Here is a 72,089-nt window from a genome sequence, read left to right as displayed (position 1 = left end):
TATGTTGAGTCTGAAGTTTCCAATGTGAGGCAGTCAACTCAAGACAGAAGACAACCAGGTTGTCTTTCAGATTATGTCACTGAAAGTAATATTGCATGTTATCTATTATCAGAGGATAGTGAGCCATCAAGTTTCCACGAGACTACTCAAAGTTCGGATGTATCCTTGTAGATAATAGCTATGTAAGAAGAGTTGGAGGCTTTATACAAGAATAAAACTTGAGATCTTGTTACACTACTACAAGTGAGGAAAACCATTGGAAACAGATAGGTCTATAAGATCAAGTGTGATGGCGATAACCAAGTGGAGCGGCATCGTGCTAGATTGGTGGTAAAAGAGTATGTTCAAAAAGAAAGCACTGATTTCAATGAAATATTTTCTCATGTGGTTCGACTTACAACATCCGGAGTAGTGTTGGCATTGTGTGTGGTGTTTGACCTACATCTAGAACAGCTAGATGTAACACCCCCGTTTCTTCATGGAGATCTTTCAGAAGAAATCTATGTGCTTGATAAGTGCATTTTGTGCATTTAAATTATCCTTATAATTCATATAGATTGTTAGTTTTCTTGGGCTGAATCATGCGTCTTTTGCTATTTTTGATGTGCTTGCAGGAATCTAGGTAAGGCTACTACATGAGCGTGAAAAAGAGCGAAAATTACGATTAGAAGAAATTGGAGGAAAATGGCCCAGCTCTGAAGGCAGAGAGACCCGCGCATATGCGCGAGTCAAGAGCGCGCACATAAGAAGTGAGACACAAAGCAAACCAGAGAAGGGAGCGCATATGCGCCGAACATGGGCGCGCATATGCGCCCGTGAAGGAAATCCGGATGAACAAAACAGAGGATTCCGCGCATATGCGCGGAGCTGGTGCGCGCATGTGCGCGCGAGAAGAAGCCCAGCACAGAAAGAGGCGCGCATATGCGCCGATTTAGGGCGCGCATATGCGTGCGACGCAGAATTCAGATTCATTAGGTTTTGTCGTGGGCTTTAAAAGGAGGGGTCGAAATCTTTGAAGAGGGGCGGACATATCACTCGAGAAAAGGAGAGAAAAAGTCAGAGCACGGAAGACGGAACGCGAAGAACGGAGATAGAAGACGCTGAATCCGGACACGAAGACGCGCTTCCATCTTTCCTCAACACGTTTCTAATTCGGTCTTTACTTTTACGTTTTTAATGATTACAAACAGATTTTGTATTGATTTAAATTCGAGTATGAACTAATTTTATTTTCTAGAGATTGACGTAGTCTTCGTTGAACCTATGTTATCGACGTTTTGAATTTTCAATGAATTAATTCATCGTGTTTATTTGTGATTTCTTGTCATTAATGCTTTTGAATTACTGGCCATAATTCGATTGATCAAATAATTAAGATCTAACACTCGAGAGAGGGGATTGAAATAAGAACAGTGGAAATCACAACGTTAGATGTATATAACGTGCAAAAGACGTATAATTCTGACGAATCCATAAAAGAATCTTGTTTGCATTTATTACGTGTTACGTGATTTTGAATAGACATATTAAAATCAGTAATAGGTAAAACAGTTCTATTTATCACTTGAAAAAGGGAATAGAAAATTACGAGTTCTTGGTTGGTAAACATGATGCGATTTAATAATATGTTAGTCAATTTTAATTTAGCATAGGGAAGACCGGACGAAATCATATCTCTAGATTGATCTACTCATTGAACTTCAACTGCGTGCTAAGAGTTCTCTGATTTGTTATTTGTTTTGAACTGATTATCAACTATCTATTTGAATTCTCTAAATAAAGTTGAACTATGTCAATTATGATAATTAATATACAATTTTAAATAATTACTATTCGTGGGATCGATATCTGTACTCAAACCAGTACTAAAACTTGACACCGTACACTTGCGGTAGTGAAAATACGCAACAATGCTTCAGCCAGAAGGTTCTGCGAAAAAAGGCAAAGAGAACTTGGTTTGCAAGTTGAAAAAATCCATGTACGGTCTCAAACAGGCATCGAGGTGTTGGTACAAGAGATTTAATTCCTAAATCACGAGCCTTGGATACAATAGACTAAGTGCAGACCTTTGTACGTATTTCAAGAGGTCTGATGATGATTATATTATTTTGTTGTTGTATGTGGACGACATTTTGGTAGCAGACCCCAGGCCCCAACAAAGATGAGGTCCAAGAATTGAAGGAGTTGGTTAAGAAATTTGATATGAATGACTTGAGAACAACAAACAAGATTCTAGGGATGTAAGTTCACCGAGACATAAGTAACAGAAAGATTTGGCTTTCCCAAAAAAATTATTTGAAGAAAGTCTTGCAACACTTCAACATGCAAGATAGTAAGTCAATTTCGACGTATCTTCATGTTAACTTCAAGTTATCCTCAGATATGTGTCCTAGCAATGATGTAAAGAGGATAGAGATGTCTCGAGTACCATATACATCAGCAGTGAGGAGTTTGATGTTCGCTATGATCTATACAAAATCAGACATTTCTCAAGTAGTGGGAGCAGTTGGAGCACTGTGAAGAGGATCCTTAGATATACATTAAGGGTACCTCAAATGCTGCATTATGTTATGAATGATTTGATTTTACACTCAAGGGCTATGTCGATTCAGACTAGGAGATCATGATAAGATGAAATCTACTACTGGTTATCTGTTTACACTTACACAGGAAGCAGTAAGCTGGGTTTCAAAACTGCAAACAGTTGTGACATTATCTACAACGGAGGCCGAATACATGGCAGCTACTCAAGATTGCAAGGAGGAAATATAAATTAAAAGGTTATTAGAGGATATCAGACAAAAACAAGAGAAGGTTTCTTTGTTTTGTGACAGTCGGAGTGTCTTGCACATCGCAAAAAATCCAGTCTTTCATTCCATGACGAACACATTGGAGTCCACTTTCACTTTGTAAGGGAAGTAGTAGAAGAATGAAGTGTTGATATGCAGAAAATCCATATAAAGAATAACATAGCTGATGTTCTGAACAAGCTAGTGACATTGAAAAGTTTGAGTGGTGTAGATCCTCAAATAGCCTAGCGAAAACGTAAGCATCAGAGAATGACAAGATTGAAAGGATGTGTGGAGATATGTTTGATTCTCAATCAAATCTTCAAGTGGGAGAAAGGAGAAATGTCGGCAAAGAAACACGTTTTGACATGAAATGCATTCATTTAGTCAATAAATGTGGGCATGTGAGTTGTTAAAATTGACGAAGGAAAATTCAGACAGAAATAACGTGTTTTTTATACGCGTCTTCACACGGACGAGGAGCTCTATAAATAGAGCTCCCTCCCCTCATTCTAAAATCATACATTCTTCGAGTTTTCTCTCATCTTTTAGCATTTGAGTACTTACTTCTATAATATTTGTGAGGTATTTTGTTATCTTGTATTAAGAGAGTGTGTATTCTTTTTGGAAACACGGTGAATGGTTATACACTATAAAATATTGTAGTTGAATCATTTTCATCTCGCCCATGATTTTTATCATAATAATTTTTAGAGGTTTTTCACGTAAATTTCGGTGTCCAGTTTTTATATCTTGTTTTCATATTATTATCTCAACTACCGTACGTGAGATTAGCATATACAACGCGTGTGCTATATTTTTATTTATATCGACAGTATGCCAGCCGAGCCTGAAGGGTTTATTCGAATACAATTGTGGGCATGATAAATGCTCTGCATGTATGTCAATTATTATTAGGTTATACGAAATATACCAAACCATATATGTAATTTTTATATTAAAAAAATTACAACACTCTCAAAGAATAAAATGGAGCCCTCGAGTGAAAATATTATAAGAGACAATGGAATAAAGCAAAACTATTTTATATAGGGTTTTCTAGAATTTTACGAGACCAAATTCTAACAACTGTCAAACATAAACACTTTTATTAATGTTAAATGATGTATTAATTCACCTCAAACATATGCTTGTGGGAATATTAAAATAAGGTTTAGCTTGCTCTCTAAGAAGATATGCCAAGATCTGTCACTCAATTGTTATCTAACATCTTTCACACTTGGTTTTTTTTTTTTTTTTTAAATGTATACCAAAAAGTTGGTCAAGTTAAAACTTTTAAAAATTGCGAGTGGAGAGATTTTAGATGATTACCTAGAAATTTCATTTTTAAGTGCCGAATAATAGAAATCTTACCTCCTAAAATAGACTTTTTATGTAGGGTCGATCAAAAGTTGTGATAGTTGGTAATCGAACGATATTTTAAAATATACAATAGTCTTAAGTGTTATATGAACAACGTACTTTTTAACAGAGATAATTGTTCTCAACAGGCTTGGTATATTAACTATTGTTTTAATTTATTTTTTTGTCATGTATATTTATCTTTTTGCTATTTAATCATCTATGTTGTCAAATCTTTTGTCTTTGTTCGTTTTTTATTTTGCAGTTTTAGTCATTTTTTGAATGTTGCAGTTGATGTACGATGGTGGCACATATGCAACACTAATGTGACACCAATATGGTTTACCATATGTAATATCACATCAACACTCAAAGATGAAAAAAGCTTGTGATTGTCAAAATTGAAAGATACGAGAGTAAAACTAAAATTTGACAACAAAAATAACCAAAATCACAAGATAAATCAAATTTACAAAACAAAAAACACACTTTTCCCTCCATCATAATCAATATTTTTAACTAAATCTTTTATGGCCCTTTTATTATATCATGATGTAATCCAGGTAAATCGAGTGAGCAAAAGTCGGGGTGATCCATTGGATGATGAGGTAAGGTTTAAGAAAAATGAGTAAGGTAAGGATGTATCTTGTGAGAAAAATATCTCTGTAACTATGGAGCTTCTACCGTGACCTGCAAACAATTAAATGAATTCGTGAATGAGCGTCGGAGGAGTGTCCGGCGTATCCACTCCGATGCTTAAGTCAGCAGGTGAAGAAGAATGATGAAATAGCTTATATATGTAGTGATATACGTGAGGTGCTCAAGAGTTCAGAATTTCAGAATATGTAAATGAGAAATGTATCTGCTATTTATAGAAGGATATCTCATCATTACCTTGTTTTCACTGCTCACCTGCTAAGTAGGGTAAGGTGGATGTCCATACCCTGTACTTCTGATGGCTTTCGAACCCATGTTGTTCTGACAGATAAGATAGTTCATACCGATACAATCGAGTGTGTGCGTTTCTCGAGGCAACCCTAGGTAGAAGCTCTTGGGAGCTTGCATGAGAGCCCGAGCGCTCAATTGCCGGGAAAAAAAATATCATGGGCATCCCCATGCCCGGCTGCTGAAGAAAGTAGTTTGCATATTGACTCTGACTTGGGCTATCCATTTAGTTTTTCGGGTAATCCATGACCCGGGCTCTTATGGGTATCATATCATAATCTAAAATTTATACTAAAAAAATTCAAAATATTTTTATAGAATAATTTAAGACATGATTTGACAACTATCCAAGCGATAAACGTGAGTCGACAATAATACGTGAATCCACTAAATTAAAGCCACATTTTTCAAATAATTTTTAACTACAGTGGTAGATTTGTTGCGCAGCTATGGAGATTGCCTTCCTTCCAGGTGATTACATCCCTAATCTTTTCTTTTGACTTTTGTTAATTTCCATTAATATAATATTACATTTTCTTTCTACTTTTTAACCAAGGAATATGTGTATATTTAATTGCCCAAGTGGCATCATAATCTCGTTTAAATTTATGTACACACACGCTAAATCTCTTTTGCAAAAAAAAAAAAAAATTATGATATCTACACCATTAATTATATTAATAAAAAAATTAAATAATACTTTGCAAGAGACAATTTTCATTTAATTATTATTCTAATATTGACCAATGTAATTATAAAAGTCTTAATTAGTGCTTGACATGCACAGTCAAATACAAATAACTTTTGCTATATAAGGAAGACGGGGTAGAACATTATAGGTGCATCAATTGAATAAAGACATCTTCTCCTCATATTCTCCATAGAAAAATATGTCTAGCTTTGAAGAATCCAATTTAAAATCTTACAAGTTTAGACTATTCGGGTTCGAGCTTGAAACCGGACGTGGTCGTGAGATGATGAGGGAGAAAGGGTTTAGTACCGAAGGTGACGAGAGCACGAATTCGTCGTCGGCGATGTCCTCTTCGGTGACCGAGAAATTGGGTTCGGACAAAACATCGACCGGAGTGCTCGAGCCGGAGGACAAGAAGTTGGAGTGCCAATATTGTGCCAAGGTTTTCGGAAACTCCCAAGCATTAGGGGGGCATCAAAATGCTCATAAGAAGGAAAGAATGAGGAAAAAGAGGCTTCAACTTCAAGCAACAAAGGCCAGCATCAATTATTATATTCAACCCTTTCACAATAATAAAATCACTCCTAATAGCAAGCTGTATAATTCGAATTACTCGACATGGCTTTACGATCCCTCATGTCGCGCTTTACCCGAATCCGCACCCCATGATAAACAGCAAATAAGTTTTCGCCCTTGCGATTATGATGATATCAATATTATTGATTATGAAAGATGGAGTTGGAACGACTCGTCTCGACTAGCAGATCGATCGTCGTCTCGACAAAATAGTCATACTTTTATTCCGAAACCTATGAACGGGTCGAAGAAGATGAAGATTTGGCCTTCCTCTAGCCCTAGTTCAAAGAAACTTAGTGATGGTGAATCTTTAGATCATCAATTAGGGTTCAGTTTGTATTCCACAGTTTGAAATGAAATGAATTAATTAGAAGAACCTTTAAATTTTATAGTATTATTTAATATTGTATACTTGTTTCTATATTAATTTTTTAAGGAGAACATACAAGTTTAATTAATATAATATTCTTTTGAATCATATTTATTAGGGTAACATATAAGATAAATATTGTAATACATTTGACGAGATTGACTTAGTTATGGTTTAATATTTATATATTATTGTTTCGCAAAGAAGATATTTTCGTTAGGAAAAATTATAGTTTCGGTTTTTTCTTCACTGTTATTTTTCTCAGTATATTGTAAAATTTCAATTTTAGTACGATGTTTTTTTACAATTATAATTTTTTTTCATTTGGCATCGACTGTAACATTGGTATGTGATGTACCTCATGAGCACTCCCATTAAAAAAATAAAAGACAAAAATTTGTGTGAGATGATCTTACGGATCATATTTTGTGAGACAGATATCTTATTTAGGTCATCCATGAAGAAGTATTATTTTTTATCGTAAATATCGGTAAGGTTGACCCGTCTCACATATAAATATTCGTGATACCGTCTCACAAGAGATGTACTCAAAAATCAAATCGCAAAAATTTTTTTTACTAAAATTGACAAAATTTAAACAGTATAGAAAGAGCAAAACTTCACTAATTAATTATTCATTTAAGTAGATTATAAATTTTTTAAAAGACTGAATTTACTATGTTGATCTCTTCTTTCAAATTATGTAATGATATTATTTTTGGTATCCCAAAATTTTGAAATTTTTATTGTTCCCCTTTATTTAATATATTGTGCGATAGCTCGATAATTTTTAATTTTAAAAAGGGGCGGATTTTCCGCATAGAAGACTAAATACTGAATATAATGCTGAGCTAGTTTTGTCAAAAGAATGAACATATTGTTGACTACAATGTATCGGCTAAGCTAGTCGATCACGACATAAGATTGCGATCATATCTATTGATATTGCTACTTTTAGATAATCATTTTCACATTCAATATTATAATCATAAAATTTAATTTAAGAATCGGTTCAAGTTAAAATTCATGTGTAACAAAATTTAAAAAATATCAAATTATTATATATGTTTGGTTTAGAAATTCTACGAATTTTGATTTTCATGATAACAAAATATGTTATTGTGTTTCTAACACATTACTCAAGTGTGAAAACTGAAACTCAAATTTAGTCAAAATTGAAAATCTGACGAGCTGTAGTATTTCGATAATATCTCATACGTTGGTGATGCAATTGACCAGACCTCAAAACTACATAACATAAAACTCTATTTGGGACAAGTCATATTGCACGTGAGGTGAGCTAAATAGAATGTTATCTAGGAAAACTGATGGTTACAATACCAAAGTGATTGCAACAAAAACACAATCAGTTGCGCATGAGCAGTTGAGATATTTTGGTCGGCCTGAGCAGATCGATTATCCAAATAGAACGATTTAGTATGTACTATAAAACTAATACAATGAATGAGCAGTCTAGTTGACGAGCCTACCTAACAGCGAACCTCAAAATCAGTCATACTTGAGAAAGGCGTCCATCAAGGCGGAAATGACATGAACAGCTTACATGAAGTAATTAGCTAGAAAGAGAGCAAGTTCAAGTGTGAGGAGACATTTGAGAGATACACACTGCAATGGATTAAATCTTCATACAAAATCACTCACGCATATATATATGAGAGTTGTGTTTCAAAGTTTAGATGAGTGAACATTCACAAAAAAAATATTAAAGATTGTGTTTGTAGCCTTGATTTAAGAGACATTAAACATTAATTATGCGAATTGTGAGGTTGCGACCTATAATCGAGAGTGTGCTGAGAGTTTCAAATAGACAAGAGATAATTCTTAATTTGAAATGAATTTGTAAAATGAGTTTTATAAATCAAAGTTTCTAGTGAATCATTCCTTAAAGGGAAGAATGAGTAACTGTAGGAGTTGTTAATCTACGAACATTCATAAGCAAATTTGTGTATATTTATTTATCGTATTTACTTATTAGTGCTACTGTTTTTAAGATGCATTGTTGATGCATTTTACTTGTATTTCAAATACCAAAATATTGCAAAACAAGTGTTTCATAAAATGCTTCAACCAAAAACGTCTTTACATATTCAACTTGCATATCTTTAACTGTTTTACCAAAATGTTTAATCGGTTTCTACAAAGGCTTATGTTGAGTGTATTCCGTTTGGTTTGAAAATCAAATTCCATTTAATTCATTGGTATTCAATATTTTAAGAACTGAGCTATTCGAAACAGATTCCAAAATTGTGGTTGGTATTGTTCACTCGATTTCGATGGATCGTAAAGAATTCGGCACAATAATTGCAGATTGTCGCTCCTAATTGTCAAAAGAATTACATTACAAAGTTTAATTTGTCAAGTGACAAGTGAATATGACTTCTCATATATATATCCTTTGATTCTAATGACTCCTCTTTGTCTAACGAAGTTCGATTTGCTGTGGTTAAAAATAAAAAACTCGAAATTTATTATCAAATCAAATATCCTTTCTTTCTTAAATAAGTTATTTCTAGAACAAAGTAATTAAATTTTAAATATATTATCGAATTGGATTAGATTCAATCGGACTGGACTAAAATTATCTCGGATCTATTTTCAAGCAACATGATCTGATCCGTATCGACAATGATGTCGGGTTTAATTCAATCTGAAACCCATTATATTAAATCCGTCCCGGATTTGAATTATAGTGAGATAAGCCTCCCATTTAAAGTAGGGGTTTCGTAATGGGGTTTTTTTTTTTTAAAAAAAATATATTATATTTTAAAATTTAATTATTAAAATATTGCAAACCTGAAATTATTGTAAAATATTATAATCCATCAGATTCCGGATTCTAAATTTTTTTAATATCATGGAATCTGTGACATGATTTTAAAATAAAAAAAATTAATTGACCATGACAGTATGTGACGGATTTTTAAAATCCGTAATAATCTGTGACTTCCTCCTCTTATAAATTGCGCCGAGTCATTGCGTCTGTGTATCAGAATTCATATTTTGATTTGAGAATACCAGAATTCGATAGAATTGCGTCGAGTCTCGGTAATTCAGAATTTGATTTTGAAGAATTATGCTGAGTATCAGAATTTGGGATAATTACGCCGAGTCTCAGTCGAATATCTGTTTTTTCTTTCTATATTGAATTTTTTTGTATAATATTTGTGATAACGTTTGTAATTTATTGCAGATATTAAACATCGCTCGGTTGCATTATACTATTAAGTATAATTTTGTTATATTTTATATTTTTCATATTAATAATATTATAAAATTACTAATAGGAATACTAATAAGAAAGTAATAATAAATATAAATTGTTGGTCTTTGAAAAGATTGTTCAAAGTTCATATTTTAAATATAATTATATTATTTAAATATGAGAATGAGTTAATTATAGTTATTATTGTTGTTGTTATTATTTAAAACTACTATGATTTAAGACCATTATTAATCTAAATATAAAATTAGTAAAATCATTATTATCATTATACATTGACATTCTTCGTTGAATTCTAAATTTGTTTAAGCGTGGATGCAAAAATTAGTATACAATTAATACTATTATTATTATTATTATTATTATGTAATAACTATAAATAACTTTTACCAATATGTTACTGAATGAATGCATTTTCTCGTAAAAAAAAATAACTATAAATAAAAATATTTAAATTAGCGTCATTATTACTACTAATGTAATTTTTGAATAAAAACGTATGTGAAGGATGAATGAGTGATGAAGGATGCTGCGATGGATTTTTTTAGTACAAACTGTGTTGTTGTTATTACATTAAGCTAATTTTAATAATATTAATTGTTTCAATAATATAAATTCAGTCAATCAAATTTAATTCAGTCAATCAACGAACAATAATAAATATAATGAACAAAAATAATAACATTACCTCTTAAGATTATCTCGTATAAAATAAATGATAAAATCAACGAACAATATAATAACCCGTCAATGTTAAAATTTTTTATAAAAAATACATTATAAAATAACATTAATTCCATAATAATAAAATAAATTAATACCTGATAATTATCGATAACAAAAAATTATGAACACAACGTCGGACCAAGAAGAATTATAACTAACAAAAAATGCCGCGGAAAATACGAAGTGACCTGCAATAAAATGTCGTGCAAATGCTTCAGAAGAAATGCCGAAAACTGGTGGTGTTTCGGTTTACGCTCGGTGTAATTTATAAGCATGATTGTGTCACGGATTCTTAGTTAAAATCCGTGACCCAATCATGACTTTATTATTTATTTTCTTTAAAAAAATTAAATCCGGAGTTTTTATTTACGGGTTGTTATATTTTTACGAACCCTTCTAATTTGCAATATTTTATTACATATTTTTTAAAATTATATTATTTTTTAAAAAAGACCTTCTTAATGTATCACGTTGATTGATTTACACATGAAACTCACCACAAATGGTTCGTTTCAATTAGATGAAATTGCCTCCAAATCCAATATTATCTCATTAAAAAGAGAGATTTTTTAATTAATTTATATCGTATGCTAAGTATATGATAACAAAAATGTCATTGCTATTATAAAAATTAACATATATTTACTTTTTAGTGATCTTATTACTATTTCATAAGAATATTAACTATATAGTTACGTTACGACCTAAGGGTGAATATTATTTTGATTAAACTATAATAATCGGTTGAGTCGATTTAGTAAATAAAATCAATCTTTTTACTTAAAAAATCGCTTCTTTCGATTTATTTGGTCCAATTTCTATTATTTTTTAAAATAACGAATCAATCGAGATAAACGAAATTTCAAATTTTACAATTTATTTATATCAATATTGAGTTAGTTTTGTGCTTTGGTGTTGATTTAAGCTTATTTCAAGTGAGTGTTGTATTATCGATGTGTTAATTAGGCTCGAATGAATGTTTGGCTTTAATTTACGAAATGACAAAAAATTGTGTGAGACGGTCTTACAGTCGTATTTTATGAGACATATATATCTCTTATTTGGGTCATCCATGAAAAAATATAACATTTTATGCTAAAAGTATTACTTTTTATGCCAAAAGTATTACTTTTTATTGTGAATATCGGTATGATTGACCCGTCTCACAGATAAAGATTCGTGAGACCGTCTCACAAGATATCTACTCGTACGAAATTTATCGTGAATATATTGGTTTCAAGAACTTTCTTATCTATATTAATTTTGGTTAATTTAGTTACTGACGAAATAATTGATTTATAATTTAGTGGGCTTTGATGAAAAATTCGGCTCGATCGGTTATTTTGGGAAAAAATTGTGTTTTCTCAATTTACATAATCTGATTCGGCCAATAATAGAATAAACCAAATGCACGCACCTAAGTATAGTTACTATATACACACACACACACAAATATATATATATATATATATATATATGTATAATTAATTAATTAATTAATTAATAATGTGGCAACCAAGTTAATATTTATGAGGTGGAGTTTCATTGTCATTTAACCCACTTGATTGCGATTTAATGTCTTACCTTTAAATTCACTAATCATGTGTATGAATCTCGTGATCTCATATCTTCATTCCATATCTAATTAATTAATGATATACTTAAAATAATTATGCATAAATGATTGAGTATGTCTCTTGATAAAGTCAACTCGATCTTCGTGTTAGGTCCGATAAGATTTTTTTTCTCACGAAATTGAGGGTAAATGGTTATCTAATTTCTTTTTCTCTAATTTGTTAAGAAATAATAATTTTAATTTTTTATAAAAAAATATTTTTAACGCGAAATGCGATAGCCTTTTCATTTAATAGAAAAATCGAACGTGTAGCTTTAAAAAATAAAATGCAATATTTTTAACGTATTTAATTATTGGATTCTTTTAATATTTGTAGTAAAACTTTTACGTAATAGTTAAGTTTATGATTAATTTATAATTACTAAAATATTTTTCTATGAATTCTAATTTTGATTATAAGTAAGCTGATGTCATTTAAAAAAATAAATAAATGTGATAGTAACGATATAATTTCACATTTCGAATAGTATATGAGTTCAAATGTCATATTTCGATCGATAATTGTTACCTAACTAAAAGTTTCTTAATAATTGTATTTTTTATCATTAATGAGAATCATTTTTTTAATTTTGAGACGGCCGTTTATTGTTTTATCAAAATATATAATTCTAATTTTTTATTTAATCGAATTAAAAAAGGATAATAAAATGAAAAGTGATATTGCTTTGTATACGCCAGGGTGCGCATGACACCTCATACAGACGTCGGCTACACGTGCCACAAAATTTCATTTAACTGCACCACCACTGAAATCTACTGGTTACTGACAGTCTGATATTACGAAGCGGCGTAGCTTTACCAGTGCGTATTTTAGCAAAAACTAGGCAGTAAGTTTGAAATTTTAAACATCCACCGAAAACATATATATAATAATAGGAAAAAAATGGCAGCAAAAAAACATGAATGCCACCTAATTTCCTCTCCATCCTCTCCTAGCTTTGTCCCCCTCTTTCTTAGGGTTTTCCAATTTTTTTATTTCATCAATTCTTCCAATGAAAATCTAAATCTTATCTCATTGGCTTAGCTAATTTGAAGATTTGTGTAGGAAAAAGGGATTTTTTTTTTCTGCGAGTTATTTATCGGGGTTTTCCAGCATTTCATTTGCAGAAAGTTTTGAAATTTGTGACATTTTTGGATAAGATGGAGGATTTCCTGAATTCGCTTTGAGATTTGACCATAGCTCGGGTTGTTTCGATTTATATTGCTTATTTGGTTGAAGTTTGGAGGAGGGGAAAATGCCTGGTCGTAAATCTAAGGCAGAAAAGAGTGACGCGGAGAAGCAGCTCCGGCGAGACCCGTACGAGGTTTTGGGAGTCAACAGGAATTCAACGGACCAGGAAATCAAAAGTTCTTATAGAAAACTGGCTCTGAAGTAAGATAATGCTGTATTTGATTATATAAAAGTATGTGTAAACTTTTTGGATTAGTTTTAACGGTTATGTTCTGTGTTTTAGGTAGCAATTACTTAATTTAGCTCTCTTTCCGGTCGCATTGCCTTAATTCGTTTGTGGTGTAGGTTTAGATGTATGCTTTGTTATGATATGTAGGTGTTTTTTTAGCTGTGAAAGGCACTTGTTGGCTATGCGTGTGTTCTATTTGATAAAGTTTTGTCTTTAGAACTCTTCTTTCATTAAATCGGAGAAAAAAATATGTTGTAAAGAGTGGTGAACAGCATGTAGAGTGCCTCTTCCGGTTGTTTCTGGTCTTGCATGTCAGGCATTCCTGTAATCGCATGCTGAGGCTTGATTGCACACTCTTCATGGCTTTTCTATAGAGTATATCTTTTAGGCGTTCCGGAATCAAGATTTGTCTTTGAGTTATTATGTTTCTTATGGTTCATGGATTGAATAATTGGATGGAAATTTACCTTACAATTCCGCGAATAGAGAGATTGGTAATGTGTGCTAATTTAACGAATTCTTCAAATAACATTGTCAGTTAACTGCTGCCGCTCACCTCACCTGTTAGTAATATGCACTTTGACCACCTTAAGGGTATGTGGTTACGTGTTGTCTATGTAGAACTCACAGGTAGCTGGCCTTTTTTTATATAGAAAATAATTATTGAGTATTTATGCTTTTGTTAAAAAATTTTAGGTACCATCCTGACAAGAATGCAAATGATGCTAAAGCTGCAGATATGTTTAAAGAGGTTACATTCTCATATAACATTTTATCTGATACAGAGAAAAGGAGACAATATGACACAGCTGGTTTTGAGGTTAATGCTTCAGAAGTCAACCTTGCTTTAGCTTTTTTTTTTTGCTTCAAATTAATATATTATTTAGCTTTTCAATTTGATTGCTTACGTTTGGTCAGGCTGTTGAATCAGAAAGCCAGGAACTGGAACTAGATCTTTCTAGTCTAGGGGCTGTCAATATTATGTTTGCTGCGCTTTTTAGGTTTGTTTTGAATCATTAGTTTTTGGAACCTGTTTTGTGTTATTTGCCATGTGGTCATGGTACGCTCAACAGAATGTTACGCCTTTGAAATGACGAAAAAATTATACAATATTATTGTAAGCAGCAAACTTGGTGTTCCAATTAAAACGACAGTATCGGCCACTGTTTTGGAGGAAGCATTGAATGGTGTTGTTACACTTCGACCACTTCCACTTGGGCAACCTCTGTGTCGGAAGGTATGGCTCAGTATCCTTGCTTCTTTCTTCATGACACTAAAATATGGTTTATTGAACACATTGTTTTTGTCTTTAAACAGGTTGAGAAGCAGTCTGCTCATTTTTATTCTGTTACAATAACAGAAAGTGAAGCACGGGAAGGACTTATTTGCAGAGTTTATTCACCAGAAAGAAGTAAGTTTAAGGTATGTTAATTTAGTGGTTCATACTTGTTCTTGCTAAATACATGCATTTGATTTTTTTGGTTAACTAGTTGATCTGATCTAATTATTCTGATTTATCGGAGTGATTAAATTGTGCTTTACCTCTAAAATTTTCTTCTTGATATTCATTTGATTGACATTACTCCTCATTGATTTTTGGCATTCCTCTTGAGAGTTGCATGTAATATTCGAGATCAAATTAATCAGGCAGTGGTAGCTCGGCTGTTACCCCTAAGAAGATTTGATCTCTTGGTCTGCTTTGACAAGTTATTAGCTTTTTCCAGGGGCTTGTTTCTTGTTAAATATCATCATTATCATAGCACATTTTCGCTAGTTGCGAGATCGGCTATATGGATATCAGTTCTCCTAACTAAACGATTTTCCCACGTATCATTTCTTAAACCAAGATCTAAAATATCCTCCTTAACCGCCTGTTTCCAAGTTTTCAACGGTTTACCACTCATTCTACTCTTTTTATCAACCTTCCAATCTAAGATATGTCTTTCTACTCCTTCTTGGATTTGTTTCTTGAAATTCGAGTTTGGAAAGTCAATAAGGGAGTATATATACATTTTATTGCGTTGACATATAGGACTTAGAAGTTTTCTATTTTTATGACTGAATTTTTTTCCAACCATCTTATCCTTTTTTTGTATGTTAGCAATTTTGAAGTGATTTGGCTTTGACTCGCAGAAGCAGTCAAGTTTTTTAAGACTTTATTGTGATTTTTGTGTGGAGAAAGTCCTTTGTTTCTAAAGTAATTGCTTCATTTCACATGCATGATGTAAAGAACTATATGTTCTGGGACTTAAAGGCTGGCGACAAGTTTCAGAGCATATCTTTCTGCAATATTGGAATTGTTTTTTTTCCTTGAAATGTCTATCATTAATATTTCTCCATCTATATTCTAGAGAATTTAGTCTTTTTTTGTTCTATGTGCGAAATCTCACATTTCATTTGATTATCTTGGTTGAAAAAATTAATAAGTTTCTGTCTCTATTTTTGTGATCCACTTTCTTGAAAGACTATTATTAAGGATTACTATCGTGTTTAATTTTGCAGCTGCTTTATTTTGATTCAGAAAATAACGGTGGATTGAGCCTTGCGCTGCAGGTTGATCTCTATCTTTTACTTGTTTCCGTTCTTTTTTCTATCACTATCAGTGGATATGAATACACCATAAACTTATAACTGGAGACTCAATTAATCAATGAATGAACTTCTCCTAATTTCTTGAGGGTATCATACTTGGCATGGTAATATTGGGGCTTTGGCTCTGATCTTGTGAATAGATTATGAAACGGCTACTACTCTAACACTACTGATTTTTTTTTTTAAATTGTGGCCGAAAATGCACACATACTCTTATACATATATATAAGTCATCCATGCATTTTATAAAGTCATCCAACTACTGAATTAAAATTGCTGCAGTTAATCAACTCTTAAAAATGTAATCAATCTCCTATTCTACTGTTTTTAAAGAAAAACTCAAACATGTTATCAATAATCTGTCAAATCAATAACGCATAAAAAAATTCATAAACATTTAAAAATAATGCTTAAACCCATGTCTCATAAATCATAATGTGCGGAAGAACTGCAAGGTCTTCGAGTTTTCACGTGCACCCCCAGCTCCGCCTACTCAGTCTTAAGCGCCTCCAGTCTCCACGTCCTTATGATCACCTACATCAATCACACCTAGCGAGTCTAAAGACTCTACACACCTGAACCGTTATAACAAGTACATATACATATCATGCAACAGTGACAAGTACTGTAGACAAAATAAGCTTCATGATCTTCAAAAGCATGAACATAAACATAAACATAACATATTCATATCCAATCATCATATACGTCTTCATTTTTCCTTATTTGAATTCAGATCATTAGTTGTGACTTTCGTATCAACTCAGGTCGATGGATCCATCTATGTATAACCGTGGTACCTGGCGGCGGGGACATCGGCGACAATTTCACTTGTCAACTGAGCCTTGGCCTTACATGTTCGTGTTCGTGTTCTTATTAATCACAACCAATTCACCTTCTTCAAAAACATGTCATCGTATTCATCACTTGGAAAATTCATGCATATACATACATTTCTTTAAAACCAAGCATTAAGCTCTATAGTTCGTTTCAAACGCCTTAATAATATATTTTTAATCATTTCTTAGATGTAAACTCGAGCCCATGCGTTAAATTCTATAGTCTCGATTTTAACCCGAATCAACTCGAAACTTAACCAACTAACCATAGTTCAACGACTCGTAACCAAACCCCGTATGACCCAACTTAAACCATCTATAACCTCATTCATGTCGACATAACCTGGTGGAGCACCCAAAATGAGCCATGTCCACTAAAATCTCTAAAACACATGTACTGGACTAGCGCTTAGGCGCCGACTGTGTAGCGCTGCGGCGCTTAGTAAGCGCCTAGGTGCCATGTACCAGCGCTGCGGCGCTACAAGGGCTGAAGCTCAAGCGCTGCGGCTAAATGGGCAGCGCCGCGGCGCTAGCCCCCGCGAACAAAACCCAAAATACATCTCGAAGCAAAACGCAACCCTACGCCCGAACCATTCGGACCAGACTCGAACCAACCTCTCCTAGACCACCACTGGACCTTTCTGGACTGAACTACACGTGACCCTCAGCTCCATGCACGCGAACGTGCAAAATCCCCCCGATCTATCGCCAACGAGCCAAAACCACGAAACTCGATCGGCTACTTACAAGACTTGCTACTTACAAGACTTGTTCCAGATTCAATCTCAGCACTTAAGACACATAAACATCTGCTGTAAATCTTGCTTCAAACATCAGATTTGGCACAGCCCCCTTCAACCGAGCTGAAAACGTGATATATATGAAAGCCAAAAATCATATACATGAAGAAAAACGTGTAAAAACCCGAGCCGAAGCATTAGATCCAACATAAATCATGCATAATCAATCCAAAAACATGTATTATGGTGTGAAAGACGAGAAAGTGAAGGTATCGGGCGTGTCTTTGCGATTTAAATACCCGAAACTCGATATTTGGTGCGAGGGAATGATAGAGACAATCGGGAGACGACTTTCCTACGCTTTCTTCTTCAAAAATCCTTTGAAAATCTACTCCTAGGACTGTTGTAAGGGACGGCTGCAGCAGCTGCTTCAAACCCTAGCCTTTGCCTAATATTTTCGAAAATGGGGTGGAGTTGGAGACTAGTCCTTTTTGGCTAATTATTTGGTGGGTTAAAACTCCACTAATATTAATTAATTAGGTCCAACTAGGCTTAATTAATTCTGCATAAGCATAAAAGTTTTGCTTTAAAGAGTTGCTCCAAAATAAATTACGAACCTTCAAAAAGTCCCTCATTTTGACGAAAAATTGATTTCTAATATAAGATCAGGTTAGATTTGAAAAATAATTCAACTCCTATCAATTTAATAAAATAAAATGACATCAATTAAAACGCATTTTCGAGCATAAAAATATTTATATATAAGAAAATATTTTTCCTCGCTCATCCCCGGTCAAATAATCGCCTGAAAAATCCTAAAAACTGAAATCATACACCAAAACGCCTATAAACCTTTAATCAAAATATAACATCGCATTTAAGCATTAAAAATCATTTAACTAAAATTAAATTAGCGACTTATAAATTCTTATGCATGTGGTTTACTTCAGTGGATTTCGGACGTCACAGATTATCACCGAATGGAGACTTTTGATTAAGACAAGTAAATATTTGATACAGTATCATCATTGCCAATTCTTAGTAAGATAGTTATTACTTGTGCACCTGAATATTATGCCTTTGCATGTTAGTGTCGGTTGTCGGTTCTTCAACAATATTGGTTACATACCTTCATAGTTTGTAAAATTTTCTTTTTATTGTGTTTTATCTTAGCATCACTTTAGTGGTCACTTATTCTCATTTTTTCTATGCAGGAAGATAGTACAAAAACAGGAAAGGTGACATCAGCTGGGATGTATTTTCTTGGTTTCCCCGTTTACCGGATGGAGCCGTCCCATAACTCAGTGAGTAAATGTGATTTCAACCCGCTCCATATCTCTGTGTCCATTTTCCTAAACAAAATTCATCCATGCATGTGCTTTCTTCTCAATTCCGATTCAGATGGCTGCTGTAAAAGACCCAGATACGGCTTTCTTCAAAAAACTGGATGGATTTCAGCCTTGTGAAATAAATGAGCTAAAAGCTGGCACCCATTACTTTGCTGTTTATGGTACCCATGTTTCTTTGGATTTTTGTTGTATGTGGATGTTTTATGATTTGCGCGATGTCTAACTCAGTGTGTAAATAAGAAGTATCCCGTTGAATATAATATCTGTTCGTTTTTTAAAAAAATACAGAGAGCTGACTTGTACAAGAAAATCGATTTCTTTTTGTTGATATTCTCATAACATATAGTGCGATATCCAGATTATATCAATGGGCTAAGTTTGATTGCTCATTTATGATGTTCCTTCACACGTTTCTGCAGGTGATAATTTTTTTAAAAGCGTAAGCTACACCATAGAAATTCTTTGTGCCGCACCTTTTCCTGAAGAGAGAGAGAATCTTAGGACAGGTGGAAGCTCAGATTTTGTCAAAAAGGGTGGAACTCTCTAAGTTTGAAATGGAGTATAGGGAGGTATGTTTTCCGGCATAAATAAATATCTGCCATTTATGTCAAGGTTCCTTATTTCATTATTTTTTTATTTTTGAAGGTTCTAGCACAGTTTACGGAGATGACGAGTAGATACGCCCAAGAAATGCAATCTGTAAGTCAAGCGCCTTCGAAAACTATTAGAGAAGGTAATCATTTTTAAAATTTTGCATGATCTGTCTTTATTGGATGTTGCACAGATCGATGAGCTTCTTAAACGGAGGAGTGACGTTCAAGCTTCTTATACAACACTAGCACAAATAAAGCGAAGCAGCAGTAGTCGAAGCAAGAACAAGGCGACATTCAAGGAGAGTGAAGATGGCACGGCGAAGGATAAAAAACCAGCCAGGGACCGGCCAAAAAAGAAAAGATGGTACAATCTTCCCTTAAAGGTGGACAAAAAGAAGCCTTGCTGAACGGTCGGAAGCTCGTATTGCCACCAGCATTTCAATAACACCCCTTCTTAATCCATGTAATTTATACCTTCCATATTCTCGAGATTCTCTTTTAGCATTCTTGTAAATTTCACATTTTTTCAGGCAGTCCTACTCGTTATGATTGGTGTCTAACCAGTCTACACGAAAGTCGATTCAATTATTTTACCGATAGCATATTTCCATGTATGAAGTTGGGAAATTTTGATCATGTTTTATTTATAAAGAAAACCGTTTTGATGGTTGTGTTCTTGTCCTGAAAATGTCGTTTATTGATATTTTTTGGACTTGGGATTAAACCATTGGATCGGGTATCATTTGGTTCGAAATATGAGAATGATAAAATTATATACATGGATGACGTGGTAAATATTTATATAGATAATATAATGATTTATAAATCTAATTTTTTACGCTCTTGGATGATATAAGAGTAAGTGATTTAATAAAGATCTTATTTTTCGAGTCAAAACGATGTCTCACAGAGGTTCTATTTTCGAAATCTCTCGACCTTTTGAACTTGTCTTGCAAAATTATGAATTTGTCTCCTCTCAAAGGATCACGAGAGAGATAACAAGCTTTGTTCTCAATCAGTAGGTGCTAAGTATATTTATTTTATTTTTTGTCAAAATTCAAATATTGATATTTGAATATTTTTATTGTAAATATTTAAAATTATCTTGCTTGAAATTTCGCTAACTGAACACAAAAATAATATTATAATTTGGGAAATAAAGACAGAAAAAAAACAGCACATTTGTACCGTTTCATCATGTCACAAAGCCTTATTTATCAATCAATCCTGTAATAATTCGTAAACCAACAATTTGCTGGATTTTTAGAAGTTTAATTCGTGTGCAACGAATTCGAGACATCACACCTCCGCCGCACCTCTCCCTGTCTACCGGTCTTCACACCAAGAACGCTCACTTTCTCCAATGCATGAGCAAAAGCATCGAAAAACGCTTGCTGATTCGCCGCATATAAATCCACGACAGGCTTCGTTCTTGGATCAAAAGCCATAGCTTGATCAGTAGCCAACAATCCCAGACCATTCTGCAAGTTCGTGTAATACGTGTTGTCGAATTTCCCCGGCGACATCGGATCGTTAAACGCTGCTATGGTGTCGTCCGTCTGGTAGTTCTCGCACAGTTTTTTCAACCCTTTCGCGTATTCGGGATTCAAGGTGGCATCGGGACGGGAGCTGAAGATTCTGTCTGCGAATTCTTTGCAGTGGGAGAACCCGATCGTGTGCGCGCCGGAGAGGGTCACCATTTCTTGGATGTTGAATCCTTTCGCGGCGAAGATGTCGATTACCTGAGTCATCGACATGTTGGCGCGGGCGACGTGGCCTTCTACGTCCGAGGCGCGTGATGTGAAGCTGTCTTTACGGCCTAGGCGGACGGGGTAATAAGGTCCGCCGATGATGGACACGAGGTCGCGTGTGGCTTCGGCGAGAATGTCGGAGCAAGAAACGACGCCGGGGCATGCGAGTTCGAGCTTGGCTTTTGTCCGCATGATGAGGTCGAATGCGTCGCCAGGGAGGGCTTTGTTGATTTCTTGGTCCCGTTCCGCGGTGTTGAAGGAGTTGGAGGAGAGGAGGAGGGAGGCGTCGCAGCCGCCAACGACACAGTCGTGGAAGAAGAGGCGGAGAGCTCCGGCCGCAGTGGTGGGGATGGCTGACTGCTTATCCAAAGCCACTTCTTGGACGATCTTGGAGAATTGAGGGCAGGATTTTTTGTAGTAATCGAGGGTGAGTCTTGATTCCCCGGGCGGAAGTAATGCAATGAGGAGGAGGAGCGGGAGGAGAAGCAGCGAGGCCATTTTTTCCGGTGGCGGAGGAGGAGGAGATTCCTTTTAACGGCCTCTTGTATATTGTGAAGAAATGGATAAGTTGTGAACGTTTAAGATTTTGTCATGGAAGAGAATTGAAAAGGACATGGGAAATGAATGGAGACTTTGAATAAGAGGTTGTCATTAAATTTGGCGCCCTGTTTTTTCTCCTTTTCTTTGTATTTTTTTATTTTTTTTTGCAATACTCAAGTTTTTCTAAGGTGTGGTTGGATTAAATTTTAGCAAAAATTTGTGTGAGACGGTATCACGAGTCGTATTTTATGATACGGATCTCTTATTTAGGTCATTCATGAAAAATTATTATTTTTTATGCTTAGAGTATTACTTTTTATTGTGAATATTGATATGGTTAACCCATCTCACAGATAAAGATTCGTGAGACCGTCTCACATGAGACATACTCTTAAATTTTTGAAACCAAAGTATTTCGTATACAGAATATAAATAAATTGAATCTTATTGTATACTTTTGAATTTCATAAATTTGAAATTCCCAGTAACTTAATGAGGATTATTCTTATTGTATCACACCATCAAAATGGTTTTGGAATTTTCTCTTCCTTTTTAGTAAGCTTGTGACACGAGATAGTCTAAAATGGTTTTTGAATCCACACCCCTCTTAATTTGTTGATGCCACTTATGTTACTGTATCTATGTGTGTGTTTGTATACGAGTATTTGCATTTACCTCTACTGTATTTAACGTATTTGACATCTACATCTATTATCAAGTACAAAAATATAATATGAAAGGGAGGTAATTATCAAATATATTATATATAAGGTAGGTGAATGAAAATATCGTCTATACACACAATGGCGTGTTGCAAAATTTTGTAACAAATATTAAAAGAGAGAGTTGTTCGATAAAAACTAAATAAAATACTATAACTATTTTAACATGTAAGAAGAAATAACTAACCAAGATGAATAAATAATAAAATGTAAAATTTAATATTACCAAGTTCTGAATTCGGGGGGTTCTCATTATTCAATTGTATTGTTCATCGGCTAACATATTATTTATTCACGTAGTTACAAGTAATTAACTTTATAATTATAGGGATAGCTGCTAAAATCCTTGTATTTTCCTAATTTGATTGATCAAACCCAATATCTAGTAAAAACTTATCAATAACTAACTGAACACGATAGCATTCAATATTAATTGAAAATAACATTTTTGTTTTGTAAAAGCAGGTAATCCTAAAATTTAATAACCGAGATAAGCTGCAATTGATAGATCCAGTTTCGTTGATTTATTTAGATTAAATATGCTATGATATCACAACACACATAAACTGTAACACCCCTCTTCTATGCTTGACGTGATTAATGATCATTACGCTCATAAATAAAATAGAGCTATGGATAATAATTTGTTGGTTTATAAAAATTTTGACATGATGCCTCTATCTTTCGGACGATCCAATAATCCCAACAATAGTTAAATTCGTATTACATATATTCAACAACTTAATTATATATAAACATATACACACATATATCAACATGATTCACAAGATAGATGTTTCGTCCACGGTTTTCTCAGTTCATTCAATATACGAACACACACCTTCATTGTTATACATGTAGCCATAGACAGCGTAAAACTTACTTCAAACCCTAACGTAACATCAACTATAATACATATATGTAGAAGCCATGACGATAGCATGTCCAGGTTCTTGTCGAGGTAAGACACTTCACACGCATCCATTGGTGAACCGGCATTCTATTCACCTTCATTATCTGATCTTGTAATATGTGAGCTACCTGAGTTTATAAAACTCAATAAGTTGGCACTTATACGTATCAATATGCGTAGAAGGAACATACATATCAAAATCGTGATCAACAATGAATGCTTAAATCATTTCATATCATGAATTCATACATAACATGTTCCATGTTCCTTTTGTACTTGAGCCCCATTAGTTGACCTTTACTACCATGCTTACTTTATTATATAGCTACTACTGTGATGACCGTCAGAGTGCCCTGTGACAACCCCACGATCCATGAAACATTGGTGGGCTTAAAACCACCCATGATATCAACGAGCTCGTATAGCATATAATAACCTATTTCATTCATTTAGTACTATTTTAATGTTCATGACATAGCACATCTCTTGAACATTCATGATCTTTCATATATAATACATAACAATGGTATATGTGCTATGTTTTCATTAATAAACATACTAACAAAGTACATATAACAATAATCAATAGAAAAAATTTGAAACTCATAATATTACTCATGTATTACTTCAAGAACATGACAACTTACTTTCCAAGCGTATGAACACTGGTAGAATAAAGTTCCTTGGCCCTATGCTGTAAAATACAGCAATAATTCAATCACTATCTTCATACTTAAGCATATGGTTGAAAGTTACTCTATATGGTCTGGTCCTCTGCATATGAAAACCAACATTTCATAGGTGAATATTTACAACCCTAGGATGCTCTTGTGGTGTAGAATTCAATTCTAACTTCAATTTGAGGAAGAAGAAAAGAAGGAGGATCACTCGAAGGAAGAACTTGGCTAAACCCTTCTTTTTTCCCTTGTTTTCTCTTTGAGATTTGATGGTGGAATGGTGAAAAATGGCTGAAGACTCGATACTTATCCATTTCCATCACAAAATCATGTTGCTAACTCACAATTTTGTCTAGGCGACGCCCGAGCGGTAAAATGCCGCCTGGAGCGGTAACATTTTACCGCTCGGGCGCAGACCATTCTGTTGAAACACCAAAAATTTCAGTACAGGAGCGATAAGGCGGTAGAATTTGACCGCTGGGGCGCGCTCTACATGCAGCCTCTTCAGTGTTTGCTAAAAACAAACATCTTCCTTTCATAATTTGGAAAAGTGGTCAACATGAAAGTTGTAGCTCTATGTATTAGATTTCATGTCCAATTGGCCTCATGTCATTTGAATATCTGACCAAAGAGTTATGCTCTTTTCTACCAAAATGTGTCAGTGCAGGAACGACGATACACATGACATACTTCGGGGCGCTTTTGGCTTGTTTTCCACAATGATTTGGACAAAATCCAAAAAATGAAAATTGTAACCTTATATCTTAGCTTTTTAATGGTTGTGGCATTACAACATTTGGATCAATATCCAAATCATTATGCTAAAACCCGTAATAACTGCCATATTTTCATCTCATTTCCTGCATTTCCATACCAACTTCCATTACACTACTTTACCTACACATCTTACTATCACTATTTAAATATATATTCATTCTCAATATACCATGGAAAATATAGAAATCATGTTCAATCTCAATAACAATACAATGTCAATAGGTCCATATGTATACTATAAGGAGCACTGGCGGCATCATTCATGTAAGTCATAATGAATCGCTAAGCGCATAACAAACGGCATAAACACATTAATCATTTGACCGAGTAACCGGGCATTACATAATCTATCGCTACTCATGTACCAATCGTTCATAATAATTACAGATCAATAAATTCATGGATAACCGTAGAAAAAAATTAGCGGTGAAAAATTGAAATAGTAGAAATATTCCTTGAATCATAAATAAAAATTTATCCTAGAAATGTGGAGAAAATATGAGAAATACCTTGGGCCTCCTTCTGTTTCACGTTGAAGAGAGTAGAATTCTGTGTTTTTTTTGTGCCTCCTTGTTTTTCACGTGTGGATGATCAATTAGGGCAAAGGGAAAAACACATTAACCAAAAGAAAACCTAATGTAGAAAATATCTCAAAAAAAGAATATAGAGTTTTTATGGAATAAAACTCTATCTAGTATTCTTTCTCTCAAGAACAACTTCTATCTCTAAGAATTATCTTTAAGTCAAATACAATAATTATGACTCTAAATTCTAGCATAATCTTCACGAATTTTGAGATTCACTCCTTGAAATTCTGCTAGCTTCAGTTTTAGTTTCACATAAAGAGAAGAACAGTCACAACCAAGACTTCTCCTTTTTTGTCTTTTTTAACAGTTATATATCTTGGCAACTTCAAATATTATAAAAATCATCTCTTTAGCTCAAATTTGATCTAATACCATAAAATTTCTTAATACAACAAAATAACACCAAAGTGTATCAATTAAGCATGTTGAAATTGAAAATAATGAATAAAATATAATTACAAAAATACAAACTATTATGAGTTTATCAATCATCTGCTCTCTTCTTTCACCGTGGAAGAAGCTTTTGCTCCATATTTGGAAAATACACCCGTAACACAATACTCACAATATCGACAGCTGCTCTAATAATTCAGCATACGTTGTAATAGAGCTTACCTCTTAGCAGATCCTGGGATGGTTAGTTTCGGAATCTTGTCTTTCTTCATATCGGGTGCCACCTTTTTATAGTTTTGTCTGATTTTTCTTCCCTGCTTCGAGGGCAACGACTTGGCCACCGATTCTTCTCTCATTTCAAGCTCTTCACTGAACTTAGAAGTGGTTTCTTCATTGTCTTCCCATTGTACTACCACGTAATTCTCATCTGCATCATCGTTTACACTCGAGGCATCTTCTTCCCCTGAACTTAAGAATGAAATGTCCGTGTCAACAATGGCTTGAAAGACATTCTCTGAATTGAGAACCACTTGTTTAGGAGAGCGATTGGCCTTTTTATGCGATTGATCACTTGCTGGCTTTTGGGACTCGGGCTTCAGCTGATTACTTCAGCTCATATTTTATCTGCTTTTGAACCTTACCGAAGCTTAAACTTGTGCCGGAAAAGTCCTCCACAAACCTATCAACAGAACGAGAGAGAGAGAAAAAAAATACAGGAAGAATAATTTCCTAAGCCAAAATGTTCAGTAAAATCTTAAAAGCACGACAGAGTCGGATATAGGCTGCAATTCTTCCAAAAAGACGTGCTAAATGGCATCTCAAACTTGAGACTATTCCATGATAGGACTTGTCTATCCAATCAAAAAACACCAAACTAGGATCAAGAACTTTTTACTGCTGTTTCCGAATTCCAACCGTGCATTGAATCCAGTAAAATTATCAATTGATGTTCAAGATATACCTCTCAGCTTGATCTTTGTACTTGAAGTCAATGAAAGCAAGGCCTTTGCAAACTGGATCCCTGATCTTTTCATTTCCAGAAACAACTGGCTCTACGTTTTGTATTCCAGAAACTCCTTCCAAAGCGAGTTGTAGATCCTTGTGGATGTTCATCTTCTTAGGAAGATTGACCATTTGCACACGAAATCCGTTTGGTATGTGCAAAGAAGCTGCGAAGTTCCAGCATGGCAATTATATCATGTTCTGGAAGCAGAAGGCGATGCAAAAGATTCCACATGACATAATATAAATGATACAATCCAAATTAAAGTAACCTATGTTTACCACCTCAAAACAATTCAAATACTCCTTTGGAATATCTAGTTCCATTCACTGGGCAAAGGCAAACAAAAGGAGGTTGACTTACCAAGAGGACCGTTTGATATAAGCAATGGCATTCAATAAATGTTGATACTATGACTTATGACTCCATTTGAACGTCGCTGTAAGAGCAAGTCAAAATGGGTCATGCCCAACTGGTTGGCCCACCCCTCCAAATGGTGAGTCGAGGCGGGTTGCGAGCTAGTCCACCGACCCACCTAATATAACTTAAAAATGGCTAGGCCACCTCGCCTCACCAAATAGGCAGGTTGTGGCGGGTTGCAGGACGGCCCGTTTAGCTGACCCTTTTTTGACGGCTCTAATCACCATACCACAAAACAAAGAAACATGGCACTTGTTTCCAAGCAAAGCAGTCTGAAGTACCCTTGACAGAGTTTGAAGTTTCAGATGCATACTTGTTTGTGAAATAAAAGCTATATATATGTCTCGCCCGGGCTCAACTGCCAACCTAAACAAATTTGCTCACAATTTCATTTTAACACAATAAAACAATGATAGTTTCGAACATGAGGAAATGAGTGCCAACGTTGTCAGTCAACCTATATCATCAGCTATTTGACACAATACGAGCTCAGCATGAGGCAAATCAATACAACAATTCAAGTAGTTCTAGCAATTCCATATCTCAAAAAAGGCAAACATCTGAGCAAGATTAGATTTTGTTGTATAGACTTCTCTGTTGAGGGCTTAGTTTGTAAAGAGACCTCAGGATTTAAGCTATGACCAAGTTCCTGATGACAATTTACACACCCCGTTGAACCCTTCCTTCCAGTAACATTAAACCGGGAAACTTTCTAGCGAGTATAAAAGCAAATTTAGTTCAATTTTTTGCACTGCTTCAATCTAATTTGTTAAGAAGACCACGCTATTAAAACAATTATATCCCGGGATTGACCGAAAACGCAGTCGAGGGGTGGAAACTAGCATTTACAGAAGGTTAATTTATGTTAAGCAACATAACTTCCATCTTGTATTTTCTTTTGAGCCATCAGTATTTGTTCTTTTTTTTTTTTGGTAATTTATGTGAACATATATGTAATTATTATATTTTTATTAATATTGAAAAATTTTGTTTGAATTATTATTATAATAAACTAGTTTTTCACCCGTGCGATGCACGGACATTTATTTTTTCTAATTAATGATTAAAATTAGTAAGTATGATAATCTGTTTAACTTTCTACATAAAATGACGGTTTAACAAACTGAAATGTCTATTGTTTTCATATACATATAGATCTTAACAATGAAATATGAATAAAAGAGCCAATTTTGTATTTCGGCTGAAAAATAATATCACACTTGTATTAGACAATGAATGAGATAATTTGTTTATCAATTATATCATATACACATATAAATTTATGTACTATATACAAAACAGTAATTGGAATAAAAATAATGTGGTTTTAATTTAAATAAGGGGTCATAATTTAATTTGAAATTTGAAAAGTCATCGAATTGACATGATACAATAACATATTCAGTATAAATTAGTACAATAACATATAAACTATATATTAATTATTAAACATTAATTATGTTAAAAGGATACTTACATTATATATATTTTCTCATTTAGCAAATTCATTTTGGGGGATTTTACTAAATTGAGCATACAAATTTGCTTGTGTATAGATATGTGATGCACGAGATTTTAGTTTATATAATTAAATATTAAAATTATTAAAAATGCACATTTGAATAAATAATTAAAATTAAAATACTAATAAACTAAATAGATATAGATCATACAATTAGAAAACAAAAACAAATTACAAATTTTGAAAAACTTCCTTAAATACAACATTTGTCGTTGATTTTTTCAGGTTGCCATCACTATCACATATCAAAATTTTTAGACCCTTAGGATTCGTAACTCTGGATACAACAACAACGTACAACTGACCATGACTAAAAACAGGGTTCTTCAAAAAAAGTCCTACATGAGACAATGATTGCCCCTGACTTTTGTTTATTGTCATTGCGTATGATATAATCAAAGGATACTGTCTTCGTTGAAATTTAAAAGCAAGTCTTGGATCAAAAGGCGTCAATGACATTCTTGGAATAAGCACTTTATGACCTGCATTACTTCCAGTTAGAATTTGTCCTTCCAAAACATGGTTTCCGAGCCTTGTGACGATCAATCTAGTGTCATTGCATAATCCAAGAGAATGATCTATGTTCCGCAGCAACATAACCGGAGTTCCAACCTTCAAATTTAACTCGTGATTCGGTACTCCAGAACATCTTATTCCATTTAAGAATTCAGGGGTATGCAAATCATTCAGCAGATCAACATTTCTATCTGACTGACACGTCGTATCAGAACTTAAATACAACCTTCCTTCTAAATGGTTTACAGATATCATGTATTCATTTATGGACTGAACGACATCAAGTGTTGGTGCCAAAATAGCTCTTTGCTGAAAATATGCATTATTGTTGAAATTGTTGTCTAAAGACGGATACATACTCTCAACTATTGCTGCAATAGAATCATTGCAATCTTTGATCAAAAGTTCATCAGGAATATCTATGGTCACATAACCGTCATTCTGTTCTCCAATTTCTCCAATTTTTTCATCTCCTAAATTAGCGATCCAATCTGAATTTTTTTTTTTTATTTTAGCACATTCTTCATTAGAACCTAAATTCTGTAATCGCATATTTTTCGTCAATCTCAAAACTATACAATGTCTCCAAAGATATGAAGAATTGATAGTGGCATGAACAATATCTTGTCTGCTGCCTTTTGGAATAACATGCAATATTTGTTGAAAATCGCCACAAAAAACAACCGTTTTGCCTCCAAAAGGCAAATGATGGCTTGAAGGATTTACAAATTGATTATATCTTTCATGCTTTTATCCAAAGCTTCAAAACAAAACTTATGCGTCATTGGAGCCTCATCCCAAATGATAAGTTTAGATTTTACAATAAGCTCTGCAAGATGACTCCCTTGTTTGATATTGCATGTTGATTCTTCATTGGGATTAAATGGAATTGCAAAACGGGAATGAGCAGTTCTTCCACCAGGTAGTGAAGAGATGCTATACCACTGGATGCCACATTCAAGACAATTTCCCCCTTCGATCTCAAGTATGCAGACAGAGTCTTCCAGACAAATGTTTTTCCAGTACCTCCATATCCATATACAAAGAATACTCCTCCCTTATTTGAAACAACTGCTTTCATTATTGTATCATATACATGACGCTGCTCGGAGTTCAAATTATTAATGAATTTATCATGTTGTTGCGACAAAGATCTTCTGTCAAACCGCAACTCATCATATATTAGTTTATTTGGTGAAAACTGAAAATATTGATCACTGGGATAAGGCATTGATTGGAATTCACGTAAACTCTTTCCATAGCTTTGCAATAGTTTTTCAATATCAACCAATGCATAACTTCTAATTTCATCCTCGTTTAATTCCAATTCTACAAAAGAAAAATAGAGATAAATAAATAAATAATAATATAATAATATATATATATATATATATATATATATTGGAAAAAAAACACATATATAAAAAATTTATTAATTCATGCATACCTTGGTGTTGCAGCAAGTTACGTCGTTTATATAAAATATCATCAGATAAATATGCCCAACATGACTTCCAAACAACTTCAGGTCGGCTGATACAATTCGATGATAATAGAGTAGCAATTAAAACTCTCAGAGATTGTGCTGAAGCCCAATGACTTGCCTCAATAATGCCGTCGATATATTCCTTGTCATCATTCAACAATCCTAATGCATAGCAAGCATCGCGAAATGAACGGTGTTTAACACCGTTAACAAAATTTATATCATCATAGCACGTGGCGCCACGGTTTACATTGAGAAGACATCTTAAATAGTACATTTCCCCACAACCGGGAGGAACGTAAACTATGCGTCCGATTGAAAATCTCTGTTTTTGGGGAACGAATTCTCGTGTTTCTTGTTTCCAAACAAACTTCATTGGTAATTCAGCATATGTTAATTCTCTTACCTCTGGATATTTCTTATTAGCTTCCATCCAAGCAAGAAACATGCTCTGGTTAATAGTAGGTCTATCGAGAACAATACTGATTTCATCTGAATCTGAAAAAGTAATATTTTGTTCATTCGGAAGATGAAAGCTCAGACGCTCGACAGGTGGCTCTCTGTATTTAATATCAAATCCAAAAATTCTCCAGGCAGCCTCACACGGTGAAATATATCTATAGTCGTAGTACATATTAACTTCATCAACATTTTTCCCTAAACTATTATCATCCGAGCTCTTATAGAATGAGGCAGTCACACGATCATGTCCTTTATTTATGTACTTGAACAAATATTTGATAGCTCGAGATTGATTGCACCATTCTACATTCATATGGGCTCCGTACCGAATTTACAAATAACGATTATGGGGAACAACAAATCTGTTATCCATATTAACACCATTCTTGATAACTGTTCGCCCATTATCTTTGCGTCTGTAACTTCGGTATCCATGCTCGTCAATTGATGTCACTTCAATGAACTTTTTAGGAAAATGCTTTGTACAATGACCGTTAGACATGCATGGAGAGTTCTTTCTTGTTTCACAGCATGGATCGTGCATCATTAGATCCCGTACTGCACCATAATAAATAGGATCATTTTTTTCATCAGGAATTTCAGCAGAAATGATATGATCTATTGCCTCTGCTGTTGGATATTTGTCTTCTTTACAGAGGAAAAAGCAAAATGTGGGCGTGCGGTAATCCTCGCTTTTGGAATTCCACGGCGTATATTACTAAAAATATGAGAATAAGAATTAATTATATTTTATAAAATATATTAATTTTGGTAAAATCCAAAATAGTAGTACATTATATATAATTACAAAAAAAAATTAATTTTTTTACCTGCTTTAACATTTCCAAATATTTTATTCTTTCGAAGATCTTTAATCAAGGCATCCAACTTCATTTTAAAGATTCTGCAAACAAGATCTGGACGGTCTTCTGTCCTCAACCCATAGTGCTCGATAAATCTCACAATTTCTGGCCATTTTGGATTACATGTAAATTTGATAAACAAATCTGGGTAACCGGCCCATTCACATATAGCCATTGCATCTTCATAGTTCTGAATCATATATCTTGCCCCTCCAGCAAAAGAAGAAGGCAAGTTAATACGTCTTCCTTGTGTAGATGCGTTTGTTTCACCATGCAAAAGCGCATCATGAAGACCTTTGTACATTTCACATCTCAATTGTTTTTGATGCATCCGAATATATGTCAACCTTGCACATTATAACAACTTAACGTATATTTTCGCATATTTTTAATTAAAGATAAACATTAATAAAAATGTTAAAAATATTCACATTAAATATCTATATTGACGAACATACTTCAATTTATGAACAATCCTAACATAAGATATAGGAAAATCATCACCATTTGTTAGATTAATGATCTCTGAGAGATTTGTAGTTAAGCTGCTAGGTATTTCAAAAGAAACATTTCTGACCATTCGGTTTGATGGATTAACTGCACAAAAAAATGATAAATATTAAATACAATAATTTATATATTAGAAAAAAATCCAAAAAAGTACTTTATAGAATTAAAAAATTCATACCATTTGTAATATCACTTAACGGAGATATTGATGTTGGAATCAGCATCTTGACTAAACCATGTAAACTAAATTGTTGAGATACTATGGCTCTCAAATCTATATTTTCTGTTTAAATATTTACAACATAAGATATTTTTAAAAAATGGAATTCTAAAAAAACGATCATAACGATAATTCACAAGATAAATGTATTCAAATATAACAAAAATAGTAATTGGTATTTAATATAAATTTATTTAATAGTGATTATTAACAATAGCCTACTATACAACACCATAATCAAATTTGACCTTGAATTAATTTAACTAACAAAATTAGACTTTTGGGTAAGTTAAATTCCATTCATATAAGTTAATTATAAATATGTTAATTAACCGTTTTTCCTTGTTTATATTATTTTGCATGAAAAAAAAATTCTAAAAATGGTAGTTTATAGTTCTTTGACGTACGATTATTTTTTATTCATATAAATTAATTGATGAATTTTTTGTAAAAGATTAAAATTGATAAATTGAAGAGAAAATTATGATATACTATCATTGAATTAAATATATTAGACCTAAAAAATAAAATAAAAATTTAAATAAGTTCATCTAAATATAGATGGATTTTTTTTATTATAATAAACTTACATCAATATATAAGTGTTCAAGGTAGCCCATTTAATAAAATCTTTTTTAAAGAAATTTTAAGACAATAAATAAACAATAAGGTAGTCCATCAAACCAATTTTCAATACAACAAAAAAACAGTTGTATAGTAGCCCAAGAAATAAAAAACCCAACAAAATAAATATTGAAGTAGCCCAACCCAACTAAATAAACAATAAAGTAGTCCAACCCAACTAAGTAAACCCTAAATCGATTCAATATATATGGGGATGTTTCTAGATTTGCACTCACTTTTCCACACACAATTCACCGAAAATAAACGTCTAAAGGGTTAACTTTTGGTATCCCATTATTTCTTTGTATATTTTCTCTCAAACCAAAATATTATTGTTTCTTTCTTCTTAGTTTTTGTTTTGCATCGAGAAACATGGTTTTTGTGTTTTGTTTGTCGGTTTTTTTTATTTTTGAAGAATGTTTACGTTTTGAATTTTTTCGTTTTGTTTTTTGATGTATATTTCACATCATATTCGATTTTCTCTATATATCTTGAGAATATTTAACATTCGAATATGAAATTTTAAGTCATGGAATTTTTTTTCAGGATTTCGAGATAATAGATCTATTGATGGACATGTAATTTTAGATCTAAAATTTTTTCATCTTTTTCAAGTGTTTAATCTTCACGCTGAAACTCATGGCGTACACAGATGCACACTCGGATCTAAATTTTTTTTCACCTTTTTCGAGTGTTTAAACATGTCGCCGAATCTCATAGCGTGTACCAGATGAATGCTCGAATTTTTTATCTCAGAAAAAATCTTTATGTGGTCTAATATAATTAGATTTACCATCGATATTTCTGAGAAAAGATTTAATGTGATTTTTTTTTAATTATTTTGATTCTTTGCGTAGGATTATATTATTTTCGAAATAAGAAATTTCAGATTTGTTAAAGAAAGCTTTAAATCCAAAAATAGTTATATTAAAAACTTATTTTATCCGAATGATTTAAAACTTGTTTTAAAGCATTATTCATCCTTTTTCGAAAAGGATCTAAAGATCTGTTTCTGGGGCACAAGATCAATTTAGATCTGGTCATGTTCCACCTAGATCTTCATGGTTTTTATTTCTCTACTTCAGAAAAAATGGATACGGTGACTAATTTGTTTAGATTTACTATCAGTATTTTGATAAATTATTCACTATAATTTAATGAATTTATTCTTAAATTTGACTTGCCTTCGAAATTTTTTTTTCGGAATAATTATTTTCAGATCTCGCAATATTGATAAAAAAAGCGCATAGATCTGAAATTTTTTTTTGTCAAATTAACACTATTTTTTTTTGTTAAAATAATCTATAGATCTGGTTCACGGGATACCATATTTTGATGTTCCTTCTTAAGATTCCATAAAGTTTGGAATCATAATTTTTCATATCAAGTCGTAGCGATAAAGAAATCGTTTAAATCCGAAAAGTGTTATAGCAAAATATTTTTTTCCGAAATAGACCTATGACTTGAGATGTTTTAACATATTCTATATTTTGTTATTTCTGCATATTAAAGTTTTGATAGTAAAGTTTGTTTATATTGAAGGTGTTTACTACAGAATGACAAACACATTATCAAAGGCTAAAGGTACCTTTTCCCAAAGAGTTAAATCAGGGTAGTACCTTCAGATCATTATTTGCTAAGAACTTGGAATATAAGGTATATTACATCTTCGCCACAATTGCATAAATCTTTTTAATTAAAAGCATGATAAAAAAATACCTTTTGCTTGGTCGTCATTCTTCTGTCAATTGCCACTTAGAACACTTGATTTTGTCAGTCGCCTCATTGTTGGTTTGAGCCCTCGAAATTCAACTTTTGAATGAAATATCTTGAATGTGTTTGATTGTTAAAACTATGAGTGGTTGGGATTTGTGATTCAAAGAAAAAAGAAGATGAGTAAAATATGTTGTAAAATAAATCTTAAAGTATAGTTTTGAATTTATGATAAAAGCAGCAATCAAGCATCTCTCATTAATGTCTATATTTTGAAATTAGTTTTGCTAATAATGACAAACAGTTGCATTTACTTGTCATTTTTTTGTTTTAATTATCGATATTGAAAAATAAAATCATAGATAAGCATAATTTAATGCCGTATATTATACAGAAGTTAAAATATGATATTTGTCTTAGAGAATTGTTTCGAGTAAAATTTAATGGCATTAATTAAAAATTAATCATTAGTGGCTATTTTGAAACTCTAAAGGCAGTTGTATATTTTAATTTTTGAATTTTTAAGCCTCTATTTTGAAAAGGCAAATATTAGTTAATGCAGTACATTAAATTTCAAGAATCAAATTTTTGGAATAAGGAAAAAGTTGATTGTTTGGCCTGATTTTTTAAATTTATGTTCGATTTATTTGATATCAATCTTAATTGAAATTTGTTTACCATTTTATTTTTACTCGTCTTGTTTTTTTAACGTGTGTTTAAGTATCTACCTAATGCCTTAATTGGTAATATATTTCTTGATTATATGTGAAAAAAAGTATTTAATATGTTTTGGAATATGGGTTGATTGTGGCACCATTTTCCAAAAATGGGTTGAGTGGAACCATTTTCCAAAAAAATATTAATATATGTTTTTTGGGTGACATCAATCTTAATTTAAACGCATGCACAATTTTATGTTTGCTGTTCATGTTGCATTTTTCAATATATACTCAAGTATCTCCAAATTTTAGTAGTTAATATTTTTAATATAACAAAAAATATGATTATGAATTGTATTGCCTTTTGATAGATTGTAGTCACAATTTTTTTATCACATTAATAAAAATAATTTTTAAGGTTAATTATTTAACTGGATTAATTATTATATTTGAAATTTTTGTGAAGAAAATTAAAATATTGAATATGAAAATGATAAATTTCAAAACACATTCAATCGAACAATGAAACTTCATTGCACTAATAAAGTTGGCAGTAACAATATAATTAAAATTTAACAAAAGCAAATGTTTGAAACCTAGATAAAAATGTCTCATGAAAACTTAATTCTTAAATAATACTTAGAATAATATAACTCATAGTATTATAGAAAACATATTTCAGTCTTTGTCTTGCTTGATGACAGCTTTAAACTTTTTATCTGGTGCAGTTGATGAGAACTCATCAATAAGGGTTCACTTCAATGTAGAATCATTTAATACATCTTTTGATGGAACTTCCATGCGGGTAGACTTTATAGGTGTAGAGACTTCATATCCAGACGAAAGAACCTAAAAAGAATAATTTAATTTGGTTTTGTACTAAATTCATATAATAAATATTTAATTTCCTGATCTTTACCTCAACTTCTCCTGTGTCAGTGTTGTTAAGTTTTGAGAACAAATCAGATTCCTAAACGATAAATTTAAACCAACCATAAATTAACATTTAAATAAGGACATCAATGTTATAGACAATATAATACCTGGCTATCAAGAAAATCTCTAGAGTAATTTTCAACAACACTAGGGTCAGAAATCAATTTAATAACAGTGTATGTCCCATTATATCCGCGAATCTGATTGGATCTAACTTGAACTTTGAATAAAATATTTTGATCTACTAAATTTTCCAAGTCTTTCGGAATTTCTACCGATTCCGTCCCCTGAAATATTATATAGATGATTAATATTTTATATAAAAAATTTAAGTATATATTGAAAAACCAAGAAAGAAAACCCGAGTTTCCATTTCAGTCTTCAATTCCAGTGTAGTTTTTCCAATAAGATGAATAGTCTCTCTATCCCAAAGTAAGAAAATTGCATTTCCAGTACTGTCTACAACTCTAACTTGAATCTTAAACCTAGAAAATAATTTTTTTTATTATAAGGTAAATATATCAAAAAAAATAAAATAAAGAAGCAAAGTCCCTTGTACATAAAACATACCTAATATTTCCTGTAGTATCAAATTTTTCACACTTTTCACAGTAAAATTTATCACCCACCACAATCATCTTCTTGGGACATTTTTTACATGACAAATACCACCAACTTCCATGAGATTGAACAGATACAATTCTTGCATAAATCCAAAAACTCCCCACCTGGAAATAGACAAAACAATTTAAACAAGTATCAATTGTATAAACTGAAATTTCAAAACAAATTTTAGCGAAACTCTTATTAATAAAAAGGAAATGAAAAATATACGTCATTATTTTCTGAAACTTGTTCTATGGTCCTGAAAATGTCCTTCGCATTTGAAAGTTTTTCCATGACATTAGGGGCAGATTTCACTGAAATGGTGCTAATTGAATTTGTTGGGGTCTTGCAATCAGAATTCATCATAAATTGGAAATTTTATAAAAATTCAATAATGACAAAAGATAAATTTAATTATAAACAAAAAGAAATAAATTTAAAATACATGTTTCGAAATTCAAGAAATTCAGCTAAGTTTCCACTTATTATCATTTTGGTGACAAAAAAGGTACTTTGAACTCGCACTTCACCTCTAAATCGTCTTGCACGACACATTTGAAGAATCACAACAACTGGTTCATCACCCACAGTGTCCAAATATGCCATGATTTCATCAACAAAGTTTCCCCACAAAATACATGGTAATTTGTTGTTTCTAACAAACAATAAATATATGATTTGAAATGCCAAAAATTAGTTTGCACATAAAATATGAAAATAAGATAAATGGTGGTTACTCTAAATCTTCAATTAATGAAAAACCTGATAGATCACTAAGTAAATAAAAAAAAAAACAGCTTACCAAAAAGTTCATTCTCATCAATCTCTAAAGCTTTTGAATTCAAACATACTTGATGAAAAAGAATCATCAAAAATCTCGCAGACATTAGTTTTATTCATAAACATGAGTTTGTATTTATGTGTTGTTGTCTTGTATTTCAGACAATTGTCTGCAACACTTACGTTTTTAATTACAAAAAGATGACCTTCTTTGAGAATTGGTTTCATTTTCTGTATGAGGCATTCTTTTATTGTTGCATGTATGCGCGAACCCCAAAAAAAATAGAGAGAATCTATATATTATATTTACTTGTTTAAAGGATTTCAATATCAAATATTAAAAAATTTGTTACCTCATGATCATGAAAGATGCATTCGAAAGTAGGTCCACAGTTTCCATATGGAGGAAGATCGTAACAACGAATAAGCCGTAGTTTGAATGCCCACTGCCAGGTTGAAGGTTCCACTTGACGAACATAACTGAATAAAGGGGCCATTAGGGTATGAAAGATTTATTGGCTACAAAATGATTTTGAGCACGATCCTAGAATTTGCAGAGTATTTGTGATCTGGCTGTCGTGTGTGATGAAACCTGATCGATTAATAGATGAGTGAGAGTAGTACTTGGATAAATGGTCTCCTAAGAAGTACTCATGCGTCAAACTGCTGAGTTAGCTATATAGGTTGTAAAAGAGTTATACCAGATCTTAACGGGTAACATTATCTCCGCTGAGTACATGACCGATGATAAAGAAAGAGTAAGATTTATATTCAAGGTATATGAGATAAAACTAGCAGATTGACACACACCTCTCCGAACTAATGAGTCTAACAACTCGATTAATTAGTACCCAAGTAGGCGCATTCTACGCTACCACAAATATAAGAAAATAAAATTTAATCTCGATTATCTGCTATAGTTTTTTGCCTAATGATAAACATTTGATACTAACAACTTCTATTTTATTTATTAATGATAATTAGAAATTAACCTAAATATATTGATTATATAATAAATAACAATATATTTACTATTTATATTTTTCAATATATTATTATATTTCCACATTTTAAATTTATAATATAAAAAATTTATGATATATATGTTTTAAAGTCGATTTTAAACAGTTTTATTCATATAAAAATAAGTTGCATATAATATTAATAAATTAGATTTTGCATTAAAAAATGGCAGTAAAAACATCGCAATATGTTCGAGTAAATAATATATGATGTATACTTTTGATATATTTTATCATGTTTAATAAGTGATTGTCAATTTAGAGGTGTGTATTCAATTTTGAAAATTTAATTACTTTTATTGACTTTTGTAGAGTTTAAAAGTCTAGAGGTATTAAACATAAATTTTTATAAACTCTATAAAATTTTAGTGGTATTCAAATTAGATTTTTCTAGAGTCTTAAAAAGTCTAGTGGTATTCAAACTTGACTATAATTCTTTATGTACAAACCTTAAAACTCTAGGTACAACTATAGAAACTCAAAAAATGTCCTTTATTCACCCTAAAGATTTTGGTAGACTTTTAATCGAATGAAATATCATTATCACCCATATATATCCCTTCTTCATTCAAAGACGGCGCTTTTTCTCCTCTATAAAGACAAGTCGAGGGTTTCTCGAATTTTAGATGTATGATTCATTTCTTGAATCATTATTGATTGGATAAAAAGACATATTATGATTTTTATGTATCTATTTCTGTGTTACGTTCGTTTTTTGTTTCTGTTTATTTATGTGTGTGTTCAAAATTTGTGCATATAATATGATATGGGGAAGTATGTACATCTGGCTTTCGGTTTCTTAAAAAAATAATATGTTTCAATTTCTGTAGTTTCTGTGGTTTCCAGTTAGAAATTAAACTGATCTATTTATCTAATTTTATGTTCAGTTTCTTAAAAAAATAATCTGTTCCAATTTCTATATTTCAGTCTGTTGAAGCTAACAAATTTTAAAGAAAAATTGATTTGAGAATGATTAGGATATATTAATATATACATAAAAATACCTGCAAAACATGTCCTTTTGTTGGTTTCTAGTCGGAAAAACATAAAGTATATCTTATAAAAAATACAAGTTGAGCAAAACTAGCTTAATCGCACGAGTATAATATTTAAATGAATTATTATGCATTCTCGTTCTACATAGCCCACTTATACATTCTCGTTCAATTGAATTTCTGACAATAATTAATCTATAAATAGAAGATAATATTGTGCAAGCTACCAATCGCCTTCAAATGAAAATTAAGAACCGAAAATCCTGCTTATGCCCCAATTCATTTGACCTATGCTCCTCATGAAGGCCATGATATTCAAAGGTTGTGAAAAACTGGATGGCGAAATGCAAATTCAAACAGGAACAAACATTATATTTTTTAAGTTATTACGTTTTTTAAGTAACTTGTAAACTGGGAAAGATGTGTTATCGGGTTGGACTTTTTGACCGGCCCTATGACAGTCTTTGTAGGAATTTGATCCATGTAGTCTTTGTAGGAGTTTGACCCATGTCACTATTCATTGATTTTATTTTGTGTCGGAGATTTATTTGTTATTTGCTTATTTTGATCAATACGTAATAAAATGTATATGCTTGTTAACTTCTTTTCGTTGTATCTTTTATATCTTATGCAAGTAACACTATCTATGAGAGATTCACAAGAAAAATATTTTAAAATTTTGTAATTTTTCAAGATTATATATGTTATCCATTGGTTACTTGATTCTATATATAAATTTTTTTAAATGAATTGTGGATATGCAAATAGACGTCAATTCTAGGCTCCTTTTAGAGGTGTTCATTATCATCTCCAAGAATTCACTGGCCATCGTCACACTGAAGATGCAAAAGAGTTGTTCAATCTTCGTCATGCCTATTTGAGAAACGTCATTAAGAGGATATTTGGTATATTTAAATCGCGGTTCAAAATATTCAAAACTGCTCCTCCATTTCGATATACAACACATGCGGAGCTTGTATTGGCTTGTGCTGGATTGCACAATATTTTCTTCGAAAAGAATGTCGGTCTGATGAATTTTCAGTTGAACCAGAGAATGAAATTCCACAACTTACATCAGAACAAGTTTACGAAGATAACAACTTTGATCAAATATTTAACACTCAAGAACAACAACGAACAAATACAAATGCATGGAGGGATACTATAGCAAATCGAATGTGGTGTGACATTAATCATATTGACAATAACTAACCTTAAATTTTTTCATAAAAAACTGCTTAAAATTTGAAAGGATTACTTCGCATAAACGTACAGAAACTGATCAGTTCAAAACTAGTTTGTCAGAATTTAGTGTTGTGTACAGTGTTGTCAACACAAGACACAACACGGCAGCGAAAATTAAATATTAAAGGCAAACAATAGAACATATAATAAATGAACACTTCGGTAAAATCATGCACAAGTACTAGTACTTGTGCAATGCCTCATGGCAAGAAATTCACTAGAAAATCTGTAAATCGTTTACACCAAAAATCAATACTAGTGAAACTTATCAAAACTAAATTCACTGACAAACCAAGGAATTAAATTGCATCAATAATTCAAAATAAACATCAGATGCAAGCAACGTATTATTCACACACAAAACCGAAAAACAAACACCCTTCAAACAACCACTCTGCGTCAGTGTTGTTCTTGGATGTAGGTTACACCAATTAGCAACACCGTCACTTGACTGACGAACCCTCGTGCTTTGTATGCAAGTCTTCACCAGCAAAAACTCCTGCGGCCGTCCCCCTCTATTGATAATGGACCCTTGTATATATAGTCTATTCTTTGACCTAGATCTTCATGGATCCTTCACACCTATAAACAAGGAAACTTATGTCTTATAGATAATTTTCCAACTAAATTGAATCATTCCTAATGATAGGATATAATAAATCTTGGAAAAACAAATCTATTAAATTTGTCTAGATGTGCAAAATAAAAATAATATCTAAAATGAATTTTGGAATACAATATTCCTTTCATTCTCCCCCTTTTTGCAATTCTGGACAAAAACTAACAAATTGAAAAAAATACTCCAACTCCCCCTGAGTAATGACTCCCCCTGAGTTGTAAATTGCTTCTCCCCCTGAGTAATGACTCCCCCTGAGTTGTAAATTGCTTCTCCCCCTGAATTATCAAGACACAATAACAAAGAAAAGTAAGCATAAAACAAGTTTATTAGAAACAAGGAGCAACACATGAGCCTAATCAACTTGTTCATCAGTGTCTTCCTCATTATCACTGGCTTCCTGAATAGAACTCGAGGGACTAGCCTCTGAACCAGGTACATCATCGCTATCTCCCCTTTTTTGGCCAGAATGTACGCCTACCGCGAGACGCGGCCGATAATCCGCAATTAGTTGTTCAAAATAGGCAATTGTGGCATTGGATTGGCTGATCATCTTGGTTGCCGAGGCAATGGTATCCCGGGCCTCTTTAATCTGACGAAGACCAAAAGTAATTTGTTCATGAACCTCGGGGACCATCAAAGCGATATAGTCATTAGAGTTCGAGTGTGACGAGGTAGGAGTGTTGCCAACACCAGGGGCAACACCATCAGTTTCCACGTTGGCCGACCAGGGAAGGTCCACTTTCCGATTACCTCGGAGGAAAGCGGGGGAAATTTTTAATGGTTCTCCAATCTCCGTTAGTTGGTCATCTTCATCCGGCACAAACCCTTGAGATTCAAGGATCCCAAATATAAGAGAGGGAAAGGACAATTTCACAGACTTCATCTGTCCTTCAGCAAACTGCATGACAGTGGTGAAGACCAACTGTCCAAAATTAAAAGGACGCCCAGTGCCTATAGAGAACAAGACAATGGCTTGTGGTCGTGTAACCACAGTAGAGTTTGTAGAAGGGGTCCAGTTACGAATCGCTGTTTTGTGTAGCACAGAGTAAAACGAAGTAAGATTTGCTGCAGAAAGCCGTTGAGGAAGGTATGGAAATGTATTGATAAATTCGTCGGTGAGCACAGAGGTGATTGTATCAATGTGAGGAAGGTCATCAATATCGACTTCTGATGAGGTTCTGTAAAATTCATTTATCGAGGACGGAGAGAAGTCGTAAATGATATCTCGAACAAATACTCTGCCGTACTTGACTGAACGCTCATTTCCAATACCGGAGACCAAATTGCAGTAAAATTCAAGTATTGGTCTTCTTGCATAAGTCATAACCGAATTAACAGTGGAGCTCGGCCTTCGTTGGTGCAAAAATGTGGATACGTTATACCTTCTGTATGCCTCGAAGTCGATATTGCGTTCTTCGATAAATTCACGATGAGCATACAGAGCCCATCTGCTAACAGCAGTGTAGAATCTTGTTGAGAAGGAATGGGCAAGATTGTAGTCTGTGTTGTCAACATTATCTGCAACATCTATGTCAACACCAGCAGTAGGGTCTCCAACTTCAACTTCAGGAGCAGGGTCACTCACTGATTCTTTGGCTTCAGGGTTAGGTTCAGTCTCCTCAGGGATAACTGGAGTGCCTTCATCCCTAGTAGATCCCACTGTCTGCCCACCTTTCGCCTCTCTCAGACTGTTCATAAAGTCTGCCAGAGATTGTTCATCCTCAGAAGAGAAACATACCTCAGTAGGGGGCTCAGAAGATTTTTCAGTTGGAGGAGCGGATGAGGATGATGAAGCTGATGTTTTCTTTGTACGAGTTGACCGCTTCCGATGAACCAACTCGAAATTTTCGTCACCAGAGTCATCTCCGGACGAAAAATCTGGATCAAGTGTAAAATAGGTGGCCATTCGGTGTTTCTTTGGCGCATCGAAGGTAGGGCTGTACCCTGCTTGCCGCTTTGATTGCCTTCGAAACACTGGAGGTTGAGTAGGAAAAACCCTTCGATAAATCTCGTTGTCTATTGGGTTGTCAGCATCCAATGGATTACCAGGCTCTCCAGGGAGAATTTCTTCCAACGAGAGTGCTTCTGGGTCAACAGCCACCATCTGCAATGGGTTTTCAGGAGGGTTCTCAGACTGTGGTGTTGTTGGAGGTGTTGTTGCCAGAGGAAAAACACTTGCTGCCATTTCACTTCGGATGTCCTGTGGATCGAATTGATGATCTGCCATTTGTTTTGTACAGAGAGGAAGAGTGAGACAGTAAATTGAGAAGAGCAATTTTTCACAGTTACGGGATGAAATAGGGAGCAATGATCAAATTTGAGAAATCTGAAAAAAAAAAGGCAAAGACGAAATTGATCAGAATTCAATGAGATTGGTATAAAAGACCTCACAATAACGGAAAAAAATTTCAATTTCGGAACGTTGCATAGTAACGGTAAAAATTTCTGACTCAACGATTACCATTTTTCGAAATTATCTTACTAAATTGCACTTTTACTCCTTATATCCAACGGTAAAGGACAATTCAAGTCATAGTAACATCAAAGACCGGCCTGAACTAAACCACTTCGAGTTGACCCCATATCCATAAGACGTCACTTCTTTTCAACATGGTCAATTAAAGTTTCCATCAATCGTCATGAGTCAACACTGATACGTCACTGAATATGATAAGTTCACGAAACAAAAAAATATGCATGACTTACATATGCCTATTATATGATGTTTTCTCAAAAAATGTCAGGCAGTGTATGACTTTGTGCAGTGTCTGAACTTGGTGTTGGCAACACTTCAGGCAACACCACTGAGTTTCATTCAAACTTTCACAAAATATCCTTTTGATTCAGAAATGGTAGCTCCCACTCTAGAAGAACGGTCTTCAAAGGACTCCTCTAGGTAGCTTTTTCCATTATTATTTTTACTTAGAAGTGGTAGCTCCCACACTAGAGGAACGGTCTTCAATGGACTGCTCTAAGTAGCTTTTTTCATTTTCTTCTATCAAATTTTTTTTTTTTGGTTTACCTCATTTCTGTTTTTCTCCTTATGCTCGCATTTTCCAAGTCACTTTTTCGCATTAGACAAGATCACGAGTTCCATGAATATCCTCAACTACTCAGTGCCTTGGATTGAGCATAATTTATTCCTCAACATTTGATTGGACGTATGAACACTCAGAGAGTACCTTTCAGAAATTGCCTTCATTGTTCAGATATTACACAATAAATAGGATGATTATGCAGTATGCCTAACATCCTAAAAATAGTCATGCACAAACGGATGTTGTCTCTGGTGTTGGCAACACCATGGACAACACTGAACAAATGTTTAAAGTACACACATGCTGAGAGATTTCCGAAGATTGGAAAATCTCTCAAAATCCAAAGGTTTCGTGAAAATATCGGCCAGCTGGTTTTCAGTCCTGACAAACTCCAATCGTATAATACCTTTTTCAACCAAGTCTCGAATAAAATGATGTCTTATATCTATGTGTTTAGTTCAAGAGTGTTGAATAGGGTTCTTAGAAATATCTATGGCACTAGAGTTGTTACAATACACAATCATTATGTCACTATGAAACCCATAATCATTGATCATTTGATTCATCCACATAAGTTGAGAGCAACAATTGGCAGCTGCCACATATTCAGATTCAGCTGTGGACAGGGAGACACAGTTTTGTTTCTTATTAGCCCATGATACAAGATTATTTCCTAAATAAAAACACCCTCCCGAGGTGCTTTTCCTATCATCGAAATCACCTGCCCAATCAGACTCTGAGAAACCTACCAAGTTCGTGTTTGTGTCATGAGTGTACCACAATCCAAATTCTAGTGTACCTGCAATGTATCTTAGTATACGTTTCACAGCTTTAAGGTGCGAAATTTTTGGATCTGCTTGGTACCTAGCACATAAGCACACACTGAACATAATATCGGGTCTAGTAGCAGTCAAGTACAAAAGACTCCCAATTATACTACGATACATGATGTTGTCAACACCTTCGGCAACACCATCCTTAGATAGCTTGTCACTCGACCCCATAGGTGTTCTCACATGTTTTAAGCTGTCAGTAGAGAACTTTTTTATCAGATTTTTTGCATACTTGGACTGACACAAGAATATACCATCATGCAATTGCTTAACTTGTAATCCAAGAAAGAAATTTAGTTCTCCTACCATGCTCATTTCGAATTGAGACGCCATGCAGTCCACAAACTTACTTACAAGTATTTGGGATGAGGCACCGAAAACAATGTCATCAACATATACCTGACAAATCAAAATATCATTATTTTGTTGTTGAATAAAAAGGGTTTTGTCAACCTCACCTCGTTTGAACCCCAAGTCTATCAGATAGTCAGCTAACCTGTCGTACCAAGCCCGTGGAGCCTGTTTCAGTCCATACAGGGCCTTTTTCAGTTTGTAGACATGGTCCATGTGGTGAGGATCTTCAAATCTCTTAGGTTGACAGACATAGGCTTCTTCATTTAAAATGCCATTCAAGAAAGCATTTTTCACATCCATTTGATACAATTTAATACGCATATGACATGCAACAACAAGTAACAATCGGGCAAATTCCATTCGTGCCACAGGTGCGAAGGTTTCATCAAAATCCACCCCCTCAACCTGTGTATACCCTTTAGCTACCAAACGTGCCTTATTTCGAATAATGTTACCGGATTCATCTGTTTTATTTTTGAATATCCATTTTGATCCATTAACATTGACGTTCGAAGGTCTGGGAACTAAGTCCCACACATCATTGCGGACAAATTGTTCTAGTTCTTCATGCATGGCATTAACCCAAAATTCATCTTTTAGAGCATCATTCACATTTTTAGGTTCAATTGAAGACACAAAGCATGAGTGGCTTACCTGGGCAAATGTGGAGTTCATACACACTAATCCGATCATTTTCCGGTAGTCAACCTTTTCTTTTTTCCTTGTTTGCACATCCTCATATATTTCACCAATGATTTGTGACGATGGGTGATTCATTTGAATTTTGCTGGGAATATTTCTTCCTTCATTGTGTATCACTTCTTCATCGTCGTCGTCTTCAGTTCTGATTAGCGGCGGTGTTGTACATGGTGTTGCTTCATTGGTCTCAACACTAACCTCAACACCAATGCTGGTTGATGGCTCACTTGAATCCAACAGTCCCTCAGTATCATCCTCTTTAGATTTTCCTGTTAGTCCTGCAAGACCATAAAAAACGACATTAATAGATTCAATGGTAGTTCTTGTTCTTAAGTTAAACACACGATAAGACCGACTATTCATTGAATACCCAAGAAATAGGCACTTATCACTTTTAGAATCGAATTTGGCGAGATGTTCTCGATCATTTAGGACGTGGCAAATACATCCGAAAACATGAAAGTATTTGAGATTTGATTTCCTCCCCATGATGATTTCATAGGAGGTCATAGTGGATCCACTTCTTAGAAACACACGGTTAGAAATATGACAAGCTGTGTTCAAAGATTCAGCCCAGAACCTCTTAGAAACAATCTTTGAGCTCAGCATGACTCGTGCCATTTCTTGAAGAGTTCGGTTCTTCCTTTCGGCTATACCATTTTGTTGAGGAGTTTTAGGAGCAGAAAATTCATGAGAGATTCCTTTCTTTTCACATAGGGAAGTAAACAGAGAATTTTCAAATTCTTTCCCATGATCAGTTCGTATTCTAACAACTCTCTCATCATGCAAGTTGGTTATTCTTGCATGCAGTTTCTTGAAGACATCAAACGTATCCGATTTTTCTCTTATAAAACTTACCCAAGTGAAACGAGAAAAATCATCAACACAAACGAGTGAGTATTTCTTACCTCCCAAGCTTTCAACGTCCATTGGACCCATTAGATCCATGTGTAGAAGTTCAAGACACCGTGTTGTCCCAAAGTGTTGCAACACCCGGTGTGCAACATGGGTTTGTTTACCTTTTTGACATGATCCACAAATATATGCATTGTCTGAACAAAAATTAGGCATACCTCTCACAGCTTCATACTTACAGAGATTTTTCAAGGTTTTGAAGATCACATGACCCAGTTTTTGATGCCATAGATCCAGATTGCTTACCTTGGCACTTCGACAATCATTACTATCTCCCACAAGATAGCAATTATCAGCAGACCATGTTCCTGTCATAACACAAACATTTGCATCATTAAAAAATTCACAATTATTCTTGTTGAACCTAACATGTAAGTCATCATCACAAAGTTGACTTATGCTTATTAAATTCGAGTTAAGTCCTTCAACATGTAGGACATTGTGAAGCATGGGAAGCCCATCAACATTCAGGGTTCCTTTGCCTACAATTTTCCCTTTGGCACCACCTCCATAAGTTACACGTCCACTTTTTAGTTCAGAATAATCAATGAGGTGTTCTTTAGAACCTGTCATGTGACGGGAACACCCACTGTCAAAGTACCATGCTCCTGCAATGTTAGTTTTCAGCGATGTATAAATGACATTGCATTGTATAACAGTTTTTTGTACCCAAATTTTCTTAGTGGAAGAACTTTTGGATGTGGTGTTGGACAAGGTGTTGGACAACACCTTATGCAACACCTGATTTGAATGCCACCTGAGATAGTCAGTTCTGAGTTTGTAGCAGAAAGGTTTGATGTGCCCAGTCTTACGACAGTAGTGACAGATGAAGAGACGCTTTCTCTGCTTGGGTTGAGAAGTTCTCACTTTCTTCTTGACTTGAGGCTTCTTTGATGAAGGGAGAACTTTTGAGTGTGACCAGTCTGAGCTTGGTGTTTTTAGCTTCTGTTCAGTGATTTGCTTCGAGTTTGGTGCAGTTTTCATAGGTGGATTTGAAATTGATGGGATAGTGCAGTCTCCTATACCCTTCACAAATACCGTAGTCTTTGAATCAGTGTTGGATGTTTCACCGTGCTCATATGTACTTTCAACATATCCAAGACCAAATCTATCTTCCTTTCCCCAGTTTAGCATTGTGCCAAGTTTAGATGAGCTTGAATTGAATTTAGCAAGAGTCTTTGATGCCTTATCTAGTTCGTCTTTGACTCGACATAGTTCTAAATCCTTCTCACTCATCAAGACTTCAAGACGAGTCAAACTACTCTTTAAGTCGGCGTTTTCTTTTGACAGAATTGAATTTGTTTCATTCCTCTTGAGCCAATCACCATATAATTCTTCGTACATCATTTGCACAATGTCAATAGTGAGTTCTTCTTGGTCAGATTCTTGGATTTCGTCAGCATCAATGTTATCCATTGATTTGGCATTAAGGCATAGTGACTTTGACACAGTGTTGCGGCCAGGTGTTGCAGCACCAGTGGCAACACCAAAGGGATTGACCTGTAGTTTGTAGATATCTTTGTGCATGGCAGAGAGAGCGGTGCAATCATCTCCTTCCTTCAAGTTACATTCTTCATCTGTATCATCGTCACTCAGGGAGGCTGCCATATTTTTGTTTCTGCGGAGGCGATTTGCACACTCATTTGCATAATGCCCGAATCCAGAACATTCTCGACATTGGATTGAATCAAGTTTCGTTGCTTCTGAGCGACCTGATGAATTGGTTTTGAATCTGGAATTTACTTGAGTCTGTGCTGTTGTTTTATTTCTATCAAAAGGGATAGATTGTGGTCTTGGTGTTGATCCGGATTTCTTCTTGTCTCTCATTCTGTTCAGGTAGTCACCAAACTTCTTTGTGATCAAGGAGATTGATTCCTCACCAAGATCAGAATCCTTCACCTCTTGAACTAGGCTAATCACTGAATCATCAGTAGATTGTAACGCAACAGCCTTTCCAGTATTTCCTTTCTGCAGGTCTAGATTCATTTCAAAAGTTCTGAGAGAACTTATCAGGTCCTCCAGATTAAGTGTGGAGGTGTCCTTGGATTCATCAATAGCACATATTTTGATATTAAAGCGTTCAGGAAGGGATCTCAATACCTTGCTAACCAATCTTTCATTTGACATAGGATCACCGAGACTAAAGGCCTCATTTGCAATGTCACGCAATCTTCGATCATATTCCACAATAGTCTCGTTTTCCTCCATCCTTATGTTTTCGAATTTTGAGGTTAACATTCTGAGTTTGGTTCTGCGAACACTTTCTAACCCTTCACAGTGCTTTTGAAGAGTGTCCCAAGCTTCCTTGGCAGAGATGCAGTTGGTTATAAGACTAAACATATTGATATCCACAGATGTGAAAATAGCATTGAGTGCCTTCGAATTTAAGTTCGAGATTTGGACTTCATCGTTGGACCAAGTACTTTCTGGTTTACTTATGCTATCTCCATCATTATCAACAGTCCTCGGTGGAGACCATCCGTCTAAGACACGTTGTCAGGCCCTTTCATCAATAGATTTGATGAACATCCTCATCTTGACTTTCCAGAGGGCATAGTTTGACCCATCGAGAACTGGTGGTCTGAACGCGGTGCTTGATGCTAGTGAATCCATTAGGTTATTAGTATCGTTCCCCCTGTACGAACAGCAGAATGTCAGAATCAATCACTTAGTGTATCAAGTGTTGGCTCTGATACCACTTGAAAGGATTACTTCGCATAAACGTACAGAAACTGATCAGTTCAAAACTAGTTTGTCAGAATTCAGTGTTGTGTACGGTGTTGTTAACACAGGACACAACACGGCAGCGGAAATTAAATATTAAAGGCAAACAATAGAACATATAATAAATGAACACTTCGGTAAAATCATTCACAAGTACTAGTACTTGTGCAATGCCTCATGGCAAGAAATTCACTAGAAAATCTGTAAATCGTTTACACCAAAAATCAATACTAGTGAAACTTAACAAAACTAAATTCCCTGACAATCCAAGGAATTAAATTGCATCAATAATTCAAAATAAACATCAAATGCAAGCAACGTATTGTTCACACACAAAACCGAAAAACAAATACCCTTCAAACAACCACTCTGCGTCAGTGTTGTTCTTGGATATAGGTTACACCAATTAGCAACACCGTCACTTGACTGACGAACCCTCGTGCTTTGTATGCAAGTCTTCACCAGCAAAAACTCCTGCGGCCGTCCCCCTCTATTGATAATGGACCCTTGTATATATAGTCTATTCTTTGACCTAGATCTTCATGGATCCTTCACACCTATAAACAAGGAAACTTATATCTTATAGATAATTTTCCAACTAAATTGAATCATTCCTAATGATAGGATATAATAAATCTTGGAAAAACAAATCTATTAAATTTGTCTAGAAGTGCAAAATCAAAATAATATCTAAAATGAATTTTGGAATACAATATTCCTTTCAAAATTTATCAAATTTCATATTTTTTTGATTAGTTATTTATATTGATTAAATTTTTATTTATGCTTATAAATTATAAATTTATTGATTAACTATTTATGCATGTTGAATAGACATGAAATTGAAATTTTATTTTGTCAAATTGAATTGTGATTTTTTTTTCATATACTAAACATTTTTACTTTTTAAATAAGTAAATTTTTTTACATTAGAAAATTTATTTCAAAGTGATAATGTTATTTATATTAAATAATTATTAGTTCAAAGAAAATATATATATATATATATAATATAATATAAAAGTTCATAGAATTTTGTTTATAAATATGTGAGATTTTATAAGAGTCAATAAAAATTTATCAAATTCATGAAAATCTGTCATTTAAAAAAATTCATTAAAAATTATTAAATCTTTATATTGAATACTCCTCTCGTTTGGTTAAGCAACATATGACGTATAATATCAGTTTTATATTTAATAATACGTTTTATTATTAAAAATTATATTAAATTAGTTAAATTTGAAAAATCTATAACATTCATCAATATGGCGTCACTCTGCAACTCCCTAATCTGCGTGCCAACGGCGGTTCCCGCCGGAATTCCAGCCTCCGGTGGGGCTATCCTGCGCGACGCGTTCCTTATCCGATGCACCCCTCCGCTCTCTTCCCGAGCAAAATATAATTTACGCACTTCAAAAGCAAGTGCACCGAAAGCATACGTTTTTCCTGACCCAGACCCTATGTTTGCAGCGTCCGTAAGTCAAACTATATCTATGAATTTAATTAAGTTTTTGTTTTTTTAATAGTTGAGTAAATTGTAATTTGGCAAAAAAAAAAAAATTAAAATTAGGAGACTCGGAAGTTTAAAGCTGAATTGCTGAGAACAGTTTCAAAGGAAAAGGAAACTTTTGGGAATGATCTCCCAACGGTTGTTAACGTCTGTGCTGAGGTAATCTGTGATTCTCTTTCTTAATTTTTTCATATGTTCTATAGTTTTGTATTGAATTCCCGTTGTCTATGTTGGAGACTGGCTTGAATGGGAAATGCTAGTTAGTGGTTCAATGGTATTTTAGAGCCTAAGATTTAGGGAAGAGGTTTTAAGTTTTTGAGGTCAAAGGTCTCTCTTTGTAGCATAGAGATTAGCTGTCATAGGTGTATGGTACTCAGGAAAGAATCATGCTTATTGTATTGATTAGTGGGACCTAGGTACTTTCTGAATGTGGTTTAGGTGTGACAATTTTGATAACCTAATTAACCACGAGAAAGTTCAAGAGAATAAAACTGGGCAGGAATTCATCTTGGCGTTGGATCTTATGCATGACAGGAATTATCCTTGGTAGCATTCTAGAGAGTGATTCCGTGCCATCGGGAACCTATGTAATATGTATGGATACATAGCTGGCTGTTGTAGAGTGTCATAGTTACCTTGGCTGAGCTGCTGAAATGCTTGGGCAGTGGCATAGGTCCGTCAATAGGTAAATCAATATCGATGTTAAGCTGTAGTAACACAATGTATTAAGCCTAGCTGAGCTTCAGCTCGGTCTGGGAAAGACGGGCAAAGTCATAATTACCTCGTCTCTTCACAATATAGTCAAGCAGTTATTCATCCCAGATTCACGGAAAAGGTAAGAAATGTGTTACCGATCTATAGAAAGATGATAATATGTAATGGGTAAATATGCAGGGAAGGAAAAACATAACAAAACATAAGAGTAAAACTAGAGAAGACAGAAAAAGGATCAAGACTAATGCAATGCAAGTTTGATGCCTATGTCTTATCGGAGAACTGAAGAAAAAACAAATATATATTCGTATGAAATTGACTTGATTTTAGGTGAATTGATCTTGATTCTATGTTTATAATTGTTATAAGGCTCTTGTTAAGATGTCCTATGGCCTTCTGAGCGAGAATAGGAAGTGATTTTTACAAATTTGATTACATATTTGTCAGCGTTGTAACCGTGTGTGACTGTTGGAAATAGTAGATCCATGGTACATAGTAATGGGTTCTAACATATACAGCTCTTCACATTTACTGGACAAGGGCTAACTTAAACATTTTTGGGGGCTTAACCGGCTCTCGGTGAGGACCTTTAGTTTCATTAGGATATCATTATATATTTATGTTCTTGAATTGATTTGCTTTCTGAAAATTGACAGAATAAATCTCGATTATCGATTCTGAAATATTTATTGGCTGCCTTTTACCTTACGTAACCATTCTGAAATATTCACTATGGACTTGAGGTTTTTTTGGATAAACGATTAACACATCAAGAGGTTGGAATAATATATGTTTATTCAAAGGGAGTTACTTACAAACCTAGGTAATTCATGTTGTACAAAATATAGGGTTTTATTGATTAAGATCCAAATATGTTCTATAACTAGGAAAATGGATGAGTAACCTGATAATCAACATGAAGGTTGACAAGTTTCTTATTTCATGATTATTTGCTCAGTCAAGATACGGGAGTTGCTGAGATTATTTTCTTTAACTCTCAAATGTAAATTCTATCTGAAATTTAACTGATCATCATTGCTGTAGTAGTTGCGAACACAATTTTTTTTCAAAATATTGATCAGTAGCATTAAATAAATAGGTCTTGGATTTCTTCCTAGCTTCTCTCTGTTTGATTAAATTGCGAGTTTCGAAAGAATGCTTCATTGTTTTCTTGTATATAAAAGATGTAGGATTGATTTGTAAGAGAAAGGATATGTCATCACCCTTTTCGGGGCGTCTTATTTTATGGTATTTACGCATCATTACCCAAAACATCTTGCTATTTTTGCATAGTTCTAGTTATCTGTCCTGTTCTGAGGTTGTGCAGTTGTGCTGTAATTGCTCACACCCCTACAAGCAAGCCCTTGTGCATTTTCTGTCGTCCCCATTTGTTCTATACATGTTTGCCTTAACCAGTGTTCTAAATGGCGGTCGAAACGGCTATCGACCGTACCACCTTTGCCTCAGGCAGTTCTGTAAACACTAATTAATAAAACATTTTGTCCTCCAAAAGTCAAAACATTGATAGGCCCTCCAGCCCTCCTTCTACCGCCTCGAACCGCCCACCACTGCCGCCGTGAACAGCCCATCGCCGCAGCGAACACTCCCTGTTTGGTAATATCATATGAAGAATGTTTGGTAATTATTTCACAGTCAACTCATAATCATGTGAATGTTTGGTAATATAAATGTTTTACGGTCAACTCATGATCATATGAATGTTTGGTAATATGGTAGTTTATAATTATGTATAAAAATATTAAAAGAAAATTCAACTGTCTAGGCACCGCCCCTCCACCGCCTTCCTCCATTTAAAACACTGGCCTTGAGTCGGTATTAAGATTGTGAACGAGAGATGAGAGAAAATGGAAGAAAAGTGTTTTCTCTGTATATTGAATAATACCAACATAACATTAAACACGCACGCTTGTGTGCTTAAGCACTCAACAGTAGGAAAAAGAAATTAAGTTACATTACCGCTTTAACCACTATGTAACTAGCTAACAAACTTGATGATGTTATTATAAAACTCGGCAGTAGAACCTGAAGTTCGTGGACGAGGTGCAACTTAAACTCAAAAAATCTAGGAGGCCAAATAATATTTGTGTGTATATACACATCATATAAAAATTTATAATCTATAGGCAATTTAAGTGGGGAATGCCCCTCATGGCCAGGGGCGGAGCCACATGCTCATGTACCCGGGCGGTCCAAATTTTTTTTTTAAATTTATATGTAAATTTTGTATAATTTTAGAATAATATGATATTAGTCCGGGTAGATCAATTTAAAATATTAAAAGATTCTAGAGTTTAAAATTCTAGCTCGGGCAAAACCATATTTCTGGCTCGTCACTGCAGTCATGGCTTGCATTTCCTTCATCAAAATAGTTTGATTTCTCTTCACATTTGCTGCAATTTTCTGTTTTATGTTTTGTGCAACATCCAAGCGATCACATTGTGCATGATTTCCTTGGAATCTCATGGGTTTAGAGAGTCCATGTCTTCCACGCAATCTAAAAGTAACCAATACTCACTGGAAATATGCATGATCAATTTTGATGGAAATAACACACTTTCTGGTGGGAAAAGCTAACTGATGAAATGCCTACTTTGTGCTTTAAAAATGCACTGGGTATCGAAAGTAAATGACCACTGACAGTATAATTCTCGCGTGATATTCCAGGTATTCAATGATTTCTTGCATAATGAATATGGAGGACCTGGAACATTATTGGTTGAGCCTTTCACAGAGATAATGCTGGCACTAAAGGAGGAAAATCTCCCTGGAGCAGTGTGCCGCTCGAGCTTCGTTATTATGGGCTCAAACTAATGTCGATCGGGATTGGAAAGATAGAAACCCAAATTACACCAATCTTTTTGTAGCTCAATCATTAAAAAAAAGCAAGAATATTTGGTTAGGATGTTGCAATTTTACTCTATAATTAGCATTATCAGTAGTCAGTACAGAAAAAGAGTAAAGGAGTCTATTTTGCGAGACTGTTCTAAAATTACTATACAAAGGACTCATGATTCCACTTCTTTTCAGGTTCATGATTGTGTTATTGAACCATCAACCAATTTCAACTTCCATGCTCGGAAATGCTTTGAAGAGATGGCCGCCATGATTTGGGCCTTCCTGTGGTCGAATTTGCTGATGCTGACCTCTGCTGATGCCTCTCAGGTCTTATAGCCCGAAAAATGTCCGATTATTCATTAGAATCATTGTAAAGAAGATGATGTTAAACACATCAAGATGCATTCTTGACTCTTGTTCCTCGCTTTCAATTTTTTGCAGAAACGAATGAAGGGAAGTCCGGGTTGAAAGCTCAATGTACAAAGTTCACCTTATCGTTGCTCTTCTCGGAAGCCAAAATTTCTGCATCAGACCTACAATTGGTACTCTTCGTTTCTGAATTCATTGATAACTTGTCTTTCCATTCTGCTTGTTTTTTCTTCAACTTGGCTTGCTTCTTTGCTCTTAGTACTTTCATAACCTCTGCAACATAAAACAACTGAAAACTTATAACCACACTACCCCCAATAAGATTCAAGAAACGCTGTTCCATATCAATAAGAGAAGAGGAGTCTGATTATGCATAAGCTAACCTTGAGTGGTGACAAGCCGATAGGCTCGGCCAAGAACTAGAACATGACTAGGTGGGAGAAGTTTAACATTGGTGAAACGAACGGTCTCATTGTCCTTTACATTCTGTTGTCCCCCCTCAACAGGAGCTGGAAGTGGAATGATAATAGAAACGTAATGCCCTGGATTCATTTTCATCACCTCACTAGCTGTTACTGGCCAGTACATCCTCTCCAGGTTCCCATTTGGATGCTGTATAACTAGTGCCGCAGCATCCACCGCCTGACAATTCCCCATCGGGTTCCTCTCTCTAAAATGTTTTGGTTTCTCTCTCTAAGAACCTGTTATCCCAATTTGAAGAAATTGGAGAGATGGTGAGAGGGTGGAAGCAAGGAGACAAATGGTCCTTTTTTCTAAGGAAACGAGTCTCCATCATATCCCTGTAATTTAAAGCAGTGGAATGAAATGTGTGGTTGCCCCCATTTTTTGTATTTCATTCTGATATATGTGCCTCTTCTGAGGCGGTCTCGCGAATCTTTAATCTGTGAGACAGGTCAATTCTACCGATATTCACAATAAAAAGTAATACTCTTAGCACAAAAAGTAATAATTTTTCATGGATGACCCAAATAAAAGATCTGTCTCACGAAATATAACTCGTGAGACCGTCTCACACAAGTTTTTGCCTATCTATTTTTATTCTTAAATATCTGGGTATGGTTGAGAGACCCCGTTAATGCTATTTTGGGTTACACATTTGTGTTCTATTTAATATTTCAGCATATTTAATATTTCATGCTGAAATATTGTTCTCGTTATTTTGTCTAAGCCAAATGGGTCAGCTTCCACGTGGTGGGATTTGAGTGGTTATGATCTTGGACATGGTCAATATTTAGATTTGGAATGGTCAACGAAATTTCTTTTTAACTACAAGTTTGGGTGGTTATAGAGGAATATTTAGCTAGCCACGCCCATCAGAAAGCCCGTGATTTTTCACGCCCTTTTCTAAAAATATAATATTTATTGTCTTCCGAACACTTGGAAAAGTGGGGCTAAAGAAAATAAAAACCAAATTATTATCCTTTGCAAAAGTTCAAGCAAGATCGGATATATACATACTATATAGAGTTAATTTAAAGTACAATATGATCATAAATTAGATTTTTGTTAGTGTATAATAATTTAATTTTAAATAATGAATGTGTGTATATGTTATAGAATAGGCAAAAACTTGTGTGAGACGATCTCACAGGTCGTATTTTGTGAGACAGATCTCTTATTTGGGTCATATGAAAAAATATTACTTTTTATGCTAAGAGTATTATTTTTTATTGTGAATATCGGTAGGGTTGACCCGTTTCATAGATAAAGATTCGTGAGACCGTCTCACAAGAGACCCACTCTATAGAATATAGACAATAAAGTACTACGTATTTTACTGATTTGTGACTCACTCTCTGTTTATTCATAGTCACATTTAACACTTCAATAAGATTTTACATATTTGTTTCATCAGCATCTGGTTTGAATTATACAAAAATAAGCGCAAAAAACAATCATATTATCCATATTTTCAGTTTATTATCTAGATATTATAGATCATTTATCAACTCATCCTGTAAATCGGCCTTTACCCAAAAATTGTACTCCTTATATAGCAAGTGGTGCATAATTATTGATAATGGCACATTGCTTGGACAAAAAAAATTGTTGAGGATTCTTGAAGATGTGAGAGAAGTGGATAGGAAAATCGAAAGTGACACAACATACAAATAAATCCCATTAGTGCCACTTTATGCCATCGTATGCTTTGCAATATTCATTACTCAATTTCACTTCCTATATCTATTTTAGCTTTGGTTTCTGGAGACTTTAGTTTCAAATTAAGAAACCTGAACTCACATGATAAACAATTCAGGTCCATCTAAGCCATGTGAGCTGTTGGGGATTTTAAGTTTCAAGACATTAAATGGTGAAGTTGGACAATATCTTTGTTAGGGGGGCATCATCCAATTGTATTAAATAAAATATTCTCAACTTGTTATCGCCACCCAATTGATGTTAAGTAGTGAGGTGTCGAAATTTTATTAAATTTTGACATCTTATGTTAGAGTAGATCTTTTGTGAGACGGTCTTACGAATCTTTATATGTAAGATGAGTCTACTCTACCGATATTCACAATAAAAAGTAACACTCTTAGTATAAAAATAATATTTTTTTCATAGATGACCCAAATAAGAGATCTGTCTCACAAAATACGATCCGTGAGATTGTCTCACACAAGTTTTTGCCCTTATGTCATAATTTTAAATTCCTTTTGGTTTAATGTATTTGTACCATCATGAAGAATGCCCATAGGAAAAAAAGATTAATAATTTCAAGTGCTTAAATCAATGAAGACAGTGAAGGGAAATGGAAAGGTCAAGTGGTTGGATGTTTTAAGGATGTGTTTATTATTATCTTTTGTTGATATAAGGATATGAAGATATAATTTCTACTGGCACCTTTTGATATGTGATGTGACACGATAATTTTCGGGATTTGATAACGGTGTTTTTGTATTTTAAAAATTATTCGATGATACCTAAAGTTAATTACTATACTCCATTAATTTTTATAATTAATATATTATAAATATACTCAGTCAAATGTCTTTCGAAAACTTTAGAAGACTGGTCCGACGAAATTGAAAAACTACTCGTAGAGAATATTATTTTCATGATAAATTCAATTATTATATTCGATAAAAAAAATATTTTATTCTTGTTATCCCAATGAATATGACTTAAATCTTTCCTAATTTAATCATCCAGAAAATATAGAGTTTTGATTTGATTATTATGAGCTGAATTTATCTTATTATCAAGAGAGTGATCCAATTATTTCACCCTTTGTATTTTCAAGAGCTAATTTTATCTTATTATCAACAAAGTTGAATATATTAATATTATGGTGTTATTAATTAATTATCGTTTCTGCTAAGTGGGATCCCATCCTATTAATTTTTTGCCTGAGTTCATACGATTTGGACAAACATTGATTTAATATTTGTTCAAGATATATAAAAAATTTAGAAAAATATGAATAAAATCTTCACCAATTGAGACTGTATTTTGTTGCATCAGGCGACGAATTCCACGGTTTCATGTTCAGAATTATAATTTGGGAGAAATAATAATGTCATATTTTAGACTAAAATGTCATTTGTTATATATTATATAATACGATCAATTTCATATGTTACTCACTGTGGACATTTACGTGTGTGTCATTAAAGTGTTATCTATCAATTGGATACGATGAAACATATCAAAATTATATATCCAATAAATGAAATTACAACATATAAAAATTGATAACATATATTATATTATTATTAATAATAAAATGTATGAATATGCGTAGATTTTACAAGAGATTCACACATTTAATTAACATATCTTTACTTTGTAGGAAGCAAATTTTTAGGCCAAATAAAACACAATCGACGTAGGAAAAATTATTTAAACATTAAATATTGGGCAAGACAACTCAACATTCTATGGAACATTTTTTGACCAAACTCACAAAATATCATCAAATTATTGACGTTTTAAGACATCATAATAAGAGTAGGTCTTTTGTGAGATGGTCTCACGAATCTTTATCTGTGAGACGGGTCAATCCTACCTATATTCACAATAAAAAGTAATACTCTTAACATAAAAAATAATATTTTTTTCATAGATGACCCAAATAAGAGATCGTGTCGCACAAAATACGACTCGTGAGATCGTCTCACACAAGTTTTTGTCATATAATAATTACAAGATTGAGGAGTGAGGACTTTTGATTCGATTATGGTTCCAATAAATAAAACTTTGGAACCTGGACTGTAATTTAATATTAAGTTTAATATATTAACAGTTAATTTGAACTACTTGATCAATATAAATTAGATTTAACCACAAATTTTTATAATTATATTAAATATCAATACTATTTTGTAACATAGTTGTGAAACCATTAATTTAACTAGTTATATTATCTCATAAGTTGCACAATTACTTTTTACCACTAAATTTTATAGAAATATATTTTAAATTAAAAACGGAATCAAATTGAAACTAAAACCATGTCAAAATAATTTATGATTTCTTGTTTTACAGAACCGAACCCATTTAGCGTAATGGGCCCATTGTTTTGGGCCTCAACCTGGAAAGGTTTTTTTCATAAGACCAATAACATTCGATTTATTTCTCAATCTCACAATTTTTTTCTCTCTCTCAGAGAGCTATATTAGTTTTGTTCTTTCCTTTTTCTTTGCACCCTTCATTGTTCGCACACCAAGTAAAAAGCCAAAAGAGCAAAACTGGAAAGTTTTTGTATGATAAATAAAGGAAATATAACTACGATTACTACAACAATTAATGTGATTTCCTCAAAATATATGTAAGTAGATCTCTTGTGAGACGGTCTCACGAATCTTTATCTGTGAGACGCGTCAACCCTACCGATATTCACAATAAAAAGTAATACTCTTAGCATAAAAAATAATATTTTTTCATGGATGACCCAAATAAGAAATCTGTCTCACAAAATACGACCCGTGAGATCGTCTCACACAAGTTTTTGCCAATACATGTTAGAGTAGGTGACGTCCGTCAAGTCAAGTTGTGGCTTATGTTTTATTGATTTTTAGGTGATAAACAATTTTTATTTTAATATTTTTTTACTTTTTAACAAATTATGACATTTATTTATATGTATATTCATATAAGCCACATAGATAAAGATCTTGAATATACAATGGTACAATGAGTTCGTATATGTCATGCCGATCATGAAACAGATTTTATTTACTATATACTTTAAATTCGTTCATATCGATTTAGTCGCATAAAATAAGAATAAATGATGTTCGAGCTCAAGACTAACATATGTGATGTTGAACAACACATTTCATTGGTATAGTCATGAAGATGTTCAATCATACAGATGTGTGATCATATCATGAACCACTGACCAACTCTCCCCAGAATTTTCCAAATGGTTCTATTTATCGAGTTGATTACTCCGCGTTTATGGTTGTACAACATTAGTCCGTTGACTCACATTTTGACTCGTTATCGACTCCATGAGAGGGATATGAGGTGGCGAGGTTGGTGTATTTCAACACACATAGGAGGTGATACTTTTTAGTAAGAGATTCACCGTTCACCTACTCGTGTAAATATACTATGTGATCTGATGAGTTAATAGTGCAAAAAATCTTTGGCCAGAATATTAATTGTGCTTTAGGGAAAAGTGTTTTCATAGTTGCACATACGATATCATTATGATTATTCAAAGATATATCATATCGTCATCGAATTCACATGCAACTCTCGATATATCAGTGATTACATATTCGATCGGGATATACGTGTTGAAGGGACCGTATTGTATATTAACCATAACTTACTGGTTCTTGCAGGCAATATCAGTGATACCTATGAAATCATGATGTGATGCTACTAGGCGCTCTTACCATGATTCGATTTGTGCAATTTGAACTGATTTATGAGATTCTTGTGATCAAACGATTGATCCACAAAATAGGGCAAACGAGGGTAAGCTCATATAAGAGATAAATGTTGTCTCGAATCATATGAGTTATGAACCCATGACTAAGCACAAATATTAATTTCTATACTTTCGTTGAAAAAATTAAATTAAAGGTGTTGAATTTGATGATTTAGTTTGATATAGATTAAATATAATACTTATAAAGGTGTTTATAAGTGGATTTCATATTCGAAAATTGTGAGAGTTATCATGACTTCTAAATTTGTAAGGAGAGTGTAACTGTCTTAAATTTGTGAAGAGGTTCCAAAATTGGCATTTGCAAAAAATGAATCAGCGAAAATTTTGATCTTCAAAATTTTTACTTTACATTATAATAACGAGTTTTGTACCCTTATCACATATGTGACATCTGATTGTTGATCGATATTATGATGAAACATAATCATAGATTGTTTGATTCCTATTTAAACATTGATTAGTGGATTTTTTACTAAGTCAAATATCCAGGGAAATTCTAGAAGAGTCTAGAAATCATTGGATGATAATAACTTATCTAATCTTATCATATATATATTCAAAAGTTGACAATATAAACATGAGAGATTTGACTAGGGGAAACACCTAATCCTAGAGTGTTCTAGTAGGATCATGATTCAATTATTGAAAGAAAAATAAATACATGTTGTCAATAGTTAACAACACACAACACAATAAAATCAAACTTTTTTTTAAGAAAATCAAGATTATCAGGAATAATCTCCTCTCTCTCATCACAACAAGATTTTGGACACCACCCTTGAAGCATATCCATGACTAAGTCCTCCCTCATACCCAGGGCCGATCCTAACAATATTTGGGCCTGAGTGTAACTTTTAAAAAGTGGCCTCTGAATCATAATGTGTGTTCATATTTTTTTAGTTCCATAGCAATTTTTCAAATTAAATCAATAAGTTAAAGACAATATAAAAAACTAAATGAATAAAAATATCAAACATGTCCAAAATGATCACTAAAAAACAACCCGCGTAACAGTTTTAGAGCTAAAAATACTAATTAAGTCTGTATAATCAAGTTGTTCAATAATTTCTTTCTCAATCGATAACATAGTCAATCTATTCAATCTTTCTTGTGACACGGTTGATCGGAGAAAATTTTTGATGAGATTTAACTTTGAGAAACTTTGCTCTGCACTTGCTACTGTGACCGGGACAGTCAATAAGATTTTATAAGCAATATGAGCATTTGGGAAACACTCATCCATTTTCTTCAAGTAATTCACTACATCAATAGCCGAATTTGGTTCTCTTGGTAATGAGCACCTCAAGAATGTCAACTCCGAAAATAGATCATCCTCATTAATATCACAACAACCCTTATGAGTCAAAGAATTTTCAAGATTCTTGCAAGACCTCAACAAGGTTTCATCGTCTATACGTTGTAACCCCTCTAGATTGAACAAAAAATCAAATGTTTCTTCATATTTTTGAAACTGTTCAAATCGAGCTTTCATAGAAGAACGAGCTTGATCGATTATAAAGAGAAAGTAGTTAATTCGAAAAGATTCTGCAGCTGATTGTAACACTTCTTCACTGTTACTTTCACCAAATTGGTTCTTTCTTCGAATAACAAGTTTCTCTCGAAATACAGCTTCAATGCCCATCTCACATGCCATTTATTTAGCTTCAACTATGACCTTATCGTAACCATCTTCTCTAAATTCTTCAAGAAATAAAACAATTCTTTGTAAAAGTTTGATAGCAACATCAATATCCATATTTTCAGATTGAAGAAATTTGCTCATAGTGTTGATAACATGCAACAACTTGTACCAAATTACCACACCAAGCAAGAATTCAAAATTCTCAAGTTCATATAACGCTAAGGACTCAGCTTCACTCTTCGTTTTGGGATCTTCACTATCATTTGCCAAGTCATACAAAGCATATCTTATTTGTGCAATTTGCTCCTTTATAGGTTTAACACTCTCAACATGACTTTCCCATCGTGTTTGTGACAATGGCTTAACTGTCAAACCTTTCACGTGATCTTTGAAAATCTTTCACCGCTTGGTAGAAGAGGAGAACAATGTATAGATCCGTTGTATTACTCCAAAAAATGACATAGCTTTAGGACAACAATTCGCCATATCACACAAAGGTAAATTGAGACTATGACAACCACAAGGAGTATAAAATGCTCTGGGATTCATTTCAAGTAGCCTTTTTTGTACACCTTTATGCCTACCTTTCATATTAGATCCATTATCATATCCTTGACCTCTAATATCATCAATATCAAGCTCAAGATTGACTAAAGCATTTTTAAGATGCATAAAAAGCCCAAGTCCCGAAGTATCATCAACATCTAAAAATTGCACCCAATATTCTTTACTTTTATGAAACTTTTTGAATCATTTAAACATCGTATGACAATGGACATTTGCTCTTTATGACTGATATCAGGAGTACAATCTAATATGATTGAAAAATATTTTGCTTGTCTTACCTTTGCAAGTAATGTTTTTCTTACCTCGCTTGCCAACATTTGTATCAACTCATTTTTAATTCTGCAACCAAGATATGTAGTATAAGTCTCATTGTCTTTAATCCGTCGGAGGTGCTCTTTCATTACTGGATCAAACTCTGCAATCATTTGTAGAAACAAACCATTGTTTTCAACATAAAGTTTTTCACAAATTCCTCGAAATGCTAAGTTATTTTTCGCCAATCGTTGAACAACTACGATTATCATCTGTAACACTTGTTTCCAATGCTCTCTTTCTTTATTAATTTGTACGTGTACTCCTGCATCAATCACTTTATTTGTCTTCAATCTTCTTTCCAATTCAAGCCAATTCGTCATACACTCCATATGCTCCTTACTCGCTTCATGGTTTGCAAGACATCGACTCAAATTATGCCAATAGTTGTATTCTTCATTAGCTAACTGACCATATCCAGTCTTGATTACTTGCTTCTTGAATAACTTACAGCAAAAACAAAAAATCTTGTTACAAGAAACTGAATATAATAGCCATCTTCTTTCGACTCTTATAATGTGACACATTGAAATGCCTGTTAGCGCTATCTTTAGGAAACACATTTATGACATCTCTATTCGGACCTCTTTCTACTAAAAAGTTTCTAACTTTTTTATCAATGTTGTCTCACTTTGCCAGATCATCAGACCAAGTTTCCTGATTCAAGTTCTCATATTGAACAAACTCTTCATCTTTCTCATGATCATTGAATACACCCACATCGACAGACTCAAGGACTTTTTTAGTATCAATCTCGTTCTCATCCAATTCATTATCTTGTTCTCTGCTAATTGAATTATCAACCGTGTTCTCAACCTCTACAACTATGTTTTTGTTTGAAACAAAGTACTTGTTTGAAACTTACTAGAAACGTTTCACAATGTACTTGTAACTGTAACATTAAATGAGTTGATAGTCTTAGTTTTGGTGCGAATAATATAGATCCGGGATTAATAATTAGAGCCTAACTATATAGGCAACAAAGATTAATTTATTCCCATAAATTAATTTTTCGACCTTATAGTTTCAAATTATTGAAGATTAAAGTAAATCATTTAAGGTTATTTATGCAGGGAGCAGAGCTTTGTGTGAAGTACCCCACTACAGGCTACAGTACTGCACGATTATTATTGGAAATCAGGTAAATTTATGGGAATAATGTGGCCCATAGTTCCAGATCTGGATGTGTTACGCGTGTGCAAAACTGATTTACAAGCTTGAGTCAAACATCGACAAGGAATTCACAATGACAAGTACCTGATCTTTAACAGTAGAAGGAGCAGGGGAAGTGGCCCCTAAGCTAGGTTCGGGAGCTCCGGTTGGTGGCGCAGGTGGGCTGAGCAGCTCAGGAGCGGGAGCAGGCGCTGTAGTCGGAGTCTGGCTAGGCGGGGCGAAAGCCGGAGCGGGTGAAGGTCCAAGCTCGGGTGAAGGTCCAAGCTCGGGTGCAGAAGCGGCTGTCGGTGGTGAACTCACCGGCTCGGAAGCTGGCGGAGAAGTTGAGACCGTCGGTGGAGAACTTACGGGAGCTACTGCCGGAGCAACGGAAACAGAAGGAGCGACTAGAGCTGAAAAATTTTAAATCCCTTATAATACTTTAGTATTATATATAGTAATTTTTTTTTAAAAATTTTTGGGCTCCAAAAAAGAGATGAGACTGAATCATTGGACTCACTTGACTCTGAATAAGCATGGCCCTGCTCACACCATCGCATGCTATTGTTGCTCTACTGTATTGTCGTCGTGACTTCGCCAAACCGCCGCCTTCTTTCAACTGATTCTCAACACAAATTTCATCTAGATTTATAGTGTAATCTAGACAAAGAGAAAAACTCTCAATAGTTGACCCAATCGTTGGAGATTGAAGAAAGTCTACTTTTAGTTGATTGTTCATAGAGAGATACAAAAATATATATATTCACTTAAAATCTAAAATAGTTGAAGACAAGTGTTAAACGTTAAATGTAAGCTTTCAATAAACATCATATGGATGAATTTAGAGTCATACGAAACCCAAGCGTTATTTGATTGTCAAATTACAAAATTTTAAATTTCTCTGCGTCTTAGATACGAGAAAATGGTATACCAATAATGATATCTGAGCCTAAGTTTTTAATCGTATGATTCTTATTTTTTATTGTTTAAATCATGTTGAGATATTTGTTTCTAAACCGCGTAAGATTTTTCCAAGAAAATTATAGCATCCAAAGAATTAAATTTGAGGAAACAAGAATAATTTTTTTTAAACATGCTGCCCGAAACAAATGAGGCCAGCTGTCCCTTGTGGGTTGTACATCACTGCCCTTCACTGGCCGTACATATTTTTCAACAAATATTTTTTTAAAAAATTAGGGTGTAGATAGGGTTGACCTGTCCATGTGGGAAGCCTGAGACTACTGCCCGAAAAACATTTGGGCAGCAAGAAGCACATGGGCTGTCGAGATGGTATCGGGAAAACCCTAGCCAACGGGCCCAAGTTTATATGTCTGAAGACATTTTTTACTTTTTCAAAACTTATGGGTTAAATTGATATTTTGTGAAAATTTGACAAATTTATCCTTGAAATTATATTTTTTAATAAATTATCTATTTTTTTATAAAATAAATAATTAGAATATGATTGATAAAAAGATCTTTTTACAATAAATTTAATTATTAACAAATAAATCATGTTTATTTATTTTATTAATTTATTTTAATTATGACGATTAATGAAAAATTTGTAAGATACGTGATTTAATTATAGTATTTGATATTAAGATTTTTATATAATAAGATATATTATATGGTATAAGAATGATCGAGAGTCATGACTGATGTGCTAAGTGTATGTTAGTGCATTTTACATTATTGTATTTTTAACTATGTGATAATTATTAAAATGAGTGTGATTTATGACCCATTTTCACCCCTTGAATTTCTATCCCAATGTGCCATGAAAATTTAATGTAAATATTAGATTTAATCGGAGATCAAGATTCAAAGATGTTGAGCACAGATCCTCAAGAGTTTTGAAGATCGAAGACATGTAAAATATTGGAAGCTTATATAATATTGCATTTGCATCCCTGCATTTACCTATGTTTTTGGACTTGGATCCATGCATAGCCCTCATAGATCAAATAACTCTCGGTTATAGATTATCTTTTATTTATTTATTTATGATGAGTTATATTATAAACAGTCAGTATGAGTATTCTTATTATTTTAATAACAAGAGTTATATGAATCTGAAAAACATACAAACAATCATATCATGATTTTAAAATTAAATGATGAGGGTAATTTTCAAAATTAAAATCCTTAATTTTGAATAAGATTCAATATTTATATCATGCTCAAAATTTAAAACGAGTTTAAATTTTTCTCGCCTTCTATCAACGATGTTTGCATGATGAATGCTACCTGTGATAATTGTCTGACTCATATTATCAAGAATCCATGAACAACGGAAATTTGTGACTTCCATTGACGTAGTTGATGTTAATTAAGTGTAATTCCCGCGAGTTCGGCTCATATTATTGGTAGATCTCATGGAGACCGTCTACTACGATTCACCATTGATGGGTCGAGTAAACGACATCATATTATTGGGCCTCTATCTAACGTGAGACAAATTACGTGGGGGTTGCATGAGTTGAAATTGAGCTCTAAATTTTGGAAATTATGATTGACTAATATTATTCAGGATCATGATTTAGCAATTGGATCCTACAAATTCCCTAAAGAAATTGGATTTCCGGTTTTCATGAGAGATTGTGAAAATATCAAAATAGTGAGAGATAATTCATAAAATCAAAGTCCATATTCTATTTCTTATAAAATATTTTAAAATAATCAATAATGATTATCTGTTTTATTTCTGTATATTTGTGATTTCATCATGTAATCTACTATATGTCATACCTCGATCAGAACAGGTTAATTAGACCTAACTATCAAGATTGGCTAAGAAATCTAATTTTTTTCTAAATTCGGAGAAAAATGGATACTGACTAAGTATCCTCCAAAAGAGGTGCATGAATTGTCAGTTTTGTTGAACCGGTGAAACATGTGAGATGGTTGGATCATAGTCTACAAGCTAAAGTGTTTTTTGTTGACTTCTCTATGTCAAATGAACTGCAAAGGAATTTTTAAGAAATAATGAATGCTGCTGACATTTGAATGTACATACAAGAATTGTATAGTACTCAAACTTGTATAGTGAGGCATACTAATATAAAGGGGCTCACAACTACACACATGCAAAATGGGGCATCGACCCATGAGCATGATGTATGTATGATTAGATTTATTTTTCCTGGGGAAAGTGGAACATGGACATGATCTATTGGATTTAATTCATACATATATGTGTGTTCCGTTCACTGTTAGCATTAAATATGTGCAATCTTACTTCATTACATTTATTGATGACTTCTCGAGGTTTGAATATATGTATTTGACGAAATACAAGTCTAAAGTCTTTGAAATGTTCAATGAATTCAGAGCTGAAGTGGAGAAACAACTAGAAAAATATATTAAAACACTTTGATCTGATCGACGTAGAGAATACTTAAGTTCTGAATTCCTATACTATCTTAAGGAGAATGAGATCCTCTCACAGTGGACTACTCATGTCACACCACAGTTGAATGTTGTGTTAGAACGTCGTAATCAAACATTGATAGACATGGTTCGATCTATTATAAATTCACTAAATTGTCGCCATCATTTTGTAAATATGCGCTTGAGACTGCATGTAAAATGGACAAAACACTATATGAGATATGGATGGAAAGCCTCCCAAATATTCTTATCTTAGAATACATTGATGCTCTGCTTATATGAAGCAGACAATGAAAGACAAATTGGATAGCATATCCAGTTTGTGCTACTTTGTGGGATATCTAAAGAACTCTGTTGGATATTACCTCTATGATCCAAAGAAACAAAAGTGTTTGTTTATAGGAATGTCACCTTCTTAGATAAAGAGTTTCTATTGTATAAAAAATTAGACTAGTAGCAAAATGATATACTTATTGTATAAAAAATTAGACTAGTAGCAAAAATTTGAGTTTTATTGACTCGTGTTATAAACAATCTTTATTTTATTAATATTTTACGTTTTAACAAATTAAGTTATTTACTTTATCTGTATACACATGCAAGCTACACATATAAATACCTTTAATGTACTATGGTAAAATGAGGTCTTATATGTCACTTCGATCATGAAATCATATATTCTAAACGCGTTCATAGTTGACTCAGCCACCTAGAATAAGGATAAAAGTTTCTCGAGCTCAAGACTAGAATCTGTGATGTCAAACATCACGTTTCATTTGTATGTGAATGAAGATCTCCAATCATACAAATGAGTGATCACATGATGAGTCACAAAACAACCCTTCCTAGGATTTTTCAAGTGGTTATCACTTATTGAATAGATTAGTCCGATGTTATGATGGTATAATATTAGTTCTTAGACTCAGGACAACATAGAGGCTCTGCGTAATATTGCATCACTTTGATTTATTTGCCGACTTGATGAGGGTCATCAAGTTATGAGGTTGAGTATAGTTTCGATATACGTAGGAGATGATGCTTTGTAGTCAGAGATTAACCGCTCACTTATAGATACGAATATCATATGAGTTAATTGTGCAAGGAATATCTGGCCAAAGTATAAATTGTGCTTTAAGGAAAAGTTTTTTCTTATTTGAACATACAATGCCACCATATTTATTACTCAAATATACATCAAATCATTATCGAATTAATATGCAATTCTAGATATACTAGTGTTTGCAGATTCGATTGAGATATATGTTTTGAAGATATCGTAATATACGCTAACCATAATCTACTGGTCTTGCAGGCATTATCAGTGATATCTAGAGAATTATAGGACGATGATACTAGACACTCTTACCATGATTCGATGTGTTCAATCAGAACTGAGTTCTAACATTCTTGTGATCAAGAGGTTGATGCACATAAAGAGGCAAACAAGGGTAAGCTCATATAAGAGATAAATTTTGTTTGAAATCAAATGAGTTGTGAACCCACGGTTAGCTGTATCTCTGAACAATTGAAGATCACACAAGTATTGATTATCATGTTCATGTTGAGATAGTCAAATTCAATTAGTTGAATTTGGTGATATAGTTTGATGCAAATCAAACATATGAATTATATAAGTGTTTATAAATGGATTCCATATTTGGAAGTTGTGAGAGTTAGCATGACTTCTAAATTTGTAAATAGAAGTGCAACTATCTAAATTTTGTAAAAGACTTCCAAAATTGGCAGCTACCAAAAATGAATCAGTCAAAATTTTGATTTTCGAAATTTTCACTCTGTATCATAATAACAAGTTTTATACTCTTGTCACATGGACGATTTTTGATCGTCGATATGGATTATGATGAAACTACAATAATGGATTGTTTGATTAATAAACCTGAAGTTTCCTAGTCAAACATTGATTAATGGATTTTCGACTCAATCAAATACCCATGGAGAGTTCTGGAAGAGTCTAAGAACCATCAGACATATAATGACTTATCTAATCCTATTGTATCCCTTCAAAAGTTGACAAAATATATATAATAGATTTGACAAGGGTGAAACACTTAATCCTAAAAGTGTTCCAGTAGGATCATGATTCCATTATAAAGAGAAAATAGAATTTTCAAGAAAATCAAGATTGTAAAGAATCCTTTCTTCTCTATCGTCTCAACAAGATTTCGACGACCACCCTTGGAGCATACGCACGGTAGAGTCCTCCCTCACACCACTGCATGCCGCCACTGCTCCACTACACCTGAAGAAATAGAGAGTGAGCGAAAATCTCAAGTCGTAGTATTGTAAAACTGAATAAGGAATACAAAGAAATATGTTTATATAGCTAGGGTAAACACAAAAAGATTAAAATGATTAATCTACCTTTGAGAGCTAACAATAATATATTCTAACATCCCCCCTCAAACTCACGATACTACAGCTAAAAGCATTGAGAGTTTGTCAGACAAAAAACGGAAGCGCGAAGCGGAATGTGCCTTGGTAAACATATCAGCTATCTGCAGAGAAGAAGGAACAAAAGGTAACATGATGATGCCAAGCTGGAGATGATGACGAATGACGTGACAATCGATCTCAATATGCTTTGTCCTCTCATGAAAAACTGAATTGCGCGCAGTCTGAATTGCACTCTGATTATCACAATAAAACGGAGT

General features: G+C 33.6%; 7 protein-coding genes across 8 annotated transcripts; 2 read left to right on the top strand and 5 right to left on the bottom strand.

Moving 5' to 3' along the window:
- The first annotated feature begins 13,213 nt into the window (after positions 1-13,213).
- LOC142522614 (chaperone protein dnaJ 16-like) lies at positions 13,214-20,518 on the top strand. The gene is given in 12 exon segments (XM_075626109.1): positions 13,214-13,708; positions 14,433-14,556; positions 14,655-14,737; positions 14,862-14,973; positions 15,054-15,158; positions 16,239-16,289; positions 19,122-19,211; positions 19,309-19,417; positions 19,676-19,761; positions 19,763-19,825; positions 19,902-19,955; positions 20,041-20,518. Coding segments are annotated over 12 exon segments (1,230 nt in total). The 5' UTR covers positions 13,214-13,571; the 3' UTR covers positions 20,257-20,518.
- Positions 20,519-20,970: 452 nt separating this feature from the next.
- Positions 20,971-22,191, bottom strand: LOC142522685 (peroxidase 65-like). The gene has a single exon (XM_075626219.1). It carries the CDS (start codon positions 22,096-22,098, stop codon positions 21,121-21,123), a length of 978 nt encoding a protein of 325 aa, XP_075482334.1. The 5' UTR covers positions 22,099-22,191; the 3' UTR covers positions 20,971-21,120.
- A 7,134-nt stretch (positions 22,192-29,325) lies between these two features.
- On the bottom strand, positions 29,326-30,222 carry LOC142521984 (uncharacterized). The gene has a single exon (XM_075625158.1). It carries the CDS (start codon positions 30,220-30,222, stop codon positions 29,326-29,328), a length of 897 nt encoding a protein of 298 aa, XP_075481273.1.
- Positions 30,223-30,487: 265 nt separating this feature from the next.
- LOC142521983 (uncharacterized) lies at positions 30,488-31,931 on the bottom strand. The gene is made up of 2 exons (XM_075625157.1): positions 31,118-31,931; positions 30,488-30,999 (listed from the first exon to the last, which is right to left on the bottom strand). Exons 1-2 carry the CDS (start codon positions 31,929-31,931, stop codon positions 30,488-30,490), a joined length of 1,326 nt encoding a protein of 441 aa, XP_075481272.1.
- Positions 31,932-52,232: 20,301 nt separating this feature from the next.
- LOC142522414 (protein PLASTID REDOX INSENSITIVE 2, chloroplastic-like) lies at positions 52,233-56,598 on the top strand. Of its 2 annotated transcripts, none has more exons than XR_012814474.1 (4): positions 52,233-52,451; positions 52,547-52,645; positions 55,886-56,383; positions 56,498-56,598. XR_012814474.1 is itself a non-coding variant. In XM_075625786.1 (4 exons), the coding sequence occupies exons 1-4, from the start codon at positions 52,242-52,244 to the stop codon at positions 56,522-56,524; spliced, it is 471 nt and encodes a 156-aa protein (XP_075481901.1). In that variant the 5' UTR covers positions 52,233-52,241; the 3' UTR covers positions 56,525-56,598. The 2 variants fall into 2 exon arrangements, 1 of the variants encoding a protein (XP_075481901.1); XM_075625786.1 differs by having other exon boundaries at positions 56,249-56,383.
- Positions 56,529-57,082, bottom strand: LOC142522415 (uncharacterized). The gene is made up of 2 exons (XM_075625787.1): positions 56,809-57,082; positions 56,529-56,698 (listed from the first exon to the last, which is right to left on the bottom strand). Exons 1-2 carry the CDS (start codon positions 57,080-57,082, stop codon positions 56,529-56,531), a joined length of 444 nt encoding a protein of 147 aa, XP_075481902.1.
- A 6,260-nt stretch (positions 57,083-63,342) lies between these two features.
- LOC142521982 (uncharacterized) lies at positions 63,343-64,005 on the bottom strand. The gene has a single exon (XM_075625156.1). It carries the CDS (start codon positions 64,003-64,005, stop codon positions 63,343-63,345), a length of 663 nt encoding a protein of 220 aa, XP_075481271.1.
- Between the last annotated feature and the right edge of the window lie 8,084 nt (positions 64,006-72,089).

This window comes from Primulina tabacum, chromosome 13 (genome assembly GCF_025594145.1).
Source record: "Primulina tabacum isolate GXHZ01 chromosome 13, ASM2559414v2, whole genome shotgun sequence".
Lineage (NCBI taxonomy): Eukaryota > Viridiplantae > Streptophyta > Magnoliopsida > Lamiales > Gesneriaceae > Primulina > Primulina tabacum.
Note: the sequence above shows the minus strand (reverse complement) of the source record. Positions and strands in the feature narration are given on the sequence as shown.

Excerpts from the sequence above, each read along its gene's own strand:
- LOC142522685 (XM_075626219.1), bottom strand. The coding sequence starts at position 22,098 with ATGGCCTCGCTGCTTCTCCTCCCGCTCCTCCTCCTCATTGCATTACTT.
- LOC142521984 (XM_075625158.1), bottom strand. The coding sequence starts at position 30,222 with ATGCGATTACAGAATTTAGGTTCTAATGAAGAATGTGCTAAAATAAAA.
- LOC142522415 (XM_075625787.1), bottom strand. The coding sequence starts at position 57,082 with ATGGGGAATTGTCAGGCGGTGGATGCTGCGGCACTAGTTATACAGCAT. Across the intron at positions 56,699-56,808 it reads TCGGCTTGTCACCACTCAAG|AGGTTATGAAAGTACTAAGA; the intron begins GTTAGCTTATGC and ends TTTATGTTGCAG.
- LOC142522414 (XM_075625786.1), top strand. The coding sequence starts at position 52,242 with ATGGCGTCACTCTGCAACTCCCTAATCTGCGTGCCAACGGCGGTTCCC. Across the intron at positions 52,452-52,546 it reads ACCCTATGTTTGCAGCGTCC|GAGACTCGGAAGTTTAAAGC; the intron begins GTAAGTCAAACT and ends AATTAAAATTAG. Across the intron at positions 56,384-56,497 it reads CCTCTGCTGATGCCTCTCAG|AAACGAATGAAGGGAAGTCC; the intron begins GTCTTATAGCCC and ends AATTTTTTGCAG.
- LOC142521982 (XM_075625156.1), bottom strand. The coding sequence starts at position 64,005 with ATGGCATGTGAGATGGGCATTGAAGCTGTATTTCGAGAGAAACTTGTT.
- LOC142521983 (XM_075625157.1), bottom strand. The coding sequence starts at position 31,931 with ATGAATGTAGAATGGTGCAATCAATCTCGAGCTATCAAATATTTGTTC. Across the intron at positions 31,000-31,117 it reads TAACTTGCTGCAACACCAAG|AATTGGAATTAAACGAGGAT; the intron begins GTATGCATGAAT and ends TTTCTTTTGTAG.